The sequence below is a fragment of the Zea mays genome, chromosome 3 (genome assembly GCF_902167145.1).
Source record: "Zea mays cultivar B73 chromosome 3, Zm-B73-REFERENCE-NAM-5.0, whole genome shotgun sequence".
Lineage (NCBI taxonomy): Eukaryota > Viridiplantae > Streptophyta > Magnoliopsida > Poales > Poaceae > Zea > Zea mays.
The window spans coordinates 157,672,453-157,744,541 of NC_050098.1; the positions used below are offsets into that span (position 1 = coordinate 157,672,453).

General features: G+C 45.3%; 1 protein-coding gene, 1 long non-coding RNA gene and 1 pseudogene across 3 annotated transcripts; 1 reads left to right on the forward strand and 2 right to left on the reverse strand.

The window, feature by feature from the left end:
* Positions 1-12,479: 12,479 nt before the first annotated feature.
* LOC111591186 (uncharacterized) lies at positions 12,480-14,095 on the reverse strand. Its single transcript, XR_002750356.2, has 3 exons — positions 13,918-14,095; positions 13,617-13,829; positions 12,480-13,493 (listed from the first exon to the last, which is right to left on the reverse strand). It is a non-coding gene; the product is annotated as an uncharacterized lncRNA (long non-coding RNA).
* Positions 14,096-14,231: 136 nt separating this feature from the next.
* On the forward strand, positions 14,232-25,776 carry LOC109945131 (protein ESMERALDA 1-like; annotated as a pseudogene).
* A 17,157-nt stretch (positions 25,777-42,933) lies between these two features.
* On the reverse strand, positions 42,934-52,032 carry LOC100191266 (uncharacterized). 2 transcript variants are annotated; one of them, XM_008673788.2, is made up of 5 exons: positions 51,776-52,032; positions 50,942-51,321; positions 50,485-50,580; positions 45,138-45,197; positions 42,934-43,461 (listed from the first exon to the last, which is right to left on the reverse strand). In XM_008673788.2, exons 2-5 carry the CDS (start codon positions 51,305-51,307, stop codon positions 43,240-43,242), a joined length of 744 nt encoding a protein of 247 aa, XP_008672010.1. In that variant the 5' UTR covers positions 51,308-51,321; positions 51,776-52,032; the 3' UTR covers positions 42,934-43,239. The 2 variants fall into 2 exon arrangements, with proteins under 2 accessions (XP_008672010.1, NP_001130172.2); NM_001136700.2 differs by having other exon boundaries at positions 42,956-43,461; positions 51,664-51,935.
* Between the last annotated feature and the right edge of the window lie 20,057 nt (positions 52,033-72,089).

Sequence of the window (72,089 nt, forward strand, 5' to 3'; positions counted from 1 at the left end):
TGTGTTTTTTCGGACCTTCGGCTTAAGGCCTTCGTTCACATCGCAGTCTGAATTCATTGTTATAACAAATTAATACTGCGAGGGGCTACTGTTGGGGGCCTTCGTCTTCCGAAGGTTCTCAAAAACATGATTAACTCAAGTATAATATCTGTACAGGAACCTTCGGACTCGGGATGAAGCTGTACACAATATGGAGAGCAGGGTCAGAACGAAGATTGAATCAGCGTCGAAGCTGTGCGCAAGGAAGCTTCGGCTCAATAACAGAAAAAGGAACCGACTTAAGGAGGAAAAGGCTATTTAGTCCTTGACAGATTGTTCTTAAGTCAATACTGAATATGAAGGGCATGAATGTAATTTTACACATGCTGCGTCATGTGCCTATAAATAGATGAACAGTACCCCCGTACTGTTCACGCTGACTTGTACTCGCTCGTGCGTCACTCTTGTACTTTCACCTTCTGTCGAGCCGAAGGTACAAATGTAATTCGATATTGTTCTTATTCATTCAGGATTATATAATAAAGATATGTAAATAATGTTATGTGATTATTCATGTTATTCTCTCACATTTCATATGCTTCTCCATTTATCAATGTAAATCGTGATGATGAAGGTATATCATTCATGACCTTCGTCCGAAGATCGTTATATCCTAAGGGAAATAATGTTTCGAGGGATGAAGGGCATTAACCATTAACTTCTTTCTGTGTTGCCTTGTTCTTAATTATTAGCATTTGAGAACAAGTCCTAAACACTAACATGAGTACTTGAAAGTCGCCTAGAGGGGGGGTGAATAGGGCGAAACTGAAATTCTCAAAAATAATCACAACTATAAGCCGGGTTAGCGTTAGAAATATAATCGAGTCCGCAAGAGAGGGCACAAAACAAATCGCAAGCGAATAGTGAGGTGAGACACGCGGATTTGTTTTACCGAGGTTCGGTTCTCTCAAACCTACTCCCCGTTGAGGAGGCCACAAAGGCCGGGTCTCTTTCAACCCTTCCCTCTCTCAAACGGTCCCACGGACCGAGTGAGCTTCTCTTCTCAAATCAAAGCCGGGAATAAAACTTCCCCGCAAGGGCCACCACACAATTGGTGCCTCTTGCCTTGATTACAATTGAGTGTTGATCACAAGAGCAAGTGAGAAAGAAAAGAAGCAATTCAAGCGCAAGAGCTCAAAAGAACACGGCAAATCTCTCTCTCTAATCACTAAAGCCTTTTGTGGAATTTGAGAGGATTTGATCTCTTTGGTGTGTCTAGAATTGAATGCCTAGCTCTTGTAAGTGGTTGAGAAGTGGAAAACTTGGATGCAATGAATGGTGGGGTGGTTGGGGTATTTATAGCCCCAACCACCAAAAGTGGCCGTTGGGAGGCTGTCTGTTCGATGGCGCACCAGACAGTCCGGTGCACACCGGACAGTCCGGTGCCCCCTGCCACGTCTTCACTGCCGATGGATTTTGACCGTTGGAGCTTCTGACTTGTGGGCCCGCCAGGGTGTCCGGTGCACACCGGACAGTTACTGTTTGCTGTCCGGTGTGCCAGCATGGGCGACTCTGACTCCTGCGCGCGTTGCGCGCGCATTAAATGCCATTGCAGGTAGCCGTTGGCGCGAAGTAGCCGTTGCTCCGAGGATGCACCGGACAGGCCGGTGCACACCGGACAGTCCGGTGAATTATAGCGGAGCGGCGGGAGAGAAAACCCGAGGCTGGTGAGTTTCTGAGGCCGACCTTCCTTGGAGCACCGGACACTGTCCGGTGTACACCGGACAGTCCGGTGAATTATAGCGGAGTCCCCTCTGGAAATTCCCGAAGGTGGCGAGTTTGCGTTGGAGTCCTCTGGTGCACCGGACATGTCCGGTGGTGCACCGGACACTGTCCGGTGGCACACCGGACAGTCCGGTGCTCCCGGACCAGAGGGCCTTCGGTTGCCACTTTGCTCCTTTGTTGAAACCAAAACTTGGTTTTATTATTGGCTGAGTGTGAACCTTTTGCACCTGTATGACTTATACACTAGAACAAACTAGTTAATCCAAAGATTTGTGTTGGGCAATTCAACCACCAAAATTATATAGGAACTAGGTGTAAGCCTAATTCCCTTTCAATCTCCCCCTTTTTGGTGATTGATGCCAACACAAACCAAAGCAAATATAGAAGTGTATAATTGAACTAGTTTGCATAATATAAGTGCAAAGGTTGCTTGGAATTGAGCCAATATAAATACTTATTAGATATGCATGGATTGTTTCTTTATTTTTAACATTTTGGACCACGTTTGCACCACATGTTTTGTTTTTGCAAATTCTTTTTGTAAATCCATTTCAAGGATCTTTTGCAAATAGTCAAAGGTAAATGAATAAGAGTTTGCAAAGCATTTTCAAGATTTGAAATTTTCTCCCCCTGTTTCAAATGCTTTTCCTTTGACTAAACAAAACTCCCCCTAAAGGAGATCCTCCTCTTAGTGTTCAAGAGGGTTTTGATATATCATTTTTGAAATACTACTTTCTCCCCTTCTTGAACTAAATAAGATACTAATTGAAAAATATTCTTTAGAAAACACTAAGTTTTTGAAATTGGTGGTGGTGCGGTCCTTTTGCTTTGGGCTCATACTCTCTCCCCCTTTGGCATGAATCGCCAAAAACGGAATTGTTAGAGCCCTCGAAGAAATTTCTTCCTCTTTGGTTATAAACAAATGAGTTAAGATTATACCAAAGATGAAGTCCTTTTGCTTTCTCCCCCAAGGATGGAGAGTCTCTTGGAGCGACGGTGAAGGATGAGTTACGGAGTGGAAGTCTTTGTCTTCGCCGAAGACTCCAATTCCCTTTCAATACACCTATGACTTGGTTTGAAGTAGACTTGAAAACACATTAGTCATAGCATATAAAAGAGATATGATCAAAAGTATATAAATAAGCTATGTGTGCAATCTAACAAAAGAAGTTGCGGGAATCAAGAATATTGAGCTCATGCCTAAGTTTGGTAAAAGTTTGTTCATCAAGTGGCTTGGTAAAGATATCGGCTAATTGATCTTTAGTATTAATGTAAGCAATCTCGATATCTCCCTTTTGTTGGTGATCCCTAAGAAAATGATACCGAATGGCTATGTGCTTAGTGCGGCTATGCTCGACGGGATTGTCAGCCATTTTGATTGCACTCTCATTATCACATAGCAAAGGGACTTTGGTTAATTTGTAACCGTAGTCCCGCAGGGTTTGCCTCATCCAAAGTAATTGTGCGCAACAATGGCCTGCGGCAATGTACTCGGCTTCGGCGGTGGAAAGAGCGACCGAATTTTGCTTCTTTGAAGCCCAAGACACCAAGGATCTCCCCAAGAACTGGCAAGTCCCTGATGTGCTCTTCCTGTTAATCTTACACCCCGCCCAATCGGCATCCGAATAACCAATTAAATCAAAAGTGGATCCCCGAGGGTACCAAAGCCCAAACTTAGGAGTATAAGCCAAATATCTCAAGATTCGTTTTACGGCCGTAAGGTGGGATTCCTTAGGGTCGGATTGGAATCTTGCACACATGCAAACGGAAAGCATAATGTCCGGTCGAGAAGCACATAAATAGAGTAAGGAACCTATCATCGACCGGTATACCTTTTGATCCATGGACTTACCTCCCGTGTCGAGGTCGAGATGCCCATTAGTTCCCATGGGTGTTTTGATGGGCTTGGCATCCTTCATTCCAAACTTGGTTAGAATGTCTTGAGTGTACTTTGTTTGACAAATGAAGGTGCCCTCTTGAAGTTGCTTCACTTGAAATCCTAAGAAATACTTCAACTCCCCCATCATAGACATCTCGAATTTCTGTATCATGATCCTACTAAATTCCTCACAAGTAGATTCGTTAGTAGACCCAAATATGATATCATCAACATAAATTTGGCATACAAACAAATCATTGTCAAGAGTTTTAGTGAATAGAGTAGGATCGGCCTTGCCGACTTTGAAGCCATTAGCGATAAGGAAATCTCTAAGGCATTCATACCATGCTCTTGGGGCTTGCTTGAGCCCATAAAGCGCCTTAGAGAGTTTATAGACATGGTTAGGGTACTTACTATCTTCAAAGCCGGGAGGTTGCTCAACATAGACCTCTTCCTTGATTGGTCCGTTGAGGAAGGCACTTTTCACGTCCATTTGATAAAGCTTAAAGCCATGGTAAGTAGCATAGGCTAATAATATGCGAATTGACTCAAGCCTAGCTACGGGTGCATAGGTTTCACCGAAATCCAAACCTTCGACTTGGGAGTATCCCTTGGCCACAAGTCGAGCTTTGTTCCTTGTCACCACACCATGCTCGTCTTGCTTGTTGCGGAAGACCCATTTGGTTCCTACAACATTTTGGTTAGGACGTGGGACTAAGTGCCATACTTCGTTCCTTGTGAAATTGTTGAGCTCCTCTTGCATCGCCACCACCCAATCCGAATCTTGGAGTGCTTCCTCTACCCTGTGTGGCTCAATAGAGGAAACAAAAGAGTAATGTTCACAAAAATGTGCAACACGAGATCGAGTAGTTACCCCCTTATGAATGTCGCCGAGGATGGTGTCGACAGGGTGATCTCGTTGGATTGCTTGGTGGACTCTTGGGTGTGGCGGCCTTGGTTCTTCATCCTCCTTGTCTTTATCATTTGCATCTCCCCCTTGATCGTTGCCGTCATTTTGAGGTGGCTCATCTTCTTGGTCTTCTTGTTCAATATCTTGAGTCTCATCCTCAACTTGTGTTGGTGGAGATGCTTGCGTGGAGGAGGATGGTTGATCTTGTGCATTTGGAGGCTCTTTGGATTCCTTAGGACACACATCCCCAATAGACATGTTCCTTAGCGCTATGCATGGATCCTGTTCTTCACCTATCTCATCAAGATCAACTTGCTCTACTTGAGAGCCGTTAGTCTCATCAAACACAACGTCACAAGATACTTCAACAAGTCCTGAGGACTTGTTAAAGACTCTATATGCCCTTGTGTTTGAGTCATAACCAAGTAAAAAGCCTTCTACAGTCTTAGGAGCAAATTTAGATTTTCTACCTCTTTTAACAAGAATAAAACATTTGCTACCAAAGACTCTAAAATAAGAAATATTGGGCTTTTTACCGGTTAGGAGTTCATATGATGTCTTCTTGAGGATTCGGTGAAGATATAACCGGTTGATGGCGTAGCAAGCGGTGTTGACCGCCTCGGCCCAAAACCGATCCGAAGTCTTGTACTCATCAAGCATGGTCCTTGCCATGTCCAATAGAGTTCGATTCTTCCTCTCCACTACACCATTTTGTTGAGGGGTGTAGGGAGAAGAGAACTCATGCTTGATGCCCTCCTCCTCAAGAAAACCTTCAATTTGAGAGTTCTTGAACTCCGTCCCGTTGTCGCTTCTTATTTTCTTGATCCTTAAGCCGAACTCATTTTGAGCCCGTCTTAAGAATACCTTTAAGGTCTCTTGGGTTTGAGATTTTTCCTGTAAAAAGAATACCCAAGTGAAGCGAGAATAATCATCCACAATAACTAGACAGTACTTACTCCCGCCGATGCTTATGTAAGCAATCGGGCCGAATAGGTCCATGTGTAGGAGCTCCAGTGGCCTGTCGGTCGTCATGATGTTTTTGTGTGGATGATGGGTACCAACTTGCTTTCCGGCTTGGCATGCGCTACAAATCCTGTCTTTCTCAAAATGAACATTTGTTAATCCTAAAATGTGTTCTCCCTTTAGAAGCTTATGAAGATTCTTCATTCCAACATGGGCTAGTCGGCGATGCCAGAGCCAACCCATGTTAGTCTTAGCAATTAAGCAAGTGTCGAGTTCAGCTCTATCAAAATTTACTAAGTATAGCTGACCCTCTAACACTCCCTTAAATGCTATTGAATCATCACTTCTTCTAAAGACAGTGACACCTACATCAGTGAATAGACAGTTGTAGCCCATTTGACATAATTGTGAAACGGAAAGCAAATTGTAATCCAAAGAATCTACAAGAAAAACATTGGAAATAGAATGGTCAGGAGATATAGCTATTTTACCAAGACCTTTGACCAAACCTTGATTTCCATCCCCGAATGTGATCGCTCGTTGGGGATCTTGGTTTTTCTCATATGAGGAGAACATCTTCTCCCCTGTCATGTGGTTTGTGCACCCGCTGTCGAGTATCCAGCTTGAGCCCCCGGATGCATAAACCTGCAAAACAATTTTAGTTCTTGATTTTAGGTACCCAAACGGTTTTGGGTCCTTTGGCATTAGAAACAAGAACTTTGGGTACCCAAACACAAGTCTTGGAACCCTTGTGTTTGCCCCCAACAAACTTGGCAACTACCTTGCCGGATTTGTTAGTCAAAACATAAGATGCATCAAAAGTTTTAAATGAAATATTACGATCATTTGATGCACTAGGAGTTTTCTTTCTAGGCAACTTAGCATGGGTTGGTTGCCTAGAACTAGATGTCTCACCCTTATACATAAAAGCATGATTAGGGCCAGAGTGAGACTTCCTAGAATGAATTCTCCTAATTTTGCTCTCGGGATAACCGGCAGGGTATAAAATGTAACCCTCGTTATCCTGAGGTATAGGAGCCTTGCCCTTAACAAAATTAGACAATCTTTTAGGAGGGGCACTAATTTTGACATTGTCTCCCCTTTGGAAGCCAATGCCATCCTTGATGCCCGGGCGTCTCCCATTATAAAGCATGCTACGAGCAAATTTAAATTTCTCATTTTTTAAGTTGTGCTCGGCAATTTTAGCATCTAGTTTTGCTATATGATCATTTTGTTGTTTAATTAAAGCCATATGATCATGAATAGCATTAATATCAACATCTCTACATCTAGTACAAATAGATACATGCTCAACAATAGATGTAGAGGGTTTGCAAGAATTAAGTTCAACAATCTTAGCATGAAGAATATCATTTTTATCTCTAAGATCGGAAACTGTAACTTTGCAAACATCATAATCTTTAGCCTTAGCAATTAATTTTTTATTTTCTACTCTAAGGCTATCAAGAGAAATATTCAATTCTTCAATCCTAGCAAGCAAATCATCATTATTATCTTTAGGATTGGAAGTTGAAACAATGCAAACATGAGAATCAACCTTAGCATTTAAACTAGCATTTTCATTCCTAAGGTTGTCAATCATCTCACGGCAAGTGCTTAGCTCACTAGATAATTTTTCACATTTTTCTACTTCTAGAGCATAAGCCTTTTTAGCCTTAACATGTTTCTTGTTTTCTTTAATTAGATAATCCTCTTGGGAGTCCAAAAGGTCATCCTTTTCATGAATAGCACTAATCAATTCATTTAATTTTTCTTTTTGCTCCATGTTAAGATTGGCAAAGAGAATACGCAAATTATCCTCCTCATCACTATTATTATCATCACTAGAAGATTCATATTTAGTGGAGGAGTTAGATTTAACCTTCTTCCGTTTGCCGTCCTTTGCCATGAGGCACTTGTGGCCGACGTTGGGGAAGAGAAGTCCCTTGGTGACGGCGATGTTGGCGGCGTCCTCGTCGTCGGAGGAGTCGCTTGAGCTTTCGTCGGAATCCCACTCCCTACAAACATGGGCATCGCCTCCCTTCTTCTTGTAGTACTTCTTTTTCTCCTTTCTTCTCCCCTTCTTGTCGTCGCCTCGGTCACTGTCACTTGATATAGGACATTTAGCAATAAAATGACCGGGCTTACCACATTTGTAGCAAACCTTCTTGGAGCGGGACTTGTAGTCTTTCCCTCTCCTTTGCTTGAGGATTTGGCGGAAGCTCTTGATGACGAGCGCCATTTCCTCATTGTCGAGCTTGGAGGCGTCTATAGGTTGTCGACTTGGTGTAGCCTCCTCCTTCTTTTCCTCCGTCGCCTTGAATGCGACGGGTTGAGCTTCGGATGTGGATGGATCATCAAGCTCGTTGATCTTCCTCGAGCCTTCGATCATGCACTCAAAACTTACAAAATTCCCGATAACTTTCTCGGGGGTCATTTTAGTATATCTAGGATTACCACGAATTAATTGAACTTGAGTGGGGTTAAGAAAAATGAGAGATCTTAGAATAACCTTAACCATTTCGTGGTCGTCCCACTTCGTGCTCCCGAGGTTGCGCACTTGGTTCACCAAAGTCTTGAGCCGGTTGTACATGTGTTGTGGCTCCTCCCCTTTGCGAAGCCGGAACCGACTGAGCTCCCCCTCGATCGTTTCTCGCTTGGTGATCTTTGTGAGCTCATCTCCCTCGTGCGCGGTTTTGAGCACATCCCAAACCTCCTTTGCGCTCTTCAACCCTTGAACTTTGTTATACTCCTCTCTACTTAAAGATGCGAGGAGTATTGTTGTCGCTTGAGAGTTGAAGTGCTCGATTTGGGCCACCTCATCCTCATCATAGTCTTTATCCCCTACGGATGGTACCTGTGCACCAAACTCAACAACATCCCATATACTTTTGTGGAGTGAGGTTAGATGAAATCGCATTAAATCACTCCACCTAGCATAATCTTCACCATCAAAAGTTGGTGGTTTGCCTAATGGGACGGAAAGTAAAGGTGCATTTTTAGAAATGCGAGGGTAATGTAGGGGGATCTTACTAAACTTCTTACGCTCTTGGCGTTTAGAAGTTACGGAGGGCGCATCGGAGTCGGAGGTCGATGTTGATGAAGTGTCGGTCTCGTAGTAGACCACTTTCCTCATCCTTTTGTGCTTGTCCCCTCTCCGATGTGGCTTGTGGGAAGAAGATCTCTCCTTCTTCTCTTTGTGGTGCGAAGAAGATTTCTTCTCCTTCCCTTTGTTGGAGGAGCTCTTTTTCTTCTCCTTCCTCTTGGTGCGGGACTCTTCCGATGAAGTGCTCCCGTGGCTTGTAGTGGGCTTTTCGCCGGTCTCCATCTCCTTCTTGGCGTGATCTCCCGACATCACTTCGAGCGGTTAGGCTCTAATGAAGCACCGGGCTCCGATACCAATTGAAAGTCGCCTAGAGGGGGGGGTGAATAGGGCGAAACTGAAATTCTCAAAAATAATCACAACTATAAGCCGGGTTAGCGTTAGAAATATAATCGAGTCCGCAAGAGAGGGCACAAAACAAATCGCAAGCGAATAGTGAGGTGAGACACGCGGATTTGTTTTACCGAGGTTCGGTTCTCTCAAACCTACTCCCCGTTGAGGAGGCCACAAAGGCCGGGTCTCTTTCAACCCTTCCCTCTCTCAAACGGTCCCACGGACCGAGTGAGCTTCTCTTCTCAAATCAAAGCCGGGAATAAAACTTCCCCGCAAGGGCCACCACACAATTGGTGCCTCTTGCCTTGATTACAATTGAGTGTTGATCACAAGAGCAAGTGAGAAAGAAAAGAAGCAATCCAAGCGCAAGAGCTCAAAAGAACACGGCAAATCTCTCTCTCTAATCACTAAAGCCTTTTGTGGAATTTGAGAGGATTTGATCTCTTTGGTGTGTCTAGAATTGAATGCCTAGCTCTTGTAAGTGGTTGAGAAGTGGAAAACTTGGATGCAATGAATGGTGGGGTGGTTGGGGTATTTATAGCCCCAACCACCAAAAGTGGCCGTTGGGAGGCTGTCTGTTCGATGGCGCACCGGACAGTCCGGTGCACACCGGACAGTCCGGTGCCCCCTGCCACGTCTTCACTGCCGATGGATTTTGACCGTTGGAGCTTCTGACTTGTGGGCCCGCCAGGGTGTCCGGTGCACACCGGACAGTTACTGTTTGCTGTCCGGTGTGCCAGCATGGGCGACTCTGACTCCTGCGCGCGCTGCGCGCGCATTAAATGCCGTTGCAGGTAGCCGTTGGCGCGAAGTAGTCGTTGCTCCGAGGATGCACCGGACAGTCCGGTGCACACCGGACAGTCCGGTGAATTATAGCGGAGCGGCGGGAGAGAAAACCCGAGGCTGGTGAGTTTCTGAGGCCGACCATCCTTGGAGCACCGGACACTGTCCGGTGTACACCGGACAGTCCGGTGAATTATAGCGGAGTCCCCTCTGGAAATTCCCGAAGGTGGCGAGTTTGCGTTGGAGTCCTCTGGTGCACCGGACATGTCCGGTGGTGCACCGGACACTGTCCGGTGGCACACCGGACAGTCCGGTGCTCCCGGACCAGAGGGCCTTCGGTTGCCACTTTGCTCCTTTGTTGAAACCAAAACTTGGTTTTATTATTGGCTGAGTGTGAACCTTTTGCACCTGTATGACTTATACACTAGAACAAACTAGTTAATCCAAAGATTTGTGTTGGGCAATTCAACCACCAAAATTATATAGGAACTAGGTGTAAGCCTAATTCCCTTTCAGTACTCATATGGGATATGGAAGAATGATGATAAGTAAAAAACAACTAGGAGATATACTATCAAGTTATTGAAGTGAAGGATCCGACGAAAGATAATGAATAAGGAGTTAGAACCTCAATTAAGAGAAGTCCACGCTACTACTCAAATTAAGATTTGGTAGTTGCATAAATAAAGTTTGTTGTTAGTTCAATGAATGGATTATTGGCCTACTAGTACATAAGTTTACAATGCAGTTTCAATTCAAGGACTAGAATAAGTAATAGCAATGAACAACCGTGGGCAGTAGTTTTTGAATGATATAGTGGTCTTAGTTAGTACTAATGACACAACCGAGTTAAGCTTTGCACACCAACACAACGTTGTGGAAAGAGGTTGGATTACATATTAGTGTATCATGGCCCAGTAAACCCCAAATCCATGGATGAACACAGATCCATCAATAGAGCTAGAAACGAGCGAGCTCGGCTCGCCTACTGCACGAGCTCAAGGATGAGGCTCGGCTCGAGGTTGGCTCGTGAGCCACACTTTGGTAAATATATTTGCATTATATATTAAATAAAATGCATTATATATTAAATAAATAGCATTTTAATATGAAATATAGAATCATTATTTAGTATTATGGGCAATCTAAAATTAGGATTGTCATATATCCATCATCAAAGATTAAAAAGATTGATCAATTTAGCATAGTTGGTGTAGCTCCCGAGCCAATTCGCAAGCCAAAATGGCTTGGCTCGGCTTGCTTGACCAATGAGCCCAAAATGGCTCAGATCTGCTTCCGCCGTTGCCGCTGTCATCTCGTCATTGTGTGCGGCTTCCCCACCTCTACGCACTCAAGGGAGGATTTGGGCCTCGGGCCACCTCGGCCGTGGCCCAATATTTGTTTTCATAGTTAGGGTTTCCTCAGTCAAAAAATTGGCACATAGGCCCAGTAAAATTATGACCTGACGGTTGCCGGCGCGGCTGCTCCCTCATTCCTCCATCCCCTCACGTCTTGGTTTGGAATCGATTGTTCCAGCCTCCAATCCTCCATCGCAGTGACTGGGCGACTCGCTGACTGGGCACGGCTGCAGCGAGCTCTGGTCTGGCCTTCCTGGGCGCAGCAGCGGTGAGCTTTCGACGGAGCTCTGGCGCATCCGCACTCCACTAGTCACCCAGTCCGTCTCCACCGATAAACAGTAACGTGTAACCTCGCCCTGTTAAAATTTCACATCTTTTTTTCTTTTTCTTCTCATGAAACATAAGCCTTCGAGCAGCACACTGCGCACAACACGAAGGGCTAGCAGCTTAGTCCGGTGATCCTTGTGCGCTCTTGAATGCACTAGTACAGCAATACAACATGTGCAGTGGGTATATTTTGTGCTCAATTATCATTTTTTGCATTCATGAGTTGTATTATCATATTGCATCCCTTATTTATTGCAAATGTTTAACTTGCAGTGCAGGTTCAAATTGATGTGCTAATGTTGATGAAGCTATTAGAGGCGAGGAAGGGCCAAATCGCTTTTAATTAGGGACTTTTATCTTTTTATCAAATTTGTTGTATTTTTAGATGTTAAATTAAGATAAGTATTATTTTAGTCTACGTTTGTCGTATATTATGATTTTAATGATATATTTAGCGGTACAATATCTTGGAGAGTTTTTTAAAGTTATCTTCGATTTTTATAAAGTGGCTCGGGACGTCAATTTTATAGAGCTCCGCCACTGTAAGCACTATTCCTCTGTCACTGACACAACACTCCGGCGAGCCCACGCTGACCTCCTCGTCCGAACGACACGTAGTTCTCGGGCGTCGTGTACCGTGCCTAACATCCCATCGCACGAGTGCTCGGACGCCTCACTGTCCTGCAGCAACTACGCAGCCACGCTGGAGTTCCTGTGCGTGTTCTACGGCTTGGCGTGGTTGTACACGATCTCGGTGTTCTGGCAGAAGTTTTTGCAATTTGGTCCCTTTCTCGAAAAAAGTTCATATTTAGATCTCTAAATAATTTAATATCGTTTTTTTACCCTTTACTCGGCGCCGTAGATCATGGCGCTGAGGTAAAACGGCTCGGCACTATAGCCTACGGCGCCGAGCTAACTGGTGCGCTGAACTTCACCTGCTGTGTTGGCACCTACGTGGTCATAGATTGTGGCGCCGAGCTCTCATCTCCCGTCAACCAGTGATACCGAGCAAGAGCATTCGTGATGGAACAGAAAGAAAGGCAATGGAAAGCAACAAGTGTGTTCAGACGTGCTCATTTTTTATTTTATATATATATATTTCGGAGCAAGAGCATGGTCACTAGTGTAACACATCATGGGCGCGTATATCTATACCTCCATCACATCCAGGGTTCTAGCCACATGAACATAATCGATTATGCAAAGCCGGGTCCAGTGGAGAGAAAGAAATAAAAGAAAAGGTGAGACAAATATAAAATTAGTAGATTTGAACTATAATCCTCTAAACCTGTTTTTTTAGTTCAATTGGCTTCTCTTGTCGTCTGTTCATCGATTGCTATGACGCAAGCACATGGCCCTGTCTCGTCCATTGTTGATTTCTATGCTGCTGATTTCTATGCTGCAACCGTCACCAACGAAGCACATGCAACTGGTAAAAAAACAAAAACAACTCGATTTCGCGCCAACTCGTAGTTAGCTTTACCTGGAAAGTAATTTCTCAAGGAGCTCGGCGTTGGTGCCGAGATACGACCATGTAGGTGGCAGCGCATCAGGTAGCTCGGCGTCACGACCTATGACGCCGAGCAAAAGGTCTAAAAACGATATTAAATCTTTAAACTTTATTTTTTTCCAAAAAAATACCAAATAGCAAAAAAATTCGGGTGTTCTGGTCTGGTTGTCTAGAAACAGTTCCACCTTCTCGGTGGGGAAGCTATGGTTGAGATTTTTTGTATGTCTCTCTCTGTAACAGATGCTTTGCAGTGTAGCATCATCATAATGTGTTGATGTAAATTTTATGAATGTTACGGCATCAAAGCACTCCTCACATGGCAGATTCATCAAAATGCTATTCTGTATAGGTTTCAAAACTCTATCTTTGAGAACTCTATCTCTAAACAAATCATATTATGTATATGTACCACCTAATACTATTCATCATGACTTAACACAACAAAATCCCATGACTTAAATATTTTTACTGTCATTACCTTGTTGGGTTCCTCGCCTGCAATTGCTTCCGTTATTATGCATGGGGTTGTGATGCCATCAACAAGAGCTTCGGCAATGATAGAACTGTTAACGCCCAATCCGATGGTAGTTAAATTGGTGTTATGTGAAATATGTGTAGAGTACATATGATCCAATCCCTTATGAGATTATAGAACAATAGAGATTTTGATGATCAAAGATTAATACCTCTGTTGTCAGAGTAAGACTCTGTAAACCCTACATCGTTCCTTCTCAGGATCTTCATCTTGCTCGCCGTCCCACTCCATCTCCTTCGGCTCCATCTCGTCCCGCTCCCGGCCGCGCTCCTGCTCCTTCTCGTCGTCGCCCTCCCAGTCCCGGAGCCACTCCCCTCCTCAGGCTAAGCGCAGGTGAGGCTCGACCCTACATGGTATAAATCCACTGATTGTTGGCTGATCTATTAGGTTCTGTTGCATTTGTCACATTGGTAAGAAAATATCATAGCAGCATCTGATAGCTTTCGTTGTACCTCTGATGGAGGAGGCTCTGTGGATGTTCTGCGTTCTGCCACAGGTTGTTTATCTTGTTTTGATGTTGACAAATGATACTTTGATTTTCAGTTGTCTGCAGGGTTGGATTAGTGCCATTGCGTGTACAGCTAAACCATTTAGTGCAATCTGACTCATCTTCATCTGATCTCACCTCATGGCTAATTGAAAATTGTACCATTGAACAATCTGTATACCGTTTCTGTTTTTTGTGCAAAATAGGAAATGTTTATCAGAACATCCTAGGCGTGCTATTTTGTTTGTTGCAACTAACAAGATCCTTATGTGAGGACTGACCAGAATTAATTCCCCTATTTATTTACATGGGTCTGATTATTTGAGATCTTTACAGTATATATTTGTTTTGTTTTCAGGTTTGCTGGGAAGAAGAGATAATGCTTTCAGGCACAGCTTTACGCATTGTAGCTAGCATGGTGAGTAGGCTGGGGAATTCTCAATCACTAATCATTCCTCTTTTTTTCAGGATATGGTAGCCTTCTCTTGTTGTGTCTTCGATGATGGTGACAATGAGAAAAAGGAATTGGATGCGGACAGGGAAACGGTTGGATATGGAAATTTACTAGGCCAGGACGTGTAATAAGTCCTGGAACAATAAGGATGAATGGGAAATGTCCAATGACCCCTTTGGAGGTATGTCTGTACTTAAAAGATGGTATTTCTGCTTGGAATGAAGCTTCAAGAATTTTATCCTCAAGCAAATATAGCAGGTGATCCTGAACCTTTACATGCTTACACTTGTGATGCTTAGGTTGGATTAATGCTGCGTGGAATGGGTTTCAAAAACGATACTGTAATATATTTGGCTTCTGGAAGGATATGTAAAGCAGAAAAGAACATGTCTCCTCTCCTTGAAATTTGCCCTGTCTTGTACACAAAAGAAACGATGGCACTGGATGAAGAACTTACTCCATTCAAGATATTGTAATACTCAAAAGTATAATAAAAGTGGATAGAGATAAACCCATTAGTTTGTGGCCTCTACTATTCATTGCATGTGATCAACACTAGTTAAAAGTGGGTAATTAGAACCAAGAACACCTAAATAACATGTGCATCATGCTGGATCTTACTTTGTGTGCATTTTGTGATGATATAAAAATATGGTAAACAAAAAAAAAATTATGTTAATACCCCAATGGGAAATTAAATCCTAAAAGAAATTCTAGAGTTTGGAAAAGAAGAAAAGAAATTCTAGAAGTGAAACCAAAAAGAGAAAAGATATAAAAATAATATATAATAATATATCTTCAAAGTAGTACTGTTTATGGCGCAATATCATCTGAGAATATTTGGTCACAAGAGTTTGAATTAAATTTGAACACAACTTGAATTTGAAAAGAGAGAGAAAAAGAAAAAAGAAAAGAAAAGGGGAAGAAATCCTGTTTGGGCCGGCCAAACCCTATTCGGCCCAATAGCACTTTACCCACGCACCCAGCCCAAAGTCACGCCCGCGCCGACAGGCGGGGCCTACTCGTCGGTCACTGGGCAACGTCACATGTTGAGGACACCCGATCCCGCTGACGGATGGGCCCCCGAGGTCAACCACCCCCACGCCATCGCTTCCGCTGGGTCCGTGTGTCCTGTGTCTCGCTGTACTACGGGCCCAAGCTGTCAGCCGCGGGATAAACAACCTTGCCGCGAATGGCGGACTCGCGCCGGCGCCTGCGGAGTCCGTTGCTCCACGATCGACAGTGCCGTCCCTATATGGGGTAACAGGGTCGCAGGCAGCCCATCCATCCACCTCTGCAAACCTGGTCGAAGAATCGCAGCTGAGTTGGAGCGATTGAGGAGTGGGCGGACCGACAGAGGGTGGTGACGGTGGGCGCCGTCTTCGGCCGTGCCTGCGACATCCGCGTTGATTGCGTTGTGTCGCCGTCGATCGGAGAGGACGCGGACACCATCGTCGGGCGGATTCTGACCGAGTGCTCGGAGAATTTCTCGTCGCCGTCGGAGTTCCGCCGAGGGGGCGAACTGCATCGTCGTCGGTCTATTCATCACGATCACTTTGGTAAGACACCTCCCTAACGTTCGCCCGATCTTAAATTTCATTCTGCGCTTGGTAGTATCGACCATAGGGCTGGAATCAGGGGTCGCCGGGGTTGCGCCGTGGTGACTGTGCGCCGCCGGTTCCTGGCTGTCGCGCGCTAGCAAGAGGAAGAAAGTGTAGGTGTCGTACGATGTTTTTTGAACGGTGTAGATTAGATCGGGGGCGGATCAGGTCAGGGTGAATGCAGACCGTTCGATCGCGATCGGGCAAGCCGAGGCGATCGCAGGGGTTTTTAAATCCGAGCCGTATAAATCTGATCGGACGATCCCTGATGCGCTCACATTTATTTAAATCAGAACCGTTGGATCATGATCCAACCGAGGGCAAAGCATACCGGTTCACTTAAGGCTGGATCTGATCTGGGCCTTGGATTTCTAATCCGACGGCCTATATCATCCCATACCCCTTCGCTTCGGCACTTATTCAAAAGAGACCTTATACTTTTAGATAATAGAACCCGCCGTCCACGCCAGGATTTTCTGAGTCTTGGAAACACTTACACCGAGACCCCTTCTGTTTTCCGTTATTGAGGCCCAGTCCAGAGCGTTATAAAATCAAGAAAATGAATTAGAAAATGAGTTTTTAATATAAAAACAATTCATATAATTTGTATAATTCATAGAAAATGCATATGAACTCCAAATCGATCCATTCCAGTTCCTAAATTTTTGTAATAATATTGTCTACCCATTAGTGCCTCTGTTCTGACATGACAAACACATTAAAATTATTCTTTCACTTAATCTTGTATTAAGCACATAAAACATTAGAAAATCCATAACTTAAAATATATAACTCCAAAGTTAGTGATTCCAGTTCCTATGATCTCATTTTAATGAATAGATTTTTACTGTATATTTCATTCATCTGTTTGGTGTGATGTTGATTTTGGCTATACTATGTATGTATTGTGTTGATGCGAGTAGACGAGCAACCCACTGTGGAACCTGAGCTTCAACAAGTAGAGGTAGCTGAGCAGGAGCTCATTGAAGGCAAGTTGTGTCCTTGATCACTTCTTTTACCCATTCATGTTCTTATTAATCATAATGATCTGCATAGGTTAATTTTGATGGGACCCAATAGGATACCCTAGATTTTGACTATCTTTATACCTTGCTTCACCACTGGTTTTACTACTAAAGTTTTGGGTAGTACATGCTATTGCTTTATGTGGATTTGGGTATAGAGATATTCATCACTCATTGTTATACTATTTATTGTTATCTGTTTTATTCTTCCTTGTTCATGTTAAGATCATTATGTTAATGGGAACATGGAGAACCACCCGGGAAAACAGTGCTACCACAAGGGTTTAATGGGACGCCCTTGGCTGACTAACTAGGAAAGCTAGTGGAAGACTACCTTACCCGAAAGGGGCAAGGGCAGTAGGGGAGAGGTCAGTGCGGGGAGGTCCCTGGTTGATTTTGCTGCGATGGCTGTCAGCCAGGAACCCTGTACTGGATCTTCCTATAAACTGTAGCGGGTTTTCGGAAGCTAGTGGAACTTTGTAAAGGCCTCGTAGTGGATCCCTAGCCATTCACCTCGGTAGTGTCTAAGGGCCTTGCAAACCCAGGCGACATGGGATACACGACTTGTGGGTAAAGATGCGCAACCTCTGCAGAGTGTAAAACTAGTATACTAGTCGTGCTCACGGTCAAGAGCGGCTCGGACCCTCACATGATTAAATATGGAACTTAAATTCAATTTGACATTTGCATCGCATTTGGGATCATTTTACTATTACTGTTCTTTATTATTATTAAGGTTTGGTATTTACTTACACTTAGTAATTGCTAATAAAATTTTGACCAACTTATAAAAGCAATGCTCAGCCTCAGCCTTTATTCCATTGATTAGCCTTACACTACATGAACTCCCACCTTTGGTGAGTTCATGCCACATTATTCCCCACGACTTGTTGAGCTATGAACGTATGTGAGCTCACTCTTGCTGTCTCACACCCCCCCCCCACAGGAGAAGAACAGGTGGTCGAAGAGGAGCCGCCTAACACTGAGGAGTTCGATCTGATCTAGGTGGCGTTTCTCAGTCGACATTGGCGCCAACGATCCTTAGTTCGTTTCATGTTTATTACTTTTATTTTGTAATAAGTCTTCCGCTATGTAATAAATACTCTGATGTTTTATGACATTTATCTCTATACACTCTGTTATTATATATGTTGTCTTCTTGGCGCATGTATGAGATGCACCCGGCTTTGTTCCTTAAAACCGGGTGTTACAGAAGTGGTATCAGAGGAAATGTTGACTGTAGGACGAAACCTAGATAGAAATGGACAAAACCCTTATCTACTTATCTTACTCTGATTCATTCTATACTTACCTTACTCTGATTCTCTCTATACTTATCTTGATCCTGTCTCACCTTCTACTGTTCTACTCTGATGATTCTTACCTTTTCTACTCTGAGACAAGATGGATTTCACACTTTGGAATCCTACCTTTATGACCTTTTTAAGAGATAGGAGACCTAAGACAAACAAAATAAAATTATTTTATCTATTAAAAATGTTGGTTGATTGTGCTGATGATTAATGCCTGATTTGCTTCTTTGATTGATTGAAATAGTATAGATGGGCATCTTAGCATGTACCACAATAAGGTAATGAATTAGCTTTAGTAGGTGACACACTTAGCTAATAAATCTCCCAAAGTAACATGCTTCGTAATCACTACCTTGTCTACAATCCTTTCTTTCGTCCCCTGTGTTTCTAACCCAGATGGGCTACCCCTATAGTGTAGAAGAGAGCACTATAGACGTGATCCTTGGTATGTCATGATTAAGAAAGGCAAAGGTAGTTTATACACTATGCTAAAGGAACCATTGAACTCACCAGTTCCAAAGGACAAAGATTTGAAGTTGGAATTACAGTAACTACCACCACCAGACCAATGGCATTCTTAGTAGATGGGAAGTTTGTTGGTGTCAACATCCGTGTGGTTAGAGATTTTCCGGATGTCTTCCCAGAGGAGTTACCAGGGATGCCACCATATAGGGAAGTTGAGTTTGTCATTGATCCCTTACCTGGGCTGTCCCTACTTTCCAACGGCCATACAGGATGTCCGTAGAAGAACTAAAGGAACTTAAGAAGCAGTTAACTGAGTTACAAGAGGCTGGGTACATTCGTCCGAGTTCCTCACCTTGGGGAGCACCGGTTCTGTTTGTACAGAAGAAGGATGGATCGCAGCGGATGTGTGTGGATTATAGATCTCTTAATGATGTTACGGTGAAGAACAAGTATCTGTTGCCCCGTATTGAGGATTTATTTGATCAGATGAGAGGTGCTAGAATATTCTCGAAGATTGATCTTCGATCCGGTTACCATCAGATGAGGATTAGACCATCGGATATTCCCAAGACAGCTTTCTCGACTCGATATGGATTATATGAGTTTACTGTTATGTCGTTTGGATTAACTAATGCACCAGCTCATTTTATGAACTTGATGAATAAGGTGTTTATGGAGTATTTGGACAGATTCGTCGTGGTATTCATCGACGATATTCTCATTTATTCTCAGAGTGATAACGACCATGAGGAACATCTGAGATTGGTGCTACAAAAGCTACGAGACAATTAACGCTACGCCAAGTATAGCAAATGCGAGTTTTGGATTGGCGAGGTGCCATTCCTTGGTCATATTATTTCTAATGGAGGAATAGCTGTGGATCCTGCTAAAGTAAAGGAGATAATGGAGTGGAGAGTGCCCACTACAGTTACGGAGATTCGGAGTTTCTTGGGACTCGCAGGATATTATCGGAGATTTATTGAAGGATTTTCTAAGATTGCTAAGCCCATGACATCGCTTTTGGAGAAAGGAAGAGAATTCAAGTGGGATGGGAAATGCCAAGAGAGTTTTGATCAATTGAAGGAGAGATTGATGTCACCTCCAGTATTGATTATGCCAGATCTGCAGAAGGGATTTGATATTTACTGTGATGCATGTGGCCAAGGACTTGGATGTGTGCTTATGCAAGATGGTCATGTGATTGCCTATGCATCTCGTCAGTTGCGGAAGCATGAACTGAACTACCCCACTCATGACTTGGAATTGGCAGCAGTTGTGCATGCACTTAAGATTCGGAGACACTACATTATGGGAACTAAGTGCCAAGTATATACGGATCATAAGAGTTTGAAGTACATATTCACTCAGAAGGATCTCAACCTTTGGCAACGCCGTTGGTTGGAGCTCATTAAGGATTATGATTTGGAGATTCACTATCACCCAGGCAAGGCAAATTTGGTTGCAGATGCCTTGAGTCGGAAGGAGCATGTTCACTCCGCTGTCGTTGTCCAGCTACCTGATGAATTAGCAAAAGATTTTGAAAGGCTCAACCTGGGAATTGTTACACATACGGAAGGAGTTACTATTGAATTGGAACCTACCTTGGAGCAAGAAATTCGTAAAGGTCAGGTTGGTGATGCCAAAATCCAGGAGATCAAGGATCTGATAACAGAGGGTAGAGGCCCAGAGTTCACAGAGGATGAGCAAGGCACGATTTGGTTCAAGAATCGGATCTGTGTTCCCGACATTGAAAGTCTTCGGGAAACTATATTGAAGGAGGCACATGACTCAGTTTATTCTATCCATCCTGGGAGTACTAAGATGTATCAGGATTTGAAGCAAAAGTATTGGTGGTATGGACTAAAGAGAGATGTGGCTGCACATGTGGCTATGTGCGATGTATGCCAAAGAGTTAAAGCTGAACACCAGAGGCCAGCCGGATTATTGCACCCACTGAAGATACCCGAGTGGAAATGGGAGGAAATTGGTATGGATTTTATTGTTGGACTACCCCGCACTCCAGCAGGATATGACTCTATTTGGGTAATTGTGGACAGATTGACAAAAGTGGCTCATTTTATACCGGTGAGGACTAATTACACGGGAGCCAAGCTAGCAGAATTGTATATGACTCGGATAGTTTGTTTACATGGAGTACCTAAAAAGATCGTGTCTGATCGAGGATCACAGTTTACTTCTCGGTTTTGGAAGAAGTTGCATGAGAGCTTGGATACAAAGTTGAATTTTAGTTCAGCCTACCATCCCCAGACTGATGGACAGACGGAGAGGACTAATCAAGTGCTGGAGGATATGTTAAGAGCTTGTGCTCTCAAGCATGGTGGCAGTTGGGAGAAGAGCTTACCATATGCTGAGTTTTCTTATAATAATAGCTACCAAGCCAGTTTGAAGATGTCACCGTTTGAGGCTCTATATGGCAGAAGATGCAGGACACCACTGTATTGGGATCAAACTGGTGAAAGACAGTTCTTTGGGCCTGAACTTATTCAAGAGGCAGAAGAACAAGTTCGAATGATGAGAGAGAATTTGAGAACTGCACAATCCAGGCAGAAAAGCTATGCTGATACCCGGAGAAGACTACTTGAGTTTAAGGAGGGAGATTATGTCTATTTGAAGGTGTCACCACTTCGGGGTATGAGAAGATTCAAGGTGAAAGGAAAGTTGTCCCCTCGCTTTATTGGACCCTTCTTAATCTTAAAGCGAGTGGGTGAGGTTGCATATCAATTGGAGTTACCCAATCATCTGTCAGATGTACATGATGTATTTCATGTGTCTCAGCTAAAGAAATGCCTCAGGGTACCTGAAGAGCAACTACCAATGGAGGACCTTAGTGTTCAAGAGGATCTAACTTATGCTGAGTACCCCATCAAGATTTTGGATACTTTGACTCGGGTTACGAGAAATAAGGTGATAAAGATGTGCAAAGTTCAATGGAGCCACCACGGTGAAGATGAAGCAACTTGGGAAAGAGAAGAAGAGCTTCGTATAGATTTTCCCCACCTTTTCTCTAGTTCTTCTTAAATCTCGAGGACGAGATTATTTTTAAGGGGGGTAGGATTTGTAATACTCAAAAGTATAATAAAAGTGGATAGAGATAAACCCATTAGTTTGTGGCCTCTACTATTCATTGCATGTGATCAACACTAGTTAAAAGTGGGTAATTAGAACCAAGAACACCTAAATAACATGTGCATCATGCTGGATCTTACTTTGTGTGCATTTTGTGATGATATAAAAATATGGTAAACAAAAAAAAAATTATGTTAATACCCCAATGGGAAATTAAATCCTAAAAGAAATTCTAGAGTTTGGAAAAGAAGAAAAGAAATTCTAGAAGTGAAACCAAAAAGAGAAAAGATATAAAAATAATATATAATAATATATCTTCAAAGTAGTACTGTTTATGGCGCAATATCATCTGAGAATATTTGGTCACAAGAGTTTGAATTAAATTTGAACACAACTTGAATTTGAAAAGAGAGAGAAAAAGAAAAAAGAAAAGAAAAGGGGAAGAAATCCTGTTTGGGCCGGCCAAACCCTATTCGGCCCAATAGCACTTTACCCACGCACCCAGCCCAAAGTCACGCCCGCGCCGACAGGCGGGGCCTACTCGTCGGTCACTGGGCAACGTCACATGTTGAGGACACCCGATCCCGCTGACGGATGGGCCCCCGAGGTCAACCACCCCCACGCCATCGCTTCCGCTGGGTCCGTGTGTCCTGTGTCTCGCTGTACTACGGGCCCAAGCTGTCAGCCGCGGGATAAACAACCTTGCCGCGAATGGCGGACTCGCGCCGGCGCCTGCGGAGTCCGTTGCTCCACGATCGACAGTGCCGTCCCTATATGGGGTAACAGGGTCGCAGGCAGCCCATCCATCCACCTCTGCAAACCTGGTCGAAGAATCGCAGCTGAGTTGGAGCGATTGAGGAGTGGGCGGACCGACAGAGGGTGGTGACGGTGGGCGCCGTCTTCGGCCGTGCCTGCGACATCCGCGTTGATTGCGTTGTGTCGCCGTCGATCGGAGAGGACGCGGACACCATCGTCGGGCGGATTCTGACCGAGTGCTCGGAGAATTTCTCGTCGCCGTCGGAGTTCCGCCGAGGGGGCGAACTGCATCGTCGTCGGTCTATTCATCACGATCACTTTGGTAAGACACCTCCCTAACGTTCGCCCGATCTTAAATTTCATTCTGCGCTTGGTAGTATCGACCATAGGGCTGGAATCAGGGGTCGCCGGGGTTGCGCCGTGGTGACTGTGCGCCGCCGGTTCCTGGCTGTCGCGCGCTAGCAAGAGGAAGAAAGTGTAGGTGCCGTACGATGTTTTTTGAACGGTGTAGATTAGATCGGGGGCGGATCAGGTCAGGGTGAATGCAGACCGTTCGATCGCGATCGGGCAAGCCGAGGCGATCGCAGGGGTTTTTAAATCCGAGCCGTATAAATCTGATCGGACGATCCCTGATGCGCTCACATTTATTTAAATCAGAACCGTTGGATCATGATCCAACCGAGGGCAAAGCATACCGGTTCACTTAAGGCTGGATCTGATCTGGGCCTTGGATTTCTAATCCGACGGCCTATATCATCCCATACCCCTTCGCTTCGGCACTTATTCAAAAGAGACCTTATACTTTTAGATAATAGAACCCGCCGTCCACGCCAGGATTTTCTGAGTCTTGGAAACACTTACACCGAGACCCCTTCTGTTTTCCGTTATTGAGGCCCAGTCCAGAGCGTTATAAAATCAAGAAAATGAATTAGAAAATGAGTTTTTAATATAAAAACAATTCATATAATTTGTATAATTCATAGAAAATGCATATGAACTCCAAATCGATCCATTCCAGTTCCTAAATTTTTGTAATAATATTGTCTACCCATTAGTGCCTCTGTTCTGACATGACAAACACATTAAAATTATTCTTTCACTTAATCTTGTATTAAGCACATAAAACATTAGAAAATCCATAACTTAAAATATATAACTCCAAAGTTAGTGATTCCAGTTCCTATGATCTCATTTTAATGAATAGATTTTTACTGTATATTTCATTCATCTGTTTGGTGTGATGTTGATTTTGGCTATACTATGTATGTATTGTGTTGATGCGAGTAGACGAGCAACCCACTGTGGAACCTGAGCTTCAACAAGTAGAGGTAGCTGAGCAGGAGCTCATTGAAGGCAAGTTGTGTCCTTGATCACTTCTTTTACCCATTCATGTTCTTATTAATCATAATGATCTGCATAGGTTAATTTTGATGGGACCCAATAGGATACCCTAGATTTTGACTATCTTTATACCTTGCTTCACCACTGGTTTTACTACTAAAGTTTTGGGTAGTACATGCTATTGCTTTATGTGGATTTGGGTATAGAGATATTCATCACTCATTGTTATACTATTTATTGTTATCTGTTTTATTCTTCCTTGTTCATGTTAAGATCATTATGTTAATGGGAACATGGAGAACCACCCGGGAAAACAGTGCTACCACAAGGGTTTAATGGGACGCCCTTGGCTGACTAACTAGGAAAGCTAGTGGAAGACTACCTTACCCGAAAGGGGCAAGGGCAGTAGGGGAGAGGTCAGTGCGGGGAGGTCCCTGGTTGATTTTGCTGCGATGGCTGTCAGCCAGGAACCCTGTACTGGATCTTCCTATAAACTGTAGCGGGTTTTCGGAAGCTAGTGGAACTTTGTAAAGGCCTCGTAGTGGATCCCTAGCCATTCACCTCGGTAGTGTCTAAGGGCCTTGCAAACCCAGGCGACATGGGATACACGACTTGTGGGTAAAGATGCGCAACCTCTGCAGAGTGTAAAACTAGTATACTAGCCGTGCTCACGGTCAAGAGCGGCTCGGACCCTCACATGATTAAATATGGAACTTAAATTCAATTTGACATTTGCATCGCATTTGGGATCATTTTACTATTACTGTTCTTTATTATTATTAAGGTTTGGTATTTACTTACACTTAGTAATTGCTAATAAAATTTTGACCAACTTATAAAAGCAATGCTCAGCCTCAGCCTTTATTCCATTGATTAGCCTTACACTACATGAACTCCCACCTTTGGTGAGTTCATGCCACATTATTCCCCACGACTTGTTGAGCTATGAACGTATGTGAGCTCACTCTTGCTGTCTCACACCCCCCCCCACAGGAGAAGAACAGGTGGTCGAAGAGGAGCCGCCTAACACTGAGGAGTTCGATCTGATCTAGGTGGCGTTTCTCAGTCGACATTGGCGCCAACGATCCTTAGTTCGTTTCATGTTTATTACTTTTATTTTGTAATAAGTCTTCCGCTATGTAATAAATACTCTGATGTTTTATGACATTTATCTCTATACACTCTGTTATTATATATGTTGTCTTCTTGGCGCATGTATGAGATGCACCCGGCTTTGTTCCTTAAAACCGGGTGTTACAGATATATAGGATAATTGCATTTTTTTTCTTTTACTTACCTTTTCTTTTAAGCATTTACTCAAACAACGGGTGTTTGGAGAGCTTCTCCTCAAGTATGGCAGCTATTGACTATAGTGTCTGTGTCCATAATGAGGTTTTTGTGAACACGCAAGGTGGAAATTTCCCTCATTTCCTTATTGGGCATAGAAGATATTTGTATGGTGGCCATGCTAAGACAATTATGCCTGATAAAAAAAGATTGGCCATACTCTTTGATAGTCCACGTATTGGGTATGTCATTACCATCATTATTTGAAGTATATTCTTAACTCTCAAACATGAAATTGCCAGCATGTTAAATTTCAGCTTTGGTGTGTGCAGGTGGAAGTCACTGATACATCAAGCGTTCAATATGAGAGCACAGAGTGATGCGAAAGGTAATGAAATAAAAAGAGCAAAGGAATCTGTATACACCTTTCCATGCCCTGATTGCATGTCCTGTTCAAACAAATCAGAACACTCCAAATCCATTATGGACAAATAGCATCTAACAATTGTATTTTGACTCGATTCACTGACCCCAATTCTTTCTCAGTATCATGGCATACCCACTCCTTAATCTCCATATGCCATCTGGTGGTGACATGTTACATGTTCTCCAAGCATCCACACTGAGATAATATTAAATTCTTGACATCTAACATTCTAACTGTTAGCTATATGTGTACATAGGTCTAGCCCACAACCCACTAGGGGTCCTTATCTGTTAGGGTTAGGGTTTACATTGTACTGTTGACTGCTCATTCAATCCAACATGGTACCAGAGCTCTAGGTCCTCCCTCCAGCCGTCGCCGCCCCCATCCCACTCCTCCAGCCGCCGCCGCCGCCTCTCCATGGCCAGCCGGCCGCCGCCCCCTCCCCTCTCCGGCGACCCTTTCCCTCCCCTTCCCCTTCCTCTCTCCTACAGGGCAGCCCTTGTCGCGCCCCTGGCGGGCATCTCCCCCGTGGCGGTCCTCTCCCCTGCGGCCGGCGCGCCGCCAGGACTCACCGCCCCCGCGGCGGCCCTCTCCCTCGCGGCCGGCGCGCCGCCGGACCTCGCCGCCCCCGCGGCGGCCCTCTCCCCCGCGATTGGCGCGCCGCCGGCCGCTCCCCTCCTCCGGCGACCCTCTCTTCCGTGGTTGGAGCCCCGCTGGACACGGCCACGTCCCTGGCGGCCTTTCCCTCTGCGGCCAGCGCGCCCTTGGCCTTCACCGCGCCCCTTGTGGCCCCCTTCCCCGCTGTCCCCGGCCTTGCACATCCCTTCGCTGTTGCCGGCACGCCACTGGGGCACGTCTTTGTGTTCACCGCCACGCTTCCCCCCACTGTTGAGCCACCTCCGCCCACGCCGACTCAATCTGCCACCCTCACGGCAGCCCCTGGCCACGACGGGTCCCCGTCGGCTCCTGCGCTCTCCCTACCGGATGTCGCCCTCCTTCGCTCTCAGCTGCTGGCGCCGGGTTTTCCACATGTCACCACGACTGGCGGGGCCCCCGTTCGTGGCTGCCCCCTGCCGACCACTGTCTATAGTCAGCCGTCCGCCATCATCTCCTCCCTGCGCACTCCTTCGGACGATGCTGCTGCCATTCTCGCCGCCACCCGGGCGGCCGTTACGGCTGCTCGCCAGCGGGCCTAGGACGCCGCCCGTGCTCTTGAGCAGGAGCAGGCGGTTGTCGACGCCATTGAGCGCCAGTACGGCGATACCTACCGCCGTCTCGCTGGCAAAGGCGTGTCGGATGCCTCCCCCACATCCGCTCGCCACAGCGCCGACACCTTCGAGCCCGCGCCTGCCCCGGCCTCAACCCTTCGCGCCTCTCTTCATGCTCAGGCGGCGACCCTCACCAGCATCTGGGCAACCGTCACCGACGTCCTTGCGTCGGCCTCCACTCAGTACCCCCGGTGGCGCGATCAGGTCTTGCAGACCCTTCGTCGGTACGCCCTCGCCGACCACGTCCTCCCAGCGGTCACTGACCCGTCAGAGGATTGACTTCAGATGGACGAGGTGGTGCTCTCCTGGATTCATGGCACCCTCACGGCCGAACTTCAGGACATCGTTCGCGTACCGGACGCCACTGCTCACCGGATCTAAGGTGCTCTTGAGGCTCAGTTCCTCAGCCACCGCCAGACTCGGATTATGTACCTCGAGACCGCCTTCCGTCAGCTTACTCAGGGCATCTCTCTGTGGACGAGTACTGCCGTCAAATGAAGACGATGGCGGACACTCTTCGCACCCTCAGGGCCCCCATCACCGACGAGTGCCTCATGCTCAACCTCTTCCGCGGCTTGAGCCCTCGCTTCGATCGTGTGACGCCCATCCTCACCCGCATGAAGCCTTTTCCCACCTTTGCCGAGACCAAGGACGATCTACTTCTCGAGGAGCTTCGCCTTTCCGCCGCTCCCGCCACGGCGCTCTACAGCGCTCCTCGGGCTCCCCCCTCTGCCTCTGGGGGGATCCTCTTCGCCGCACTCCAGCCTCCCGTCGTCTAGAGCTCTTCGGCAGCCTCCTGGCTCCGAGGGGGTCGCAGTCGCGGTCACGGTCGTGGTCGCAAGAGTGGACGCGGTAGCCGGGGCCATTCCCCGGGTGGCTCCTAGTGGCCATCCTTCTACAACCCGTGGACTAGCACCATCCAGATGTGGTCCGGGTCGTCCGCGGGCACCTCGTCCCCTCGCCCCGCCGCCCCTCAACAGGTTTTCTTTGTCGCTCCTCCTCCGGCGGCGCCCTCGGCACCTCCCCAGCCTCAGCAGGGGCTCCTTCCCCTCCCAGGGCCTCCGGCTCCACCCGTGTGGGGACCCTGGACCAATGGGTGGGACACGCAGTCTCTCGCCAACTCCTCCACAATGACGCTGGCCCCACCCACCTCCGTCTCTGACTGGGTGGCTGACTCTGGTGCCTCCTACTCCTACCACACCACCCCGGATGCAGGTATTCTGTCTTCCACCTCTCCCCCCACCCCTCCCTTCCGTCCTCCATCATGGTTGGAAACGGCTCTGCCCTTCCCGTCACCTTTGTTGGTGACGCGGTCCTTACCGGTCCTTTCCATTTATCCAATGTTCTTGTTGCTCCCCACATTATTCAAAATCTTATTTCCGTCAGCCAGTTTACTACTGACAACTCTTGTTCCATGGAGTTTAACCCGTTTGGTCTTTCTGTGAAGGATCTTGCCACCAGGACCCTTCTCTCTCGGTGTGACAGCCCCGGGCCGCTCTACACCCTTCGCCTGCCTGCTTCCACTCCACCGACCTTTGCACCGCCTGTTCTTGCAGTCGCCGCCTCTTCTGTGACTTGGCATCGTCGTCTCGGTCACCCCGGTCGTGATGTGATGTCCAAGCTCTCTAGCAGCACCTCCGTTTCCGGTTGTAGGGGATCTTTTGAGCACCTCTGTCATGCTTGTCAGTTAGGTCGCCATGTTAGGCTCCCATTCCCCATCTCCTCTTCTAGAGCAGCAGGCATTTTTGATCTGATACACTGTGATGTATGGACATCCCCTGTAATCAGCATTTCTGGCTATAAGTATTATTTACTTATTCTTGATGAATTCTCGCATTATCTGTGGACTTTTCCTCTTCGTCAGAAGTCCGACACTTTTCCCACCCTGTCTCACTTCTTCGCTTGGGTCTCCACTCAGTTTAGTCGCACCATCCGGAGCATCCAGTGTGACAATGGGCGTGAGTTCTATAACAATGTGTCCTGTGACTTCTTCCTCTCTCGTGGCGTCCACCTCTGCATGTCCTGCCCCTACACGTCTCCTCAGAACGGCCGAGCTGAGCGGATGATTCGCACGACAAACGATGTAGTGCGCTCTCTCCTTTTCCAGGCTTCCCTTCCCGCTTCTTACTGGGCTGAGGCCCTTGGCACTGCCACCTATCTCCTCAACCGTCTCCCCACCAAGGAGGTTGCCCACCCCACCCCTTACTTTGCTCTCTTCGGCGTCCATCCCTCCTACGACCATCTTCGTGTCTTCGGGTGCGCTTGCTATCCCAATCTCGCTTCTACTGCTCCTCATAAGCTCGCCCCTCGCTCCACTCGTTGTGTCTTCCTCGGCTACTCTCCCAATCATAAGGGGTATGGTGTCTTGACCTCGCCTCCCACAGAGTCCTCATCTCTTGTCACGTTGTTTTCGACGAGTCGGACTTCCCTTTTTCCTCCACCCCCACTGCCTCTCTCACCGACCTCGACGTGCTCCTCGACCTCGACCCTGTGTCCCCCACTATCGTGCCTCCCTTCCCCGCTGGTTCGCCCGCTTCACCGCCTCGCGTGGCCCTGCCTGCGCCGCCCGCCCCCGCACTGCCACGTGCGGCCTCGCCGTTCCCGGAGTCGCCTCACGCGACCCTGCCTGCGTCGCCCACTCCCGCACAGCCACGTGCGGCCTCGACGTTCCCTGAGTCGCCTCACGCGACCCTGTCTGCCCCGCCCTCCCCCACACAGCCACGTGCGGCCTCGACGTCCCCTTCATCTCCTGCACAGCCTAGTGCGACACCGGCGCCCGCTCCGCCGTCTCGCTACACCGAGCCCATCCAGACATACCAGCGCCGTGGTCGACGCGGTACCCCGGCTCGTTCCGGCGCCGAGGTCCCGACCTACCACCCCGTCGTCGTCCACCGTGATCCTCGACACATCCACCCGATGGTCACCCACCGCGCGGCCGGTGTCCTTCGGGCACCTGATCACCTGATTCTCTCTGCCACCTCTACTTCAGCTCTTCCACCAGTACCCACGACTGTCCGTGGTGCGCTTGCCGACCCACAGTGGCGGCGCGCCATGGAAGCGAAGTACGAGGCCCTCCAGGCCAACCACACCTGGGACCTGGTGCCTGCTCCCCCTGGTGCCAATGTGGTCACCGGGAAGTGGACCTTCAAGCTGAAGTTGCACGCCGACGGGTCCCTGGAGCGGTACAAGGCCCACTATGTGCTCCGGGGCTTCACCCAGCGCCCTGGGGTCGACTTCGAAGAGACCTTCAGTCTGGTGGTCAAGCCTGCCACCATCCGGACTGTTCTGACCTTGGCGCTGGCCCGGGACTGGCCGGTCCACCAACTCGACGTCACGAACGCCTTCCTCCACGGCACCCTGACGGAGACAGTCTACTGCACCCAGCCGGTTGGGTTTGTCAACCCTACTCAACCCGACATGGTCTGCAAGCTCAACAAGTCCCTCTACGGCCTCAAGCAGGCACCCCGGGCTTGGTACAGTCGCTTCACCACCTTCCTGTGTTCGCAGGGTTTCGTCGAGGCCAAGTCGGACACATCCCTGTTCATCCTTCTTCACGGTTCGGATACCGCGTACCTCCTCCTCTACGTCGACGACATCGTCCTCACCGCCTCCTCCCCCGAGTCTCTGCGTCGCATCATCTCCTGTCTCCAGCGGGAGTTTGCGATGAAGGACCTCGGGACGCTCCACCACTTCCTGGGGGTCACCGTCGAGCGCCGTTCCCAGGGCATGTTCCTCCACCAGCGGCAGTACACCGTCGACATCCTTGACCGCGCTGGCATGGTTGACTGCAAGCCCTGCGCAACTCCAGTGGACACACAGGGCAAACTCTCCGCCACCGGCCCCCCGGTTGCCGATCCAACCGGCTACCAGAGTCTTGCCGGGGCCCTTCAGTACCTCCTCTTCATCAGGCCCGACATCGCCTACGCCATTGAAAGGGAAATAGGCTTTAAACCTTTTCCTAAATGATTTTGGTGATTGAATGTCCAACACAAACAATTGGACTAATTAGTTTGCTCTAGTTTATATGTTCTACAGGTGCCAAAGATTCAACATAAAACCAATAAAAAGAACAAGACAAGAGTCAAGAGAAAGGAGCAAAGGGGCAACCGAAGGCACCCCTGGTCTGGCGCACCGGACTGTCCGGTGTGCCACCGGACAGTGAACAGTACCTGTCTGGTGCACCAGGGGACGCAGACTCAAACTCGCCACCTTCGGGAAAGTTCAGGGCCGGCGCGCTATAATTCACCGGACTGTCCGGTGTACACCGGACAGTGTCCGGTGCTCCAACGGAACGTGGCCTCAAGAACTCGGCAGCCTCGGGATTTCACGAAGACTGCTCCGCTAAAATTCACCGGACTGTCCGGTGTGCACCGGACTGTCTGGTGTGCCAGCGGAGCAACGGTCATCTTCGCGCCAACGGTCGACTCTGACAGTAAACAGTGCAGAACAGTACACGCGGCAGAAGTCAGAGCAGAGGATCAGAGAGGCACCGGACTGTCCGGTGTGCACCGGACTGTCCGGTGTCACATGAAGACAAAGGCTCCAACGGTCGACCAGCTCCAATCTCAACGGCTAGGATGACGTGGCTGGCGCACCGGACATGTCCGGTGTGCACCGGACTGTCCGGTGCGCCCATCGCCAGCAGACTTCATCAACGGCTAATTTTTGGATGGTGGCTATAAATACCACCCCAACCGGCCACTTCAAAGTGAGGGAGTTCAAGCAACATTCCAAGTCATCTAGTTGACATACTCAAGCCCTCCCAACCATCTATATTCATTGATCCATCCTATACACAAGATTTAGTCCACTACAACCAACACAAGTGCCACAAAAGAGAGAGCAAGCAATTGAGAGCTACTCAATTGAGTTTAGCCCTAGCGCCTTGTGAGATTCATTGAGAGATAGTGTGTGCTACATCTTTGTGTTCATTTGCGCGTGGAGTTTTCGACTCCCATTCGAACTTCCTCCAAAGTGTTGGAGGCTTGTAAAAGCTAGCAAGAGACACCAAAGATTGTGGTGGTCCTTGTGGGATCGAGAGTGATCCTTGAGAAGAAGAAGAGCTCGCCGATCCTTGTGTGATCGGGAGAGAGAGGGAAAGGGTTGAAAAAGACCCGTCCTTAAGTGGACTCCTCAACGGGGACTAGGCCTTCGAGGGCCGAACCTCGGTAAAACAAATCACCTGTGTTCATTGTGCTTTTGCTTGTGATTTGTTTGCTTTCCCTTACTCTAAGTTCTCTTGCACTATTCTTTGCTCATATCATTTGGTGTTGCTTCAAGTTAAAATCTCATTTAAGTGAAGCAACACTCCACAAGAAAAGAACTTGAGTTAGTGCTCTTTTTCATCTAAGCTTTCTTGCTTTGTTATCATAGAATTATTAGTTGTATTGATTTATCTCTTCCGCATTATTTGAAAGCTATACTCTTTACTAGCAAGAACTTAGTTTTTATACTCCGATAATTGTTCATCTTGTTCTAACCAATAATCAAAGGATCTAGTTGGGGGATAAAGTTTTAATTTTCAGGTTTCGCCTATCCACCCCCCCCCCCCTCTAGGCGACTTTCAATTGGTATCGGAGCTAGGCACTTCATCTTGAGTCTAACAACTCGAAGTGATGGCTCGTAGAAGATCCCAAAAGAACAAGAAGACCCAGGAGAACCCAACTCGGAAGGAGGTAACTCTTGAGATATTATGTGATGATTGTTCTAATTATGATTCATGGTCTACTAGTGTGATAAATGCCTTTAGAACCATACATCCTCAATTAGAACAAATTATTGACAAGAGTATTTTTCCCTCTAGCTTTAATAGAAAAATTAATTCCGAGGAGGATCAAAGATGTTATCGCTTAAACTACCTAGCTTTTGACATCTTAAACAATTCTCTTAGCAAAGAAGATTATCGTGCCTTCATATCAAACTATGACGAATCCATTCCCGATGCGCATGATATTTGGACTAGAATTAAAATCAAGTTTGATGAGTCCAAACATAATAATTCATTTGATGCCTCTACTTCCTTTAGTTTTTGTGATACTAACCCTTGCAAGGAAGAAGGAGAAAATGAACGATGGAGACCAAACGATGAATCCACCTCTCCAAAAGGTTTGTCTTCCCATTTCGATTCCCACATGTGTTGTGTGGCTAATGAAAATGATAGCGGAAGCACAAATGAGGATGAGGAGGAAGAAAGAAGCTTTGTGCATCTCTACGCTCGCCTAAGCCAAGAAGATAAGGCGATCATGCTCAGACTTCTAGAAAGAGCAAGAGAGCAAAGCGAAGCTCGTCAAAGGGTAGAAGATATTCTCTCCATGAAAATGCTACACTTTGACGAGTTGACTAAAGAACATGAGGAGCTAAAGTGCTCTCATGTTGATTTGGTCCAAAGGTATGAAACTATTTCAATTGAGCAAGATAACGCTTCACATTGTATCGCTCAATTAGTAAATAGGAATACCTTGCTAAAGGACCAAGTAGAAAAGCTAAAAATTGAAAATCTAGCTTTTCAAGAAAAATATGATATGCTCCTATGCTCTCATGAAAATCTTAAAGATGATCATATCATATTAAACATTGCTCATGAGGTTGTGATAGAAAATTTAAAATCCAAACAACCTCACTCATGCACATGTATTCAAATTGATACTATATTACCATGTGCTAATGCTTGTTGTTTGTCAACAAGCAAATCTTCCTTTGAGCTAGAATTTGCAGGAACAAATGATGATACATATCAAAAGCTCAAAGAAGAAAATGAGAGGCTAAAGATGAGCTTGACACAACTAAAAGGGAAATGCATTGCCCAACCTTCTCAAGATAACCGTGATCACATGGTGAAGAAGCTTGAGACGAGAACAACCGTGGCATGCACTACCTCCCTTGAAGAAAATGTCAAGGATTTGAGGACTGCCAAGAGGAACAAACAAAAGAAGAAATTCAACACCTCCTCCAAAAGCCTCAACCACGCCTCCACAAAAGGTAACATCCAAGGTAATGATCAAGCCACACTTCACATTAAGAGGTGTAGTGAATGCTTTGAAGTGGGGCACTTGATTAGGTCATGTCCCTATATTAATGGCTTGATTATTAACAAGGATGATAGACTTTGTTTTAAATGCTCTAAGAAGGGACACTTGCTTAGATCTTGTCCCCATTTAAAACAAAAAGGCATAGGGTTAGAAAAGAAAGTTTTTACTAACCATGTAGCAGGCAACAAGCAAGGAAAGAAGAAAACTTCAAAACTTGAAAAACGCCTATGCTACACATGCCGAAGAAAGGGACATCAATGCAAGGATTGTCCCATTGGTAACAATTTCACTCCTAACTTGTCAATTGATTCTCATGTAACTAGGCAACCCAAAATTGCAACTTGTGCTAGAAAGGTAATGAGTTTACCTAGTGCTAACACAAAGGACTTTTGGGTTCCTAGATCTTTGTTTACTAACCTTAACGGACCCATCAAGCGATGGGTACCAAAATATGCTTGACAAGATTTGTAGGAGAAGGAGATGGTATGAACCTTTGGGGTGCTTGAGGGAGTTAATTCAATTCTTATCAACCCAAGCTATCAATCTTCAAATGATCTACATATTTAAGATTGACCCAAGGTTACTTCAGTTTATTGTATTCAAAACTCATATCATCTCGGCAAGATATTAATGTTGTAGGAAATAAAGAATCATCATGTGCGGAATATCAAAGCCTACAACATGGAGGAAAGTCAAGGGATGGTAACATTTATATTCTTAAGTGCAATTATCTTAATTCGTCATGTGTCTTGTGTAGTCACATAGAAATAGAAAGCACTTAAGGATGTTTTAAAATTATGTCATCATTCTTTGAAGAAATTCCTCTCATATGGTAGATTGTGTATTTATCAAATTCTATATTATGACAATCTACATCCTTTAAATTATTGCAAGTTCTCATGGCATGTCCTTACTTTAATTATTCTATTATTGCCATGTTCTAGATATAGAGAGTTATTTCATGTTCTTAAAAGAATAAGGTGTCATGTAAGAAATTCAAATACTTAGGACACTTATAAAAGGAAAAATCCTCTCTATAGCTAGAAAAGTGAGACCAATGTTTGTATCTAAGTAATTTAAGTAGTCTCACTTGTAGAGATAAATTTCTCTTTGAAAATGCGTAATCCATCATGACAAGGAAAATCAATCCAATAATTTATGTTGTATGTTTTATTGCTTAAATTGGATATGATTCTTCTACATTTATCGCTCTCCATGTTACAAATTAGATTTATTCCCTTAAGTCTCAAGAATTTAACCATGCTTGTTTTATGAGTTAAAACTAGGCATACTTCATGGAATAATCTAGTTCATATTATAAAGTTTCCATGCTTTAGTAATTCACCTTTTTCATTCCCTATCAAAATGATTACTAAATGGAAACTAGTGTTTGTGTTGCTAACGTATCTCTTGAGCTTACATATAAATATACATAGAAGGGAAAGTACACAAGCCTCATGGGTTGATCTTCACCCAAAAGAAGAAAGGTAAAAGCAAAGGTATGGGAACTCATTTTCTTAAGTTTGGTTCCCATCTCAATGGGTATTAATCTAAATTATCATATTCTACCCTTGTGAGGAATAGATTCGCTATTGGACCGAAATTAACTAAGTGTGCATTCAAATATCATTTTCTTAATGCTCATGTCCATTAGAATCTATTTAATGCCTTTGCGATATTTATATATATGTTATCATATTGATTTGCTTCCAAGTGATGATTAACTAACTTCAATATGATAAAGTAAAATCTCCAATGATTATTAAAATGCTTAAAAGGTGTTCACTCATTTTTCTCAAATGAAATGCACTAATGTTAAGGATTTTACTTCATGTCTGTGTGACTTGTGGATGATAAATTTTTGTATATTATCTAAAGTAATCATCTTTCACCATATACTCCCTTGCGCTATTAACATGTCTCTTGAGTATTTTCAATAAGTTTGGAAGGAAAAAGAGACAAATACAAAGGGAGGACACTCAAATGAAAAAGAAAGAACATCAAGGACAACAACACCTACTTGGACAATAAGGTTTTCACAACAATCAATGGTATGGTTGTAAGCATTATAAATCCTTTTTTTTTTGAAGTTACCAGGCTTAAGTTGTTTATTGCTAAATATATGAGCCTTGATCAAAATGTTTAATGCTTCTCCCTTTATGTCCTTAAAAGTGAATGCATCGAAATCAATTCTTTCAATTACTTGATGCATATCTTTAGGGGGAGTCCATTATTATATTTTGATTATGTTGAGACTATTGCTTTATCTTAGTAATTTCATATAGTCTCTTACATGAGAATAATGTTTCTCATATAGTATGCTACTTCACATCAATCAAACTTGTTAAAGTAATATCGCTTTTATCAAGGTTTGTTGCTTTCATTTCTAAAAGTAGCATGCTTATTGGATTCTCCTATTTTTAAGCTTGATTGAAAATTTAATGCCTTTGTTGTTTTCTTGATCGCATATTGGTTGATCATTGAACAACCTCAATTATCACTTATGCTTCTTAGTGCCTCATGTAATTTGAATTTGATTTCAATTGGTATGCACTAAGGAAAAAGGAGAATTCATGATTCATTTATGCAACTTGTGATCCATTTGATATATGCTAACAATAACTTGAAAAAGATCACTAGTTATAGAACTCTCTCTTGTGCAAAGTATTTTCACATATTGTCATTAAGTATAGGTCTTAAGCAACCAAGACTAAAGACAAAGCACAATGAAGAGAGCGTCTCTATGTGAAGGTACAAAAGGGTAAAACCACTTCCTTTCATTCAAACTTGTACCTAAATCTTCCTTTTTCTATACTCTCTTTACATATCTTGTTTAAAAGGAACAGAAAGCATGTCCATGCATATCCCTGCTTCATATCTAGTTTAACTTCTCAAAAATTCATTCATGCTTTAATGCATCCTTGTTGCAACTAGATGAAGTGATTTTATTGTCAAAGAGCTTAAAGCTTAACCTTGTAACGAGGATAGGCTGCCTTTGTTCCAAAGGTGGATGGTCCTTAAGCCTCTTTGAAATCCTTAAGGGAAAATGCTTGAAATGTTTACAACATGCTTTCATTAGTGCATAAACTGTCTTGAGCATCACTCATATACTGTGACACAATGCACTTCACTTTCTCTATGATATAGACTTGTTCTCATTAACCTAATTATGTGCACTTGGCATTTAAGGCCAAAATATGTATTCCTCTCAAGGCACATATTTAGGGGGAGAAATCTATATTATATAGAACTATGATCATGCTTAATTGACATATCTCTTGATCATATCTCTTTCATTTTGGTACAAATGCATATATCCTATTATTCCCGTACCATGACTACGACTAATATGTTTCCAAGTATATTACTATGCTAAGTCGTAGATTGAAAGGGAAATGGAGTCTTCGGCGAAAACAAAGGCTTCCACTCCGTAAATCATACTTCGCCATCACTCCAAGCAACTCTCTATTCTTAGGGGGAGAAATGAGCATCAAAGAAAAGGACTTCGTCTTTGGAGAGAGTAAGAGCCCAAAAGCTAAAAGACCGGACTTCGCCCTTGGTATAATCTTAACTCATTTATTTATGCCCAAAGGGGAAGATAGCACTTCAAAGGCTCTAATGATTCCGTTTTTGGCGATTCATGCCAACAAGGGGGAGAAATGAGCCCAAAGCAAAAGGACCGCACCACCACCAATTTTAAAAACTTAGTGCTCTCCAAGAGTATTTATCGATTAGTATCCTATTGTGTTCAAAAGGAGGAGAAAATTAGTTTTTCAAAAATGTATATCAAAACCCTCTTGAACACTAAGAGGTGGATCTCTTTTAGGGGGAGTTTTGTTAAGTCAAAAGAAAAGCATTTGAAACAGGGGGAGAAAATTTCAAATCTTGAAAATGCTTTACAAACTCTTATTCATTTACCTTTGACTATTTGCAAAAGATCTTTGAAATGGATTTACAAAAAGAATTTGCAAAAACAAAACATGTGGTGCAAACGTGGTCCAAAATGCTAAATAAAGAAAGAACTATTCATGCATATCTTATGAAATCAATATTGGTTTAAATTCCAAGCAATCTTTGCACTTACCATAGGCAAACTAGTTCAATTATGCTCTTATATTTTTGCTTTGGTTTGTGTTGGCATCAATCACCAAAAAGGGGGAGATTGAAAGGGAAATAGGCTTTAAACCTTTTCCTAAATGATTTTGGTGATTGAATGTCCAACACAAACAATTGGACTAATTAGTTTGCTCTAGTTTATATGTTCTACAGGTGCCAAAGATTCAACATAAAACCAATAAAAAGAACAAGACAAGAGTCAAGAGAAAGGAGCAAAGGGGCAACCGAAGGCACCCCTGGTCTGGCGCACCGGACTGTCCGGTGTGCCACCGGACAGTGAACAGTACCTGTCTGGTGCACCAGGGGACGCAGACTCAAACTCGCCACCTTCGGGAAAGTTCAGGGCCGGCGCGCTATAATTCACCGGACTGTCCGGTGTACACCGGACAGTGTCCGGTGCTCCAACGGAACGCGGCCTCAAGAACTCGGCAGCCTCGGGATTTCACGAAGACTGCTCCGCTAAAATTCACCGGACTGTCCGGTGTGCACCGGACTGTCCGGTGTGCCAACGGAGCAACGGTCATCTTCGCGCCAACGGTCGACTCTGACAGTAAACAGTGCAGAACAGTACACGCGGCAGAAGTCAGAGCAGAGGATCAGAGAGGCACCGGACTGTCCGGTGTGCACCGGACTGTCCGGTGTCACATGAAGACAAAGCCTCCAACGGTCGACCAGCTCCAATCTCAACGGCTAGGATGACGTGGCTGGCGCACCGGACATGTCCGGTGTGCACCGGACTGTCCGGTGCGCCCATCGCCAGCAGACTTCATCAACGGCTAATTTTTGGATGGTGGCTATAAATACCACCCCAACCGGCCACTTCAAAGTGAGGGAGTTCAAGCAACATTCCAAGTCATCTAGTTGACATACTCAAGCCCTCCCAACCATCTATATTCATTGATCCATCCTATACACAAGATTTAGTCCACTACAACCAACACAAGTGCCACAAAAGAGAGAGCAAGCAATTGAGAGCTACTCAATTGAGTTTAGCCCTAGCGCCTTGTGAGATTCATTGAGAGATAGTGTGTGCTACATCTTTGTGTTCATTTGCGCGTGGAGTTTTCGACTCCCATTCGAACTTCCTCCAAAGTGTTGGAGGCTTGTAAAAGCTAGCAAGAGACACCAAAGATTGTGGTGGTCCTTGTGGGATCGAGGGTGATCCTTGAGAAGAAGAAGAGCTCGCCGATCCTTGTGTGATCGGGAGAGAGAGGGAAAGGGTTGAAAAAGACCCGTCCTTAAGTGGACTCCTCAACGGGGACTAGGCCTTCGAGGGCCGAACCTCGGTAAAACAAATCACCCGTGTTCATTGTGCTTTTGCTTGTGATTTGTTTGCTTTCCCTTACTCTAAGTTCTCTTGCACTATTCTTTGCTCATATCATTTGGTGTTGCTTCAAGTTAAAATCTCATTTAAGTGAAGCAACACTCCACAAGAAAAGAACTTGAGTTAGTGCTCTTTTTCATCTAAGCTTTCTTGCTTTGTTATCATAGAATTATTAGTTGTATTGATTTATCTCTTCCGCATTATTTGAAAGCTATACTCTTTACTAGCAAGAACTTAGTTTTTATACTCCGATAATTGTTCATCTTGTTCTAACCACTAATCAAAGGATCTAGTTGGGGGATAAAGTTTTAATTTTCAGGTTTCGCCTATCCACCCCCCCCCCCCCTCTAGGCGACTTTCAGCCATCCAACAGGTGTGCATTCACATGCACGACCCTCGAGAGCCGCATCTCACCGCGCTGAAGCGGATTCTGCGGTACTTGCAGGGCACTCTTGACTTCGGGCTCCTTCTACGCCGGTCCTCCACCACAGAACTTCGCGTCTACACCGATGCTGACTGGGCGGGTTGTCCCGACACGCGCCAGTCCACCTCGGGCTACGCCGTGTTCCTCGGCGACAGCCTCGTCTCCTAGTCGTCGAAGCGCCAGCCGGTTGACTCCCGCTCCAGCGCCGAGGCCGAGTACCGCGCCGTGGCCAACGGCGTGGCTGAGGCGGCTTGGCTCCGTTAGCTCCTCCACGAGCTCCACGGTCCGCTGACCACGAGCACCCTGGTCTTCTGCGACAACGTCAGCGCCGTCTACCTCTCCACCAACCCCGTCCAACACCAGCGCACGAAGCATGTGGAAATCGACCTCCATTTCGTCCGCGAATGGGTAGCTTGTGGAGCTGTTCGCGTCCTTCACGTCCCGACCACCTCCCAGTTCGCCGAAGTCTTCACCAAGGGGCTTCCGTCGGTGGTCTTCACGGAGTTTCGATTCAGTCTCAACATCTGCGGTGGCTAGAGTTTCGACTGCGGGGGGTGTTAGCTATCTGTGTACATGGGCCTAGCCCACAGCCCACTAGGGGTCCTTATCTGTTAGGGTTAGGGTTTACACTGTACTGTTGACTGCTCATTCAATCCAACACTAACCTTGGCACTAACAATACAGCTTTCGAAAAGCAGAGTGCTCTGTTTTCTCTTGCAGTTTAGACATTATTATGCTAAATTTGTGAGTTTCTATTTCACATATTACTGCTTTATTGAAAGTTAAATTTTGTTGAGCAGGGAGATATTTAATTATTGTACGATCTGCAGGTGGTGTCATGACATTGGGTGAGAACATGCTGCTAACATGCCTCTTTTGAGAATCAATATTTCAGGTGATACTTGTCTTACATAGAGACACCGTATTCTTTTTCTCCCATGTTCAGTCACTTATTATCATTTATCTCTTTATTAAGGTCTTGAAGCATTTATTTAGACCTCGCAAAACGACTCTTCTACTTGTTATCCGTGTTAAAACAAAAGGTCTGTACAGTTCCAAAGACAGTCCAGTTACTTTCTCTATTTTTGCAGTTTGATATTTTTATTTTGTTTGACTTTTCTTGTGCTCTGATATTTTTTTTTTTGTATTTGCAGCCTCCACTAGAGAACCTAGCACAAGCTCTCAAGGAGGATATTTAGAATGTGCCAATGCTTTATTATCGACTTTCCTCCTTGTCATGTCAAAATTGTCATCAACCACTGTCTTTTTCTATTAGATATGGCAATCTGTTCAGAAACCAGAAGCTTACAAGGAAGCAGCATTATGTGATTTCTTCGATGTCGGTGCATCAGATTTCTGAAAGTAAGGCTTCCATGCACCAACTGACTAATATTTTCTGCAATATAAAGGTGGAGGCTACTGCTCTATTGAGTTATGAAGCGAAGGAAGAACTATTTGAGGAGCAGGTAGACTAGACTACAAGTGCTCAATTTTATCTCTTCAGTGCATCCCATTCTCTATTGTATTCAATTGCATTTATAATGAAATTTTTCATCTTCAGTGGAACTTTTGAGTTCATATATATGTATGCCTTATTTCTCTTTAATGTTACAGAAGACCTTTTACTATACTATGTCAGTTTTTCTTGCAGGTTGGACGACTAAGGCCTTGTTCGTTTACGTCGGATTGGTGGGTCGGAACAATTCCGAGCCGGATTGCTTCTCTAATTTATATAAACTTTGATTAACCGGAACGATTCCGGGTGCAATCCGATGTAAACGAACAAGGCCTAAGGTAGATGTTTTATCGTTCAATTGCACCAGGTGGTCTTGCAGCCGGTAGAAGAGGTGTGGTACCTGGCTACCTGCTTCAGGCTTCTGTCCCAATACACTGCAGATTTGGAAAGTAAGACGTGAAAATAAGGCCCTCAACCTTCCTACTCATGAGGCTATTGTGGCATTATTTGCCATCAATGCTGCAAAACTAAATAGTAAATTTATGTGGACATGCTGTCACTATATTTCAGATGTTATTTCTCTTGTATGTCGTCTATGTCATGGTTGCTTTTGTTCGATGTGAAGAAATTGCAAATGAAAAGCTCAAACACTTCTTCTCTGATAAGGTGAAAATGTTCTTATGTCATGCCAGCCTAAATTATACTCTCTCCGTTCATTTTTATTTGTCACGTTTTAATTCAAAAATGAACTAGCGGACGATAAATATTTCAGGACAGAGATAATAAGATGTTATGATAAATATTTCAGGACAGAGATAATAAGATGTTATGACTTTCTAGATACATTGCTTTTGCTCCGTGTGTGTGTATAATGTATATTAAGTACATAGCAAAAAATTGTGTATCTAGAAAAGACAAAATATCTTATAATTTGAAATGAAGGAAGTATTTGTTTAATTGGCTGCATGAGAATTATTCTACTCTACAGGGTTGCTTGGAGCTAGATGCAGCTGTAAAATCTGGTCTACCACCAGCCTTCGGAATGAGGCTCAGTGCTATTCTTGACTCTATCTGAGAGTGGGTGGTCTAGCTAATTATCATCATATCATAGGTTTTATCATAGAAATTTAAGATTAACACAGTGGATGTCACGAATCTGTGTTCAAAACCATTAGCTACTTGCTTCGGTCCGTTATCTTGAGCCTTGAACTGTGATTGGCCAATTGTTTGGTAGTCATGAATTCTGACCATAAAATGTAATATATAGTTGGTTAGAGCTATAAGGGTTGTAGTTGTCATAGACATTGTTATCTGACACTTTTAAGATTTGCACAGTATATGGTTACTTCATAAATTAGCTATGAAACTTAATTATGCAGAGGCTGGCTAGACCAATGCTACTCATATATTCTACACATAGCTTAATATTCTAGTGCATTCAAAACTGTGGGTGTCCTTGTTGAAAAGCAAATATGCAATGCAAACCTATTACTAGGTGAAAACATGTAAACCAATTTGAAGAAAACATTTTAGTTATTAAAAAATCTAACATTTTGTACGTGCATACTATATTTTTCTCGTTAAGCAGCCAAACAATCATTATCCAACAGAAACTGAAATCAGTGCTGCTACCTCAAAAAAAATTGAGCGTCCACTAAAACTCTGATCCAACGTTCCATTTCATATCTGCATATGATATGATCTCCAGCCAGGATGAGGTGAGCTGGGGATGTCTGCTAAAGTGGCACAATTGAGCAAGGCACGAGTTTTCACAAAACAGGCGTGATGTTACAGTTTTATTCAAGCTGAGCTACGCTATGATCTGAAGACGCAAAACGAGCATTGTGTGACTTGTCATGAAGGCACCAGAAGAAACCGAACGGAGCGCTTGCAAAAAAAGGATGCTCCAGAATGTTTACACAGCCTCCACATTTGGCTCAGCGTCCTCATTCTCAACAGGCTCACCATCCTTCTGCTTCACAAAGCCAAAATATCCATCATCCGAATAATGCTCCTCCGCACTTCTGCCAAAGAAGAATGGTCTTCTACCCATTGTTGTAAAAGGCATTAACCCAAACGCACGCGCAGTTTTGATCTCTCTTGCAATCTTACGCTGAGCTTTTGCACTTATACGGGTCTGTCAAGAAAACGAAGTTAAAATCCATGGCAAACAAATGTATTGACTATGATGCAGAATTACAAATGCAAAGGCGAGGAGGCTGTTTGGTTCGACGCCTAACTTGCCACAGTTTGTCTAACCTTTTGTGTCTAAAGTTAGTTCTTCATTTTGGCTAACTAACCTTAGGCAAGTTGTGGCACAATTAGTCGAGAACCAAACAGACCCGAGATCTCGTACATGGCCACCAAGCGACCGCAGCGGTGAGGAATTCCTGTGGAAGTGACACCACATGATTGCGAGTTCCTGACTTCCTAAGCTCCTCCAGCCCTCCAGGGGTGATGACATGTTATACTGCTCCAGAAGATGATGCAATAGCTGCACTCGCGCTAGGAGGCAATGGCACAGGGACGGTAGCCAAGCGTGGCTTCCCATGGCGTGGTTGCTGCCACACAAGGCGGACATGGCGATGCCTATGCATTTGGCGGCAGCAGCCTCTCTGCCCACTTAGACCTTGTTCGGTTGCACAGGGATAGGGGATTGAGAGAGATTAAATCTCTTTCTATTTAATTTTTACCAGGAAGGGATTTAATGCCCCACAATCCCTCTCAAACCAAACATGCCCTTAGATGGTCTGCTCCAAGAGAAGGGATGTAAGAGCGAAGGCCCCCAGAATGGTTCGTATTGGCTGCTGGTCAGCACTTACGTTGCCTGAGCTTCCCCTGTTGCTATTCTCCTCATATGATTATTTGTTTAATTTCTCTCCATATATTGATATCTTTTTCCCACCAAGAAAAATGGTAAGCTTCTCAGAGGTAATCTCCTCCCACCTGACATTGACGGTCTAACTTATCGCAATAGTTTTTTATTACAGTCTGTGCTCTTTAGGTCTAGCAGCATTAAAGAAATTTGACATTTGTGGAATGACTAAGGCCGACTCCAGCAGATTAACCAAAGTTTACTCATATGCACTGTAGATTGCACGGTTCGGAGAGTAGAGTTTGAATATATGTATGCAGATCAATGGGTAAGCAAGCTGCTGGAGATAGTCTAACAAGATTGTGTCTACCAAGCATAGTACACCTTCAAAGGCTGTTCTCCCTATTGGGAGAAACCACACCTCTTTTAAGATCTTGTCAAGCTGGTGATTGGTGAAGATAACATCCGATTAGAACTTGTGAGATACATACAGGTAGGTTCACATTTTGATATTCCTCCATCTGTTCTTGAATATTTGTCGTCCACTAGTTCATTTGTGAACTAAAACGCGACAAATAAAAAAACGGAGGGAGTCTTTAGTGAGTCCTCCCTCAAGTTTCTACTTCTGCACTAAAGCGTTTATACAAGGATGAGGATAACAACGTAATTGCAAGAATGCATGATAACTTCTTGCTAGCCCGCTACTGCTTGTAGTATTTTCATATGCCTAATTGTTTATTTATGTAAAATATCAATACATATCTTTTTTTCTAGAAAATGGCACATCTGTATCCGCTGGATATTGACACATGTACCCATACCCATGCTACATAGCTTTCCAGCATGGACTAATGCATTCAAGGCAGCTGCTCCCAGTATTGCAAAATAAACAACTATCAAACACAACAGGATCTGATAATTTCACTAAAAGAAAGGAGTATCTTGCCCCAAAAAAACTCATCGTCATATATAATGAGTACTTGAGTACAAGTGGTTACCTGGCTTCTCTTGATGATAATTCCAGCTTCCGTAAGAAAGTTGGAGAGGAATCTAACATTCTGCAGGGAACAGTTCCAAATCTGTTAAAAATGAAACTAGAAGCTACTTGTTGTAGCCAAACATGAATTCATCAACCAGACCAAAGATATAATCTTTGGAGAAACATTATATGTCTCTTTATTGCAAAGAGGCACCTAACAGTAATATTTATTGACATAGGTTTCCACACTGAACTGATTATCTTTGCAAATAGATCCAAACACGAACAGTCAATGTCAGAGGTGCCCAAGGTAGCAGGACCCCGGCTACTAAGCTCATAGCCTGGTTCGGTAATGGCGAGGGGCTTAACCCCTGAACGCCCAATTGTGAAGGAGGTGAGATTGAGAGAGAAAGAGGGAGATAAGGAAATTGGTTGTTATCTTCTGCCCCCTTGTGAGGATTGGTACATGGTATATACAGGCACTTGGACTGGTAAGCAAAAAAAACTCCTTAAATCCCTTAAAGTTTGCCTTCCCTGCATGCTGATCCTTGAATGTCGCTGCTGGTGCCATCTGGGCACGATCACCGCGCGTCTACAGCTCGCTGAGCACATCTGCAGCCCTGGTCTTGTGCCTCCTGCAGGACTAGGGATGGCAACGGACACATTTTACCCGTGATTATATATATATATATATATATATATATATATATATATATATATATATATATATATATATATATATATATATATATATATATATATATATATATATATATATATATATATATATATATATACCCGCGACGAGTACAATATGTTACTCGTACCCCGCTACCCACGTGTGTCCGTTGCCATCCCTCTCCAGGAGTAATGGTGGCCCCACCACCCCACATGACATCCCCCCCCTGACTAGCAGCTCGTCCTCGAGCTGAAACAAAGGATAACGTTCAATGAAAGCATCTAAGGCTTCCCAGGTGGCTGAGGACGCTGGTTTGTCCTTCAACTAGACAAAGACTTGGCGAACGCCACGGGCGAGGCGTGTGCGAACAGCGCATTCCGGTTCAGGGACTGATGCATCATGGTGGAGGAGCAGCCAGCGGGCTGCCTACGAACAGCTTGAGGAGGCCCACAAGCAAGATGTTGTGCAAACGGGCCCTAGGCGGAAAGGTGAGATGGACGGCAACCATGTTGATGAGCTCGTTGATGCGATACAGCTCGCAATAGTGCGCCTTCAGCTTCCACTGTGCCAGAGTCTAGAAAGGTGCAGCTGGATGGTGGCGGAGTCGAAGCCACACCCTACAGCCAACGACATAAGAGATCGCCCTATGGTGTTTGTCGTAGTGGCGTTTGAAGATCGTCTGGGCTTGTTCAAGGCAGTAGCGAACAACGGACAATAGCTCATCGCAATCCGCTATGTTCTTGGCGACCGCCGCCACACGTGTCTCACTCGACTGATAGGAGCGAATGGTCGGTGGATCATGGTCGTGGATGATCTTGAAGGGAGTGTCCTTGAGGGCCATCTAGAAGGCAGTGTTGTAAACGAACTCAGCCCACAGCAGCTAGCGCAGCCATTGGCAGGGGCGGTCTCCTGTGAAGCACCGTTGGTACATGATAACGACCTTGTTAGCAGCCTTAGCCTACCATCAAACTACAGATGGAACGTTAATGTCATATGAAGCTTGGAGCCCGACAAATGCATGAGCTCGTGCCAGACTTTGAACGTGAACACCGGATTGGGATCCAATACCATGGATTGAGGAATCACGTGGAGTCGAACAATGACGTTGAAGGGTGGGTGAGGGGGTGAAGTGGCAGTACTTCCTGAAATGATCAACCACCATGAAGATGATTGGCTTGCCATCCACCTTGGGAAGTGCTTCGACGAAGTCCAATCCGATGCCTACGCACAACATGGTTGGAATAGAGAACGACAAAAGGAGGTTGGATGGGTGTGGTGTTCAGACTCGTAGGGTTGGCACGTCGAGCAAGGGCATATGAAGTCCTAGACCGTGGAGCTAAGGTTGGGTGTGTGGAAATTGTGACGGAGACAGTGCAGCATCCGCTGTAGGCCTTTGATGGTCATTCTCGTGGACAATGGCCACCAGTTCGTGAAGTAGAGGCGATCTAGGCAAAATACATAGCTTGGTGTTGAAGGCACAAGTTGGAGAAAAATCAGACTATAGTGATCAATACTTAAATGTCATCATCACAAGTATGGCAACCAATGGCAAACATTAAGCACGAGGCCGGTCAACTCAAGTTCGTAGGTGACCGCCAAGCGATGTCGAGCAGCCATCAGTTGGCTAAAAAAGCAATCGAGTGCCTGTCTTGTAGTAGGACGCCGCTGAAGTTGTGAGTGGAGGCGTCACACTCGACCACAAAGAAACGGTCGAACTCGAGCAACGCCATGACGAGGGTTGTGGTGATGGCCATCTTGAAAGCGTCGAAGGTTGTTGTGGCCTTCTTGGGACCATAGAATCCTTCTTTCTTGAGCAAGGAGGTGAGCGATGTTGCGATAGTGTTGTAGTCGCAGGCGAATTTGCAATAGTACCCCAGAGGAGGTTGCGGATAAGCCGAACGTGGAAGCAACTAGTCCTGCAAAGCTTTGGACCTTGGTTGGATCCATGGTGATGCATGTTGCTAAGGTGATGTGGCCTAGGTAGGAGATTGACTCCACCCCAAAGGCGCACTTGGAGTGTTTGACGAACAGGTGGTGTGGCGAGGATGATGTGAACATGGCAGATCAGTCAACCCACATCTTGCTAAATATGAGGATGTCGTCGAAGACGAGGACGAAGTGTCGGAGGTATGGTCATAGGGTGTCATTCATCAGGGCCTAGAATGTAGCTAGTATGTTGCATGGACCAAAAGGCATGACAAGAATCTCGTACAAGTCATGGGCGCACTTGGAGTGTTTGACGAATAGGTGGTGCAGGTGAAGCATGGCGAGGATGATGCGAACATGGTGGAGCGGTAAACCCACGTCTTGTTGGAAATGAGAATGTCGTCAAAGACGAGGACGAAGCGTTGGAGGTATGGTCACAGGATGTCATTCATCAAGGCCTAGAATGTTACCACGTTGCACGCCCGAAAGGCGTGACAAGAAACTCATACAAGTCACGTCTGAAACGCCATGATAGTTCAGATTCATCCAAACTTGGTGATAGTCGAAGCAGAGATCAAACTTGGTGAAGTTGGCGTTGTGGAGCTCGTCGAGTTTGTCGACCACGGGGATCGAGAACGTGTCCTTGACCGTAATGGCGTGAGAGCCCAGTAGTTGACGCAGAAACACCATGAGCCACCCGCCTTCTTCACCCGGAGGACAGGCAAGAAACAAAGGAACTCGGCCTAGTGAACCCCTGGTGCAGCATTTCGGCCCACTGGTGCTCCAGCTCGACTTTGTGTGTGGCCAGGTAGCAGTACAATCGTACGTCGACCAACATAGCTCCTGTCAGAAGGACAATGTTAAGGTGGCATGTCCGAAGCAGAGGAAGGTCGTGCGGCTCAATGAAGACGTTAGCAAAGTCGACAAGGAAGGCCTCCAAGAGGTCGCATCCCCAACAAGAGCAGAGACTTGGGGAACCTACCAAACCGCACCTTGCCAGCAGACCTGATGGTCTTTGTGCCAAAAAGACATGGTGAGGGCCACAAGTCCAACAAGATGGACCTAACTAGGGCAAGCCACTGGGTACCCAACACCATGTCATACCCTACCATGGGTAGCATGAAAAAGTCAGCAGAGAAGTGTTCATCATCGATGGAGAAAGACATCCCTCGAGACACACCAATGCATGGGGACACTCGCCATTGGTCACCGTGACAGATGTGGAGCCACAGTAGACCATGGGGAGATTAGTGCGACAGACGGCCTCCTCAACAATGAAGTTGTGCGACGATCCCAAGTCGATGTGGGCGCAGAGCCCAATGTGGTCCATTTGGAGGTGCACTCGCATGGTGTCGCTGGTGCGGACGCCCATGATCACATGGAGCGATATATGCGACAGTGACTACATAGTGTGGGGGTCGTGGAAGACAACATCGTCATCGTTCGCATAGTTATTTAAACATCGTTTAAACAACGTTTAAACGCCAAAACGCTGATTAAAGGCTAAGACGCTAAAATGTTACAGGACTAGGCCTTAACCGACGTTTTGCATCTGTAAAATGTCGTGTTTTAGTGTTTAATGGTCGTAAACCATAAAACGCAACGTTTGAAGTGTTTTAGTCCTCCTCATACACACCAGAGTGAAAATTTAGCTTCTTTGGGCCCAGTCCAGTCCGCCCCACATGCTTGCCCTATCATACTCGCTCAAGACCCGACGGCACCATGTGCTCACATCTGTAGTCCCGCCGCTAAAGGTCCCGCCTTCCCGACTATTCGCCGGCTCCAGGAGGAGACAGGGGAAGCGAGGTGGCGGGCGCAGCCCCAAACTGGTCTTTGTCTTGCGACTATGTGGCTAGTTGTCCATCCACTGTGGCGCCATCGTCGTTCTGCTCTAGTGCTCCCCTGCTCTCATCCACTCGTCCGCCACCGCAAATTGTGATATATTGATATTTTCTTATGTTTAAAAGTCAAAACTCCACCCATGAGCGTTTCAATGTTTTGTTGGCCTCCGCCAAGTCCAACAAGAACAGACACTGACACATGCAGTTGTGACTGCGCTCGCTTTTCGTTGCAATTGAAACATAGGTCGAGCCGACAATGACCTTCCATTCAAATGTCGACAGATGTCATATGGGGCACCCCCCCCCTACCATGACGATGGTGGCTGCAGCAGCCAAATCAGGTAATGGGGCTAGCAGGGCGAGGTGTTGGGCAAGTGATTATCAAGCATCGTCTAAAAGGCAAGTTTTATAGGACGACCATAAGACCTACTATGTTATATGATCCAAATTGCTTGGGACTGAAAGGCTTTTGGTGTCGTTGTTGCACAGTGATTAGCATGTACTTTATTGCAATGAACTGTCTTGAATTTGCTAAATTCAAACATAAGTAGTAAAATCAGAAGAAAATGTCAGACCAAACATGTTTAAAGTTAGCACTTAGCAGTGATTACTAGTCATGCTCTAGACATACATATGAAGATATTTTAGGGAAATTCATATATTGACAGTAAATTTGTAATGGATTTTGGGCGGTGCCATCAAGGCTATGACCTCTAATTTAAAAAAAAAACAAAGTACGATTTTGAGATCAACATAGACTTGTGGCACAAAAGAGGTCAGCATAGACTCCTTGTGTTCCTGAACTTTTTGTTACCTAGCAGCCCTAGAATTTACAAAGCCATAGACCACAGCAAAATACAAATTTCAATATAAAATAGCAACCATAGTAATTTTCCTTGTGTTCAGGCAGACATACTCACCCTAAAATCAGCCTTCTTCAGTACCTCCGCTGTAGTTGTTTCAAACTGTCGTCTAGGAGGGTTCTTTGCGGCTGCAGGTTTTCTAAGGTCAAGGTCCTACACTTGTCAGATTGAATGAAATAAGGCATTATAATAGCAACCACACATGGGCAGATCAGCAAATAAACTAATAAATGAAGAAAGAAATTTGTAAAGTACACATGGTATATTGGTATTATAAAGAGTATTTCCGCGTATTTGAAATGAAATTCTCATTTTGTTAACAAATATCTGATAGTAAAACACACGATTTTTACTGTGATTTTAGCATAGCAGACATTTCTAGCCCACACACTTATACACTAATTCATGAATGCTTGCACAAGATAAGTAGATAACAAAAACATATAGGTTGCAAAAGATTTTAGACAACTCGGATAATTTTGTCTATTTATTGACAAACCAAACTACTGCTTACCCGAACAGAATACGTTGAACCTCGCCTAAACCGAACATCAGGCCTGAACTCAAAGTCATCTTCCCAGTCACCGTCGACGTCCTCGTCCTCCTCCATTTGGATGTTGCGTGCCGCATTAGCAATTGTATCATTTAAGCCATCATTAAAAGAATCATAACCATCCATCCATCCTGAACTGCTCCTGTCGCTAGATGCAGGAAACCCAGGGAAACCAGAGCTGCTACTGTCACTTAACCTAGTGAAACCACCCTTGGACAACCCAAAATTGTATCTCCTACCAGTGTTCTCAGCCCTATCGAGCTTCTCGTAGAGTGATCCTTTGTCTGTGTCCTTGCCCCCAAACAACCGTTCTTCGAATTCGTCCATAGTCTCACCATCCCCTGCACAGAAACAGTCAAACCAGAAAGGCATATCAAAATCGGCTTGATTGAGACTATTCAAGAGTCAATTCTTCACTCTTAAAGCATTATTACACCAGAAGTATAAGGAAATGATGGTCTTTAGCTCGAGAAAGCTAGACAAAATTCACATCAGATCTAGATGTCCAGGGTCATTCAATTCAACTTACTGTTATAACCAACTTTAGGGAAAGGTACGCAAGTATAACAACTATGGGCATCACACAGCACGAGTACCTCCCATGTGTGGTATCTTTTGTTTCAAGAGATACCACTCATGGGAGGCCAGGAAGGAACAGGAACAGAAGAGGGTTGGATGCTCACCGGACTGGAATGAACGACGGAAGACGCCGGCAGCGGCCAGCAGCGGATGGGGAGGGAAGGCATGACAGAGAGAGGCATGGCAGGGGAGACAGCGCCTCAGTGCGGAGCTCACCATCGCGCTCGCTTGTCTCCTGATTCCTAGCGGCGGCGGCGCTTGTCTCCTGGCGGTGACGGTGGCTGTCCCCTCCACGAGCTCTCCAGGCGCCGGCGATGTCCCCTACCGGCGAGCCCCTCCCCTCCGCGGCGACCTCCTCCCTCCGGCGGCAACTCTCCTCTCTCTCTCTCGGATGCAGGGTGAGGGTGGCAGCTGAGGCGGTGAGGCCTGAGGGTGCTGCAGGGTGAGTTCATGAGGTGGCGGCTGCAGGGTGAGTTTAGCATGGACCGGGAAACTGGTGGCCCATATAACCTTAATCTTAACTGTTTTCTTTTTTTCTTTTTTTTTACTTCTCTATTAAATCAATAAACCTATTTAAGATTATATTCCTATATATTTCTATATTTACATGCTAGTACCTCGCCTTACCGCTTAAAAGTTAAAAAGGAAGTCGACCGCTTTACCTCGCCTTACCACCTTAACCGTGGGTATGATGCTTAAAACTTAAAAAAGGGTAGGTGTACCTATGTGAAAATTTTACTTGATCACCTAGAAAACACATTAAACCAAACAACAAGAGTGACAAATAACACACGGATCACACTATCTCAATTCACTAAGCACTAATGATCACTTGTCTTAATTATGGGACTTGGAGAGATTGGAAGCTTTGAGTGTGTATTGGATTGAATTGCTAGCTCTTGTATTGAATGTGAATGAGTGGAGTGCTTGGATGTGTTGAATGGAGGTGGTTGGGGTTGTATTTATAGCCGCCAACCACTTCATAGCTGTTGCTCCAATTCTGTTGAGCGCGGACGGTCCGCGCTCCTGGTCTGGACGGTCCGCCCCTGCACATCAACGGCTAAAATCGCAACGGTCAGCAGTAACGGCTATATCAACGGATATACAGCATTTAATGCGTCGTCAGATGTCGGATAAAGCAGTCGTAGACGGTCCGGTCGTGCACCCCGGATGGTCCACGTGGACGCTAAAAATGCATTTTACCGAACCCGTCAATTCTCGGGTTTTTCTAGTTTTAAACGATCAGACGGTCCGCGCCTGATGCCAGACGGTCCGCGCTTGGTCTCGGACGGTGCTTGCTTCTCCTTTGGACGGCCCGCAGTGTTAACTTGTGTTTTTGCAGTGTTCCTGCCCGAGGCTCACCCTGGTGTCGCGTACGGTCATACGCAAGGGGCCGGACGGTCCGCGCATAGGTATTTTTCAAAAAAATCTTCTCATGTCCGGAATAATCTACGGTATTCCGAACAGTCGACTTAGAATAGTTGTAGATAAACTTATGCACCTGAGAAATGATCAACTAGGCAAACTAGTTAGTCCACGTGGTTTGTGATGGACGTCAAACACCAAAAACGATTATAGGAAATGTTTAAGTCTATTTCCCTTTCAGATTCGAGTGTAATATGTTATTATAATCTTTATTTACACTGTCATGCATTGTTCCTTTGATATATTAAACTTGTGACGTCAACATATGTGTGGAAATAGTTCCTGGCATACATATGCTATGCATTCGGTTTTTCCTTTAAAATCAGGTGTGACGGGGCGGACCTCCTCATTTAATAGGCTGATGAGGGGGTCGGCTAGTGGTGGCTTCCTCAATAAGGAGTCATCGGGCCATGGTAAAACCGAGCATCCTACCTCGGTAAAACTACATGCGTCTGTGAGCCTCGGGGTCGCCTGTTTGTCTCATGTTCTTTATAGCGAACAATGTGAGCAGTGTGGGGCCCGAGCACCATCATTCGATCTATGTCGACCCCTGGCCTTCATAGCCTGAGCCTCTGCGCGACTTGTCTTGTTGTGCCCTGGAGGCAGTCTGCGCACTCAGGCATAGTCCCGATAGGTCATGAATAAGTCGCAGGCTGGGGGCGTGTGGGCCATAAATTCATCACAATTTGAGGGATTCGTAGGTTATGAGTGCGCTGCAACCCAAGGGGCTCATAGGCCATGAGTGGGTGGCGGAACAACGCTTCATCGTGGCTTGGCGCCGGCGTAGTTAATGTGGCTAGTCACTTATGGCGGGTCGGTCTTGGACCGGGTGAGGGATCCACTCGAGTGATTTCCCTTCGGTTCACTAGGCCCCTGTTTAGCTTCGCCATGCCTGACCCCGAGCTCGGTGTCGTGGGGTTCATCTAGGGGCGGGTGCTTCCAGGGCAGACGTTTCCTTTCTTCTCTCGCTGACCGATGTGCTGTAGTGAACGAGGTTCTTATCCCTGACAAGATGCCATGACCCAATAGTATTATCACCATCTCCTCTAGTCAAATGGAGGCATTGTTAGTAGTGAAGAAGTTGCATGCCATCAAGTCACAACCATAGTGTTTATCACGACCACAAGGGGACGACCCTCAAATCTTCCTAAACTTATTAGAGGACTCTGGTGGAAGGTTTATGTAACACCTCAGGTGTTAGCTCTAGGGTTTTACTCAACACCTACTCTTAAACCTATTATCACATGTGAATTATTATGGGCAAAGGTCACCATGCTTATGAATCAAGGTTATAATTAAGTGATAAACATCCTAAAGGGTCTACCTTAGCCTTACCACACCACTCCAAGAAGGGCAAGTGATCAAACCCTAAGTCCAACCCTTAAAACCAAAAGAAAGCATCAAGCAAAGGTGATCATGGAAACCTATCAAATTCCTTAATCATGAATGGGACCATTAATAAAAGTTGAAGCTCACTAATTAACCTACAAATTATTAATGGTGATGCCCCAAAAAGGTTAGGCAACACCCCTCAACATATCAAACATGAGTGAGAAGGGGGAGGAAAATCAAGTTTTTCTTTAATTAAAAATTCAACCCCTAACTAAACCCTACATGTTCATTTAGTTCCAAAACTCAAAACCATATGCTCCAATTAACTAAGGGGCACCAAACTACTCTAGGCATGCCCTTGAAAAAATTGAACTCAAAGCCAAAATGTTTGACATGATAGGACACAAGTTTTACCTCGGATTGTGGCTGTGACACAGACCGACTTTTCGCCTCCCATATCTCACAACCCAGTGGACCAAATCTCATAACCTCCATACAAAAGAGTTAGCTTAGGGAGAGGAGAAGGTGCCATGTACAAAAATCTTAGCAAGATTGGCCACGGATTTGTGACTATACACGCAAGAAAATGGGCTCACGAAACCCGACCACGTGTTCGACATAGGCTGACACGCCAGTGCGTGGCCACCCATGTGCCGCGCGCGCCCCCAAGCGTCGAGTCGGCCACCACCATGTCCAAGCCACGCCGAGCCTATAAGAATAGCCCCGTCCCTCGGTCACACTCCCCACGTGTCCCTAAACCCTGCCCAAGCCTTGCCTCACCAGAATTTTTCCTGAGCCGTGGGCTCCACCACTCGCCATTCTCTCGAAGCCCGGTCGTCGTGGACAGAGCTCCATACACCACCCTAGCTCCGACCAAGGACACCTTCACACTCCTAGCACCTTAGTGAAGCTTGTCGACCCCTCCCCGAGCTCGCTACCATGCCAGGGCTGCTGCCATCGCTCGTCAGGGTAGATAAGCTCCACCATTGAATGTGGTCAGGGCCACCCTGTACACCGCCATTCGATTCCTTACACGAGTAGCACCCCCATACTCTCGTGAAGCTCCCGGGTCTGTCCAATCAAACTCTACCAACGTCATTTAGCCGAAGCTCTCGGTGCTATCGAGCTCCGCTGAAGCGCCCCAATCCTCTGGGACTCAAATGTGATACAATTACTAGTCCCAGGAGGCTAGTAACCACATTCCTTACTTCAAATAGTATAGAGTTCGAATTAAAAGTTATTACAATACTAGGGTACAAGCGCAAGAGAGCCTGAAAAACAAAGTGCAGTGGAAGATAAACTAGCCCAAGCCACAGGCAGAACTGGGTGCAGACACAGCCCCCTTCTAGTCGAGCATAGCAGAAAAGAAGTCTTCAGCTGCTGAAAAACATATATAAATCTGGGTGAATACACTAGGTATTTCGCAAGCCCATCCCGCCCGTAAAGAGAAAGGGACCTATATAATACATGCTTTGTATGGTGGAGTTGAAGTCACTCTTCTTTTTCAGAAAAAGGCAACTCTTTGATGGTTTTCCCCAGAGATGGAAGTAGCACATTTTCACACTCAACCACCACTGAGCTTCCTGCTCCCATGGCATTGTTTTCATTTCCAAAAAAACACACCCACTCACACATTTCCTGGTTCGCGAAGGTTTTAAACACTAATTGTCATACCACACCAGACTCGTCCATACCAGTGGACACAGACTATTCGAATAGGTTTGAAACTCTGCGTAGAGGGGTACACTTTACCCACTAGTACGGCTCTGCGATCTCATGGGCAATGAGACCCAAATCCGAATCTCTTTCTTTCCTCGCACGTCCTTACCTTAACGGTTATACCAGAAGGAGTCAGGCCACCGCCATGTCCAAACCGGACAAAACATTCCCCCTCCTTATCCTCTCGGTGCTCCCTAGCCATCATAACCCTGGGGTTCAGACCGTACGAGTTTAGATTGAGTGACTGCCCATACAGTCTCGAGTGGTTGTACTTGTCATGAGTACTGGTAGTGAAGGATGACAAACCGGTCCTTATATGAGGGGACAATCCTTCTGCTCACACCTAACCCGGTTGAGCCATCACCTTAGGCCCTCCCCTAAACCAGGGAGTCCCTGATCATCCCACTCAAAAGGTGATGAGGGTGAATACCCTTCATCATACACTTTTTGAAAACATCGCTTAGTAAAAACACTGCCCTTTTCTCATCCCACATTTTGTACTTAAAAGATATTCGTTAATGCGGGCTATCTCTCTTCTCACAATGCAAAAGACCCATCCCTTATTCCTGGCTTAGGTAGTGGTAGAAAGAGTAGGTAATTTATGCATCAAGGGAAGAATGGACTTGCCTTCGTCGAAGTTCTCCTGGCACAAAAGATCTATTTTGGAGAGGTCTGGTTCCTGCCCTTCTTCCGAAGCTACAAATTCTGGAGGATCAGATCCCTCTTCTTCTAGCAAAAATAGGTAATGAATAATACATCAACCATGGTGACTTGGTGGAGTGTGCCAATTGTTAGACATTATTATTTTGTGCCCTATAATTTATTTAGACTATTTTTGGTGCATAAAATATCAATATATGCATAAATATGTGAAAATAGGAAAAAGAAATGGAAAAAGGAAAAAGAAAAGGGTTTTCTCTGCTAGGTGGGCCGGGGTGATTTCGGCCCAACCAAGCACGGGCGCGCGCGGGCAGACGGCCCAGCCGACCCACCAGCGGGGGACGGAGCGGGGACGGCGCCGTGGGCGCGGGCCCACGTGCCAGCGAGGAGGGGAGGGGACGGCGTTAGGGGGTGACGGGGGGGGGGGGGGGGGGGTGAACCGGTCGGAGTTAGACTGTCGGTGAGGCTCCGCCGCGGTTCTCCGTCGTGGTCCCGGTTATGCGTCGACGGAGTGGTGGCAAGGCACGGGCGGAGGTAGGGGATTACGGAGGTGGGGCCAATTTGGCCGGAGAGTGCTTGGGACGGCCGGTCCACGGCGAGGTGGCGGGCGCCCGCGGCGGTGGGCTCGCCGGCGAGGTTGCTGGCGCAATAGGTGGAGGGAATGGGTGTGTCGTGTTCGTGAGGGAGCGGTGAAGCTCAAGGGCTACATTAATTGGACTAGAACTTAACAAAGAGAGGAGGACGGGGCTCACTGGAGCGGAGGAAGGGCGCGGCGGCGCGGAGCTCGATTCGACTCAGGGGGGAGAGGGAGTGGCCGAGGCCGGTGTGAGGAAGGATGGACCTCGGGCGGTCCTTTTATAGGCGCCCGGGGCGGGGAAGGGGGGCGAGGTGGCGAGCACCGGTGAGCTTGCCACGGCGGCGATGATAGCGCACAGTGGTGACGACGGGATGGCTCGGGCAGGCGAGGTGAAGGGACAGCTCGGGCACAGTGTGTGGTGGCGCAAGGCGCCAAACCGAGCTAGCGAGCGTGTTAATGGCGAAGCGATGGAGCGTGCGGCGGCCGGCGGTGATCGCGTCGATAGCTTGGTCACGGGCGCGAGGAAGGGGCTGACAAGCGGGCCCGCTTGCCAGAGAGAGGGCGGTTGCGAGGGAGCGAGGGCGAGCGCGGCTGACGGGTGGGGCCGGGCTGGCAGCGGCGGAGGGAGGAGCGTGGGTGTGCGAGCGGAGATGAGCCGCTTGGGCCGCGAGGGGGGAGCGCGGGCGCGCGGGAGAGAGGTGGTTGGGCCGGATTCGGCCCAGCCGAGGGGGGAGAAGATTTTCCTTTTTCTTTTTCTATTTCCATTTCTATTTCTATTTCCATTTCTTTTATCTCCTTTTTCTTTTGAACAAATATTTAGCTATATATTCTTAGGTGTCAAAATACTCTATGAGAGGTGCTACTAACAATCATGGTGTATGCATATGATGAAATGTCCTATGAGGTGGAGTTTAGGGAATAATCAAGGGGGGCTAGGAGATTAGGGTTCCTAACCTTGGGGTTAAATTTTTGGGATGTTACAAACCTACCCCACTTAAAGGAATCTCGCCCTCGAGATTCAGACTGGGGTTGAGAAAAGGTAAGGGTATTCCCTCCTCAAAGAGTCCTCACTCTCCCAGGTAGCTTCCTCTTCTCCTTCTCTGCTCCACTGAACTTTACAGAGTCTTACTTCTGAGTTGCGGGTCTTTTGGACTGCCGATTCAAGAATCTTTACTGGCTTTTCTCGGTACTGCAGATCCTTCTGAATCTGAATTGTCTCTTCTTCGATGTGACTTTCTGGCACTTGCAGGCATTTGCTGAGCTGGGATACATGAAACAAATTGTGGATATCTGACATGGATTCTGGTAATTCAAGTCGGTAGGCTGCGGGTCCTACCCTGCCCATGTTAGGATAGGGGCCGACGAACCACAGAGCTAGCTTTCCTTTCACTTGAAACCTTTTGGCTCCGCGCATTGGGGAGACTTTGAGGTAAATGAAGTCTCCTTCCTCGAACCTGAGTTCTCTCCGCCTGTTGTCTGCATAACTCTTATGCCGACTCTGAGCCTCAAGTAATCTTTTGCGGATCAGGGCAAATTTCTCTTCTGCCTCTTTAACGAAGGCATGCCCTTCTAGTGTCTGGCACTTTCGTCCATACAATGCTTCGAACGATGACATCTTGATATTGGCCTAGTAGCTGTTGTTATACGAGAACTCTGCGTATGGCAAACTGGACTCCCAATTTCTGTCAAATGTCAACACACAGGCTCTTAACAAATCCTCGAGGACCTTGTTGACCCTTTCTGTCTGACCATCTGACTGGGGGTGATAGGCGGTGCTGAAGTCTAGCTTGGTGCCCATGGCTTGCTGAAGGCTCATCCAAAATTTTGAGGTGAACTGTGTCCCCCTGTCTGACACTATCTTCCGTGGAATACCATGGAGTCTGACTACCTCTTTAAGATATATCCGGGCAAGGGTGGCTCCTCCGAAGGTAGTGTTCACTGGGATGAAATGGGCTACCTTGGTAAGACGGTCGATTATCACCCAGATAGAATCGTTCCCTTTTTGGGTCTGAGGCAGTCCGATTACAAAATCCATGCCTATTTCTTCCCACTTCCATTCGGGTACTGGAAGGGGTTGCAGTAGACTTGCAGGCTTCTGATGCTCTGCCTTAGTTCGCTGGCAAATGTCGCACCGGGCCACATACTGTGCTATCTCTTTCTTCATTCCTTTCCACCAGTATCTGGTTTTGAGGTCTAGGTACATCTTGGTGGTCCCTGGGTGGATAGAGTAGGCTGAGTTGTGAGCTTCGTCAAGCAGAACTTCTCGTGTCTCTCCTTTTGGTACACACAGACGGTTTCTAAACCAAAGGACTCCTTCATCTGTCCCGAAGTCCGGAAGTTGCTCTTTGCGAGTTCTCTCCATGAGACTTGTTGTCTCAGTGTCCAAGCGTTGAGCCTTGCGTATGAGGTCTTCTAGCATTGGCTTGACTTTTAGGCTACCATTGTCTCCCAGACAAGTGTTCAGTTGAGCTGATTCTTTCTTCCAGTCTTCCAAGAAGTTGGTTTCTTTCTTCCCGAAAGGTTTTCGGTTGAGGGCGTCTGCTACCATGTTGGTCTTCCTGGGGTGGTAATGGATCTCAAGGTCATAGTCTTTGATTAATTCCAGCCATCTTCGTTGACGAAGATTGAGGTCTGGCTGAGTGAAAATGTACTTCAAGCTCTTGTGATCTGTGAAGATGTGACATTTGTTCCCAATCAGGTAGTGCCTCCATATTTTTAGGGCATGCACTATGGCTGCTAATTCCAAATCGTATGTGGGATAATTCTGCTCATGCGGCTTGAGTAGGCGTGATGCATAGGCAATGACTTTCTCATTTTGCATAAGTACACACCCTAAACCTTGCCTTGAAGCATCACAGAAGATGACAAAATCCTGATGGATGTCTGGCAGTGTCAAAACGGGTGCGGTTGTGAGCTTCTTCTTTATGATTTGGAAGCTTTCCTCACACTTCGAGGTCCACACAAACTTATTGTCTTTCTTGAGGAGCTCGGTCATAGGTCTTGCTATGCTGGAGAACCCTTTGATAAAATGGCGGTAATATCCTGCCATTCCTAGAAAGCTTCGAACTTCACTAACATTGGATGGCTACTTCCATTTGGATACTGCTTCCACCTTGGACGGGTCCACTTCTATTCCTTCTGCAGTCAAGATATGCCCAAGGAAGGCTATCTTTTCTAACCAGAATTCAGATTTGCTGAGCTTGGCATAGAGTTGATGTGCTCTGAGTCTTCTAAGGACAATCCGGAGGTGATGTTCATGATCTTCGCGACTCTTGGAGTAGATAAGGATGTCGTCAATGAAGACTACGACAAACTTATCCAGCTCTTTCATAAATACCTTATTCATGAGATTCATGAAAAAGGCGGGTGCGTTGGTTAGTCCGAAGGGCATTACTGTGAACTCATACTGTCCGTACCGAGTGACAAAGGCAGTCTTTTGAATGTCTGCTTCCTTGATTCTCAGCTGGTGATATCCTGACCTCAGGTCTATCTTGGAGAAATACTTGGCCCCTTGAAGCTGGTCGAAGAGGTCATCGATTCGAGGTAGTGGGTACTTGTTTTTGATTGTAACCTCATTCAAGGATCGGTAGTCAATACACATCCTCATACTTCCATCCTTTTTGGTGACGAAAAGAACTGGTGCTCCCCAAGGAGATGAGCTGGGACGAATGTACCCTTTCTGTTGAAGCTCTGCTATCTGGAGTTTTAGTTCTGCTAATTCGGTGGGAGCCATGCGGTATGGTCTCTTTGCGATGGGTGCAGTGCCGGGAATTAGATTAATGTAGAACTCCACTTCTCTCTCTGGCGGCATTCCTGGCAATTATTCTGGGAATACATCCATGAATTCTTCTACTACATATATGCTTTCTACTGCTAGATTAAACACCATTGGGTCTTGGGCGGGTGGCTGAGCCTGACATGAAACTGACTTTCCTTGGTGGTCAGTGAGAAGAACGATCTTATTTGCACAACTTATGATGCCCTTGTGCTTGGTTAACCAATCCATTCCTAAGATCACATTGATCCCTTGGGATGGCAAGACGGCTAAGTCTGCCAAGAACACTACCCCACTTAAAAGAATCCTGACTTGGGAGCATTTGAGCTGGCATAAAAGGTCTGACCCTAGGGTTCGGGTGACCAAGGGGATTTCTAGGTGTGTAGTGGGAACGCCATGCTTTTCCACAAAACTAGTGGCTATGAAATAATGAGATGCTCCTGAATCGAAAAGTACAGTAGCAGGAGTAAATTCAACTAGGAACTCACCGAGCACTACTCCCAGAGCTTGCTGAGCCTCTTGAGCGTCGACGTGGTTTACTCACGCTCTGCCATGATACTGGGTCTTGCTCTGCTGGCTATTGGAGGATGGTACCTTGGAGGCGGGTGCTGGGGCATTCTTGGGGCCATTCACCGAGTTGGAGTAAGTAGGCATGGATGCCTTCAACTGAGGAAATTTTTTCTTGTAGTGACTGGGGTCTCCGCAGTGCCAACAGGCATTGGCTGGAGGTTGGTTGCTTGCAACGGAGGGGGGCTGAAAGGAGCTTTGACCCTGCTGACTAAAACATGATGGAGTGGGTCCAGCTGTCTTGTTGAAGCTTGGTCCCTTGGGTGGAAACCCAAAGGATCGAATTCTTTGGTGCCTATCCTGCTGTTGAGCTCGGAGGACTTGTAATTTCCTCTTGAGGTGACCCTTTTCTTCTTCCCTTGCCCTTTCCACTTGTATGGCCTTGTTTGAGAGGTGCGAGAAGCTGAGGAAATCTTGGCTGGCAAGGATAGTCTTGAGTTCTGGTCTTAGCCCCTTCAAGAAACGGGCCATCTTCTTGGCTTCTATGCTGACATCGTCAGGCGCGTAGCGAGCCAATTCGGTGAATTTGTGCATGTACTCACTGACAGATCTTCCACCTTGGGTTAGTTCCCGAAATTCATCTTCCTTGAGCTGAACGATCCCTTGGGGCACATGATGTTCTTGGAAAGCAGCTTCAAATTCTGCCCAGGTAGCATCCCTGACGGCAACGCTGAAGGTATCCCACCAGGATAGGGCCATCCCAGAAAGTTGATGGGCAGCCACATGAACACGCTGGTTCTCAGGGCATCTGATGGCTTCTAACTTCCTTTTTATCGTGCGCAGCCAGTCATCAGCGTCGAGTGGATTGCTGGATCCAGCGAATGTGGGAGGCTTGAGTCTTAGAAAATCTCCCATCCTGTCCTGAGGTCTTCCACCATTCGGGTGCTGGTTCTCAAGACTTTTGGTGAGGACTTCAATGAGTCGGGTTTGGTTGGCCAGAAGTTGGGCTAAATCTAATGGCAGCTCTGGAGGTGCGGGGAGGTAGGTCTCACTCCCTTCTCCACCGGCTTCTCCTTCAGCTCCTAGGGGAAACCTTGCTCTAATCCCGGAGGCGGTAGGCGTGGTTTTATCCGAAGCCATCTGCCAGGGGGAGAGAATTACTACTATGCACATGCCAAATTTTTTCAACCATGTTATTTTATTCATCACACAAGTTCATTACAAGCATACAATTACCACAAGCCATACTACACGCGAGTGCTCTCTAAGGTGCTTCCGAACTCCCTTTCTAAGGTGTCCCCAAATTCCTTGAGAAGGTCGTCAAGGTTAGCTAGGGACATATCCTCAACGTTTGACAAGTTTTCTATCCTGGAGGGAGGCAGTGCTGGTGGGGCTTCCTTTTTCTGCTCAGTCTGGCATCCTTGGCTCTTGGTCCTCTTCCGGATCTTCTTAGTGTGGGTGAGCTTCTTTAACTTCTTATCATAATCCATCTTCAGGGTTCGGTAGGCTTCTCGAGTGTTGGCCTCTCCACCTTCTGCTATTTCGAGAATTTCTTGGAGGGACGCCTTCTCCTTTTTAAGTTCCTTGACCTGTTGCTCTAAGCTTTCCACCCGGGAGTTTAGGTGGGTGCAGTGAGAGGAAAGGTCGTCATAGTGGTTATCGAGTGTGTGGAGATATCTGGCCATGTAGACTATGGTGGGGTCATCTTCAGTAGGATCTCTTACTGACAGGGCCTGGAGTCTTTTCCTCTAGGTAGGGGTGTTCTTGTTGCTAGGTGGAAAGTAACGAAGGGGGGTCTCAAAGACTTCCCTACTGTAGTTTTGGCATAGCTGTCGGAGGGCTTTTCGGGCAACATTTTGGCAAGTGTCTGGGAAGCAGTGTCTGGTGAAGGTGACTTGGAAAGGAGGGTGGTTTGGGTAGTTTCGTCTTTCTCCCGGGTAGACCGCCATAGAGAACTTCTCAGTTCCATTCTCGTGGTATTCTTTCCAAACGTACCCTAGCTTCTTGCGGATCCCCATGCGAAGCGCGCAACTCTGGAAAAGGTGAGGGAATCCTTCCACCTCTGAGCAGTAGGATGTCCTAATGACCAAGGAGCCTTCCATCTAGTAGAAGAAAAGAAGGGTCTGTTAATATCGGGGAAAGGAGAGAAGATTCTTCTTTAGAGGTAAGAGGTTTTTCATTTTAGGGCAAACTTTTAAGGTCGGGGCTGCGATCTACGGCTAGTCCTATGGCTTCGATACCACCTGAAGCGCCCCAATCCTCTAGGACTAAAATGTGATACAATTACTAGTCCCAGGAGGCTAGTAACCACATTCCTTACTTCAAATAGTACATAGCTCGAATTAAAAGTTATTATAATACCAGGGTACAACCTCAAGAGAGCCTAAAAAACAAAGCGCAGTGGAAGATAAACTAGCCCAAGCCACAGGCAGAACTGAGTGCAGACACAACCCCCTTCTAGTCGAGCATAGCAGAAAAGAAGTCTTCAGCTGCTAAAAAACATAAATAAATCTGGGTGAATACACTAGGTATTCCGCAAGCCCATCTCGCCCGTAAAGAGAAAGGGACCTATATAATACATGCTTTCTATGTGTCACACCCGGGTTTTAGGGGTCCAAAGCCCGGGCGCGAACATAATCACCAGGTGTGCTGGGACCAAGTCTCACACATATGATGAATCATGACATAGGATCGAATGTCACATCTTTACTACATAACAGGAGTTCTATATAAAATAAATAATTACATTATAAGTAGACAACGGTCCAGCAACCCAAAGTTGACTGGGAGACGACGGCCTAGACCTCTCACGAACTTGCCACAACATCCTCCAAGCGCCTCATCCTAAGGTACCTGTTCTTGACCTGTGGGGGGGGGTATGAGACAACAAGAGTGAGCTCACATACGTTCATCGCTCAACAAGTTGTGGGGAATAATGTGCATGAACTCGCCAAAGGTGGGAGCTCACGTGAAGTGTAAGGCTTACCAAAGAGAATGGTTAGAGCTGAGCATTGCTTTTAAAGTTGGTCAAAATTTTATTAGTAGTTACTAAGTATAAGTAAATACCAACCCAATTAAGAAAAGTAATAACATCACCTGCGATGCAATGCATATGACAAATTGAATTTAATTCCATAAATTAATCATGTGAGGGTCCGAGCTGCTCATGACCGTGAGCACGACTAGTATACCAGTTTTACACTCTGCAGAGGTTGTGCATCTTTACCCACAAGTCATGCTACCCATCTGCCAAGGGATCGCGACTTCCCATACACCTCTACCAAGGAGGCGAGGCAGGGTAACACTATGAGGCCTTTACAAAGTTCCACTAGCTTCAGAAAACCCGCTACAGTTCATAGGAAGCTCCAATGCAGGGTTCTTGCCTGACCGCCATCGCAACAAAATTAACCAAGGACCTCCCTACACTGACCACTCCCCTACTGCCCTTGCCCCTTTCGGGTAAGGTAGTCCTCCACTAGCTTTCCTAATTAATCAGCCAAGGACGTCCATAAACCCTTGTGGTAGCACTGTTTTCCCGGGTGGTCGCTCCATGTTCCAATTAACATAATGATCTTATCATGAACAGTGATAATAAACAGATAATAAAAGTGTGATCATGAATAATGTATCTTCATACCCAAAACCACATAAAGCACTAGCAAGTACTACCCAAAAAGTTCAGTGGTAAACAAGGTATAAAGATAGACAAACTAGGGTAACATATTGGGTCCCATCAAAATTAACCTATGCAGATCATTATGATTAATCAGAACATGGCTGGGTAAAAAGAAGTGATCAAGGGCACAACTTGCCTGGGACTTGAGATTCCAGGTACCAACTTGCTTTTCAGATGACTCGTGACCTCACGCTAGTCGTAGCAATACAAACAAACATGGTATAGGCAAAATTAACATTACACCAAACATAAAAACAAATTGTGTAATAATAATCTACATGTCACTATGAGATCGTGGGAACGAGAATCACTAAATTCGGAGTTACGGTTAAGGAGTTATGATTTATAGAAGATCTATGTGATTAAAATATTAAACTATATTATAAATTGGTTGGTGTAAATCATATGATAGATTATTCTATAAATAACTATCTCAACTTTAATCTAAATCATTATTTGATTAAAGATCATCTAGTCAAATTATAACCATAAGATCATAATACTATATTAATATTAAAGAAGTTAATCCAATAGACATAAATTAATACAATTAACATAGGATAAACAAATTAATTATTTACAACATGTATCATGATAAAATAAGGTTACCAAAGTGTAGATAATTTTATTACGAAGCTAACGCAATTTGAACGGATCAAATCAGAGTTATGGTTCTCTGGTTATGAATTTCTGGAATTATTTAGTACCTAGAATAGAGTAATTCAAGTGAATAATTTTAAATCAAGTTTCATGGCTGAACAAAGGTACTAGGTGATAAACAATACTAAAACAAAATTAATGCAACTGGAATGAATTTAAAGGGAGCTAAAATGAATTTTCTATGCATTAAATAAGTTCTGAAATTCATTTTCCCTATTTTCTCTATTTCCTGGACTGATCGTCAATTAAGCAGAAACCCAGGGGCAACTTCAAAAGATTTACAAGACTCGGCCCAGACCCGAGATGGACGCTGGGTTGAATAAATACAAAGGCAGGGGCTCTTTAAGAAAAGGTACACAACGAAGGGGTACGGCCAAACCACAACCGCACGATCACGATCCGGTGGCCCAGATTAGATCGGACTCGAGTACATAACCCGAGCCACACAACCAGAGATCGACGGCTGTGATCAAATAACTCGAAGGGGTACCTGTTGCTTCAATCTGGGCCATCCATCCACACATCTACGATCCAAGTGCATCTTCTTCCTTGTGAAGACCGGTAGCGCCGCTTTGATTTGCCATGGCGCCATGGCCGGCCGCATGCACGACCACAGGTGCCACGCGCGGCAAGGTTTCACCCCAGGGAGACTAAGGCAGCCCTCGACTATGCCCTACGCATCGGCGCACTCAACTACGCTCTTCCTGGTCCCCGAACGGTGACATCCGCAAGGGATGGCGATGACGGCTACCCGATTCTCTCGCTGCTCACATGTATGGTGTTCGACTCAAGTATGCGGAGGGAGCATTAAGGGAGGAGTAGGCGTCCGTTATTTATAGAGGGATAATACGGTATTCTGGCTCAAACCGAGTCCGCCATTGCCGGCTGTGAACCATGGTGGGTCCCAGTTTGTTACGAGCATGCCCGCAATGGAAGGAGGTGACGAATTCCCATGCGCGCGGTGCGGCAAGGGATCTAGCCCATGGCCCCATGCGTCGGCCATGCGAGTATCACGAGAAGGGAAGCAGGCAACAGGAGAAGCGGAGGATCCTAACAACCGATCTAGAAGAAGCTACTGCCACCTGGGGCCCACACGTAAGTGTAATACTTGGCGCACCCAGTCATGGGCCAGGCGGGTGACACACTGGGCCGACGCCCAGGGGTTCGGCTGGGCCGAGAGTCAAGGAAAGGGGCCCAATATTAATAGTAGAACACTTTTTTTCCTTTTATTGTCTAGCTTTCTATTTTCTTTCTTTTCCATCTCCTCAATTTATATTTCGAATTTTGGTTTGAAATTTGCACACTCAATTTAAAATGCTCAAGCAAATAAAACTCCAGCATGAGATGCAAGGTTAACTTTATTTATTTATTTATTGGTCACACGACTATTTTAATATAACTAATTGATTATAAAAGAAAAGGTCCCAATAACTTCTAAAGGTAAAACAAAATCTCAAACCTTATTATAAATATATTTATTTATTTAATTTTTTTTATTATTTTATACCAATTTTGGGCTTCACAAATCCTACTCCCCTTAACAAAAATCTCGTCCTCGAGATTTGTAAGAAAAAGGGATACAGAAGGATTGGTTTGTGATTCGTCTTTTAGTCTATAATAGGTTTAAGATCCGGAGTTTCATATATTTTTTATAGACAATATTGGGTGATTAGGAAGGCCTGGGTATATATGGGTATAGCCACTTTATTATGCAGGATGAATGATATCTTTAAAGCATATATAGTTTTGGGTAAGAAGGAGTGGGGTAAGAAAAGACTCCATCCAAGATTGTGGATCTTGACTCATCTTGGTGACCTCACTTGATCCTTGAAGACTTGAGTTGGTGCTCATCCTTTCTTGATGAAGTTGATCATCTTCTTCGGTCTTGTCTCATTGATTAGGAGTTAGTGTATATTATCGGACTGGAGAATATGGTTAAGATAGGTATGGATGTGATAGACTACATGATGTAGGTCAAAAGTTTGTTTGATGTTAGGTGGGGATAGGCATATCATGCAATCCATCAAGACTCTATTGGTTGGGTTGGTCTCTCATTCTTTATTTAGTGTAGGGTGAACTAAGTTAAAACATGTGGAGAGGGTCTAATCTATTTCACAAGTATTAACTGGTTCATTAAGTAACTCACTTTAGATTAGATCATATTAGGTTAGATGGGATCTAGATTAGATTGGTATGACTAGCTTGACTAGATAAGATCTAATTAATTTGCATTAGATCATGGTTGTTAAACTAGGGTGGATAAGTATGATTATTAGGATAAGATGGATCCATAAAGATAAGATGGAATCTTTTGAGGTTAGTAAGATCTATCAGGATATGATAGAATCTTTTTGGGATAAGATGGATCTATTAAGATGAGACAGATCTTTAATGAAGGATAATCTAGATTTATTTAGTTATCTTATGAATTATATTTATGCCTATATGTATATGCAGATGTAATTGTGGACATTACTCCACAACTCATCACACTCAATCAAAGATCCAAATCAGACAAGTATCATAAGAACAAACACTGAAGTATACAAATATTTACAAAAATAGTTTTGATTTTGTTCCTAAGAGTGGGTCCTATCCCTAAAGATCACTTTAGGTATAGGATTTCAAAGTGTGAAATCCACATTTGTCTTTAGAATGAAAAGGTAAGAATAATCAGAGTAAAGCGGAAATAGATGAGAAAAGATTAAGAAGAGTTTAGAAAGAATCGGAGTAGCAGAGGTAAATAGATAATGGTTGTTCAGTTCTATCTAGGTTTCGTCCTACAATCAACATTCCTCTGATACCACTTCTATCACACCCGGGTTTTAGGGGTCCAAAGCCCGGGCGCGAACATAATCACCAGGTGTGCTGGGACCAAGTCTCACACATATGATGAATCATGACATAGGATCGAATGTCACATCTTTACTACATAACAGGAGTTCTATATAAAATAAATAATTACATTATAAGTAGACAACGGTCCAGCAACCCAAAGTTGACTGGGAGACGACGGCCTAGACCTCTCACGAACTTGCCACAACATCCTCCAAGCGCCTCATCCTGTGGTACCTGTTCTTGACCTGTGTGTGGGGGGGTGTGAGACAGCAAGAGTGAGCTCACATACGTTCATCGCTCAACAAGTTGTGGGGAATAATGTGCATGAACTCGCCAAAGGTGGGAGCTCACGTGAAGTGTAAGGCTTACCAAAGAGAATGGTTAGAGCTGAGCATTGCTTTTAAAGTTGGTCAAAATTTTATTAGTAGTTACTAAGTATAAGTAAATACCAACCCAATTAAGAAAAGTAATAACATCACCTGCGATGCAATGCATATGACAAATTGAATTTAATTCCATAAATTAATCATGTGAGGGTCCGAGCTGCTCATGACCGTGAGCACGGCTAGTATACCAGTTTTACACTCTGCAGAGGTTGTGCATCTTTACCCACAAGTCATGCTACCCATCTGCCAAGGGATCATGACTTCCCATACACCTCTACCGAGGAGGCAAGGCAGGGTAACACTACGAGGCCTTTACAAAGTTCCACTAGCTTCAGAAAACCCGCTACAGTTCATAGGAAGCTCCAATGCAGGGTTCTTGCCTGACCGCCATCGCAGCAAAATCAACCAAGGACCTCCCTACACTGACCACTCCCCTACTGCCCTTGCCCCTTTCGGGTAAGGTAGTCCTCCACTAGCTTTCCTAATTAATCAGCCAAGGGCGTCCATAAACCCTTGTGGTAGCACTGTTTTCCCGGGTGGTCGCTCCATGTTCCAATTAACATAATGATCTTATCATGAACAGTGATAATAAACAGATAATAAAAGTGTGATCATGAATAATGTATCTTCATACCCAAAACCACATAAAGCACTAGCAAGTACTACCCAAAAAGTTCAGTGGTAAACAAGGTATAAAGATAGACAAACTAGGGTAACCTATTGGGTCCCATCAAAATTAACCTATGCAGATCATTATGATTAATCAGAACATGGCTGGGTAAAAAGAAGTGATCAAGGGCACAACTTGCCTGGGACTTGAGATTCCAGGTACCAACTTGCTTTTCAGATGACTCGTGACCTCACGCTAGTCGTAGCAATACAAACAAACATGGTATAGGCAAAATTAACATTACACCAAACATAAAAACAAATTGTGTAATAATAATCTACACGTCGCTATGAGATCGTGGGAACGAGAATCACTAAATTCGGAGTTACGATTAAGGAGTTATGATTTATAGAAGATCTATGTGATTAAAATATTAAACTATATTATAAATTGGTTGGTGTAAATCATATGATAGATTATTCTATAAATAACTATCTCAACTTTAATCTAAATCATTATTTGATTAAAGATCATATAGTCAAATTATAACCATAAGATCATAATACTATATTAATATTAAAGAAGTTAATCCAATAGACATAAATTAATACAATTAACATAGGATAAACAAATTAATTATTTACAACATGTATCATGATAAAATAAGGTTACCAAAGTGTAGATAATTTTATTACGAAGCTAACGCAATTTGAACGGATCAAATCAGAGTTATGGTTCTTGGTTATGAATTTCTGGAATTATTTAGTACCTAGAATAGAGTAATTCAAGTGAATAATTTTAAATCAAGTTTCATGGCTAAACAAAGGTACTAGGTGATAAACAATACTAAAACAAAATTAATGCAACTAGAATGAATTTAAAGGGAGCTAAAATGAATTTTCTATGCATTAAATAAGTTCTGAAATTCATTTTCCCTATTTTCTCTATTTCCTGGACTGATCGTCAATTAAGCAGAAACCCAGGGGCAACTTCAAAAGATTTAAAAGACTCGACCCAGACCCGAGATGGACGCTAGGTTGAATAAATACAAAGGCAGGGGCTCTTTAAGAAAAGGTACACGGCGAAGGGGTACGGCCAAACCACAACCGCACGATCACGATCCGGTGGCCTAGATAAGATCGGACTCGAGTACATAACCCGAGCCACACAACCAGAGATCGACGGCTGTGATCAAATAACTCGAAGGGGTACCTGTTGCTTCAATCTGGGCCATCCATCCACACATCTACGATCCCAGTGCATCTTCTTCCTTGTGAAGACCGGTAGCGCCGCTTTGATTTGCCATGGCGCCATGGCCGGTCGCATGCACGACCACAGGTGCCACGCGCGGCAAGGTTTCACCCCAGGGAGACTAAGGCAGCCCGCGACTATGCCCTACGCATCGGCGCACTCAACTACGCTCTTCCTGGTCCCCGAACGGTGACATCCGCAAGGGATGGCGATGACGGCTACCCGATTCTCTCGCTGCTCACATGTACGGTGTTCGACTCAAGTATGCGGAGGGAGCATTAAGGGAGGAGTAGGCGTCCGTTATTTATAGAGGGATAATACGGTATTCCGGCTCAAACCGAGTCCGCCATTGCCGGCTGTGAACCATGGTGGGTCCCAGTTTGTTACGAGCATGCCCGCAATGGAAGGAGGTGACGAATTCCCATGCGCGCGGTGCGGCAAGGGATCTGGCCCATGGCCCCATGCGTCGGCCATGCGAGTATCACGGGAAGGGAAGCAGGCAACAGGAGAAGCGGAGGATCCTAACAACCGATCTAGAAGAAGCTACTGCCACCTGGGGCCCACACGTAAGTGTAATACTTGGCGCACCCAGTCATGGGCCAGGCGGGTGACACACTGGGCCGACGCCCAAGGGTTCGACTGGGCCGAGAGTCAAGGAAAGGGGCCCAATATTAATAGTAGAACACTTTTTTTCCTTTTATTGTCTAGCTTTCTATTTTCTTTCTTTTCCATCTCCTCAATTTATATTTCGAATTTTGGTTTGAAATTTGCACACTCAATTTAAAATGCTCAAGCAAATAAAACTCCAGCATGAGATGCAAGGTTAACTTTATTTATTTATTTATTGGTCACACGACTATTTTAATATAACTAATTGATTATAAAAGAAAAGGTCCCAATAACTTCTAAAGGTAAAACAAAATCTCAAACCTTATTATAAATATATTTATTTATTTATTTAATTTTTTTATTATTATTTTATACCAATTTTGGGCTTCACAGTATGGTGGAGTTGAAGTCACTCTTCTTTTTCAGAAAAAGGCAACTCTTTGATGGTTTTCCCCAGAGACGGAAATAGCACATTTTCACACTCAACCACCACTGAGCTTCCTGC

Coding starts and splice junctions, on each gene's coding strand:
- LOC100191266 (NM_001136700.2), bottom strand. CDS start 51,778: ATGGTGAGCTCCGCACTGAGGCGCTGTCTCCCCTGCCATGCCTCTCTC. Junction 51,322..51,663: donor CCGTCGTTCATTCCAGTCCG/GTGAGCATCCAA, acceptor GTTTCTGTGCAG/GGGATGGTGAGACTATGGAC. Junction 50,581..50,941: donor GTTCAACGTATTCTGTTCGG/GTAAGCAGTAGT, acceptor TGACAAGTGTAG/GACCTTGACCTTAGAAAACC.